This window comes from Chanodichthys erythropterus, chromosome 14, assembly GCF_024489055.1.
Source record: "Chanodichthys erythropterus isolate Z2021 chromosome 14, ASM2448905v1, whole genome shotgun sequence".
NCBI classification, from domain to species: Eukaryota; Metazoa; Chordata; class Actinopteri; order Cypriniformes; family Xenocyprididae; genus Chanodichthys; species Chanodichthys erythropterus.
The window spans coordinates 46,651,284-46,723,372 of record NC_090234.1 but is presented as its reverse complement, the minus strand read 5'-3'; the positions used below and the strand labels follow the sequence as shown (position 1 = coordinate 46,723,372).

The 72,089-nt window shown below is 38.1% G+C and overlaps 1 protein-coding gene across 1 annotated transcript; it reads right to left on the bottom strand.

Annotated features, from left to right (window-relative positions):
• Window positions 1–25,821: 25,821 nt before the first annotated feature.
• Window positions 25,822–51,033, bottom strand: LOC137035763 (polypeptide N-acetylgalactosaminyltransferase 5). Its single transcript, XM_067409385.1, has 10 exons — window positions 49,122–51,033; window positions 48,848–49,014; window positions 47,909–48,028; window positions 47,566–47,701; window positions 46,226–46,345; window positions 44,695–44,812; window positions 43,299–43,628; window positions 43,069–43,149; window positions 42,823–42,966; window positions 25,822–26,358 (listed from the first exon to the last, which is right to left on the bottom strand). Exons 1-10 carry the CDS (start codon window positions 50,204–50,206, stop codon window positions 26,224–26,226), a joined length of 2,436 nt encoding a protein of 811 aa, XP_067265486.1. The 5' UTR covers window positions 50,207–51,033; the 3' UTR covers window positions 25,822–26,223.
• Between the last annotated feature and the right edge of the window lie 21,056 nt (window positions 51,034–72,089).

The following is a 72,089-nucleotide window of genomic DNA, read 5'->3' as shown; positions in this document are numbered from 1 at the left end:
ATAGGTAGCACAAAAATTCTTTTTGCATACAAAACCAAAGACATTAAGCTTTCATATCAAGCCTCCAACATGCTTCTGTTGTGTTGTTTTCACCCTCTAATGAGTCTGAGTAATATGTGTTTACAACAAAAATAGCACAGCAGCTAACTGAACACAGGTATGTATATTTCACGTGCTCATACCCAGACAGCAGGTGACTCCGCGCCGGATCCGTGTCCAAACCGGCAAATCCGCGTTACAGTCACTTCCGTTTCACAGCTCTAATACGGATCCAGCCCGGACCAGTGTTTCAATGGGCGGGAACAACAGTCGCAAAGCAGATTCGGGCCGTATCCGTGGAAACGAGCGCGCGATTTTTCTTTCTGGATTTTTTGAAGAGGCAGCCAGTCACTCGCTTTCCTTCTACTATCACTACAAGACTTCTCAAAGGTAAGCCACACAGTGTTATAATGAATTATTTTTTTTGATTATGTTGTGTACTCGTTAACTTAAAAGGTTTTATTGCTCTTTAGATTGGTATTGAAAAGTATTAGCTAATTTTACGTTATCAGAGGGCATGCTACGACGGTCCAGAACTGTAAAATTATATGTAATCAACGAATTTGACTGCTTATATTAATCATTATTAACTATTTTATATTATTTTTTGCTTTTAAAATTTGCAGCGTGGTAACTTATAGTGATAAGTTATCGTTAACGCAAGCTTGCTAAGGCCTCCCAGGCCCACATTTTAAAAACGATTAACATTATAGTATAAACGTTTGGAAACATTTCGATTTTTTTTAAATGTTTTTGAAAGAAGTCTCTGCTCACCAAGGCTACAGTTATTTAATCAAAAATGCAGTTAAAAAATTTTGCGAAATATATCAAAATAAAAGAACAGTTTTCTGTGTCACGATCCTTAAGAAATCATTCTAATATGATTTGGTGCTCAAGAAACATTTCTGATTATTATCAGTTTTAAAAACAGCTGTGCTGCTTCATATATTTGTGAAAGTGGTGATACTTTTTTCAGGATTCTGTGATGAATAAAAAGTTCAATGAACAGCATTTATTTACATTCATTAAATGCATTAAAGCACTTATTAAATATAAATCTTGTGTAACATGATAAATGTCTTCACTGTTATACTGTCATATAATCTGAAATATTTCTTAAGCAGCAAATCATCATATTAGAATGATTTTGAAAGATAATGTGACACTGAGGAGTAATGTTGCTTAAAATTCAGCTATCAGCTTCGTCACTTCCTGCTAATCACTCCCACTTCTTTAAATGCCTTTGAATTAGGATTAAATGATTAGTATAAAATCAAATAATGTCTGTCTCTAAATTATAGTAAGTTCAGCCTCCGGTCTTTTGATCTCACATATTATATTAGGGTCAATGACGTGACGCCCCCTTTTTCTGTCCGGGTTAATTTCATTTTGCAGAAAAAAAAAAAAAAATACATAAAAATTTCTCATCTACTTGTTATACCTTCTTCACCTACTAAACCACTCTAACTTCTCCAAATTTTTACGTTTTTCATCATTTTTCTGCTTTCCGAAGTGCCAAAACATCATATGGGGCGACCGTCCAGCCTTGACTTTTGTTAGGACAACTGGTTTAAAAACAGTTTAAATCAACTTAAATATATCCCTTTTCCTAGTTGGCATAATTTCAAACATGTTTTACATCCATTGACAAAACTATAAATCATTTGCACATATATTTCTATCATGATATACAAACGAATGTTGTCCAAATTAAGTTGATTCTATCCATATCATCCGGGGCGACCATCAACAAACCACAATTTTGGGACCTTTATTTTGAAAAACATCTCAAGGATGGGGTATTGCATCAGCCAGACACAAGTGAAGATCCCCTGGAAACAACTGTAAGGTAAATCAGTCTCTCTCATATAGTAAGAAAAAGCTGTTTTTTAACTGCTGTAATGTCGTAGTCACTTTTGGTCATCATGTGGGGCGACCACCCCAAAACTGTGAATTATAATTTTTTCCCCACAAATCTATATTTTGATGATAAATTTGATAGTGCTTTGTCACTAGAAGAAGCTAGTTTGGTTTATGAGGCTAACTGTTAGCCTGTTATACTTGAGTGAACTTGAAAACATCATATGGGGCGACCGAGTATCATGTGGGGCGACCACTGCTGAGTGTTTTAAATGATAGATATATGTCCTATATTTGTAGTTTTCATATTCTATACATCAATTATATACATAGAGTTAATTGTTTAAGCATAATTATTTGTATATTTTATCTTTTTTTTTTTTTTTAAATTCAGCCATTTTCCATTCCTTTTATAGGGATAAACATTTTTTTTTTTGTTGTAGTACAATCCTACAGGAAAAATGTAAAAAAATAAATGAATAAATAAATAAAAAACTACACAATGACATTCTATTTATGTAAACAAGTTTTAACCTATTTTACCTATTTCCTAGATGGCACGATTAACAAGCAAAGAGAAGACTGCTCGTTATAGACAGAAAGTCAACTCCGACCCTGCAGCAAGAGCAGAGTATCTTGCAAGGAAAAGAGAGAGGTAAAGAAAAAAGAGCTTCTGTAGCAGTGAGCTAGAGTCACTAGAGCTACAGAAAGTAGGAGACCAGGGTAGATCAAATAAACAGTTTAGACTGTATGCTACAATGAGCTATTAAACAGCTGTTCTCTAAAGAGAGTAGGTTCAGGATAAGGAGGAAAGAGCACAGGTGTAGAATGTTTATCTTGTTGTTGATGAACAACTCTGTACACTATTGTTTCAGCTACCAAAAAAGAAAGCATGAGGGGAAGATTCCATATGTGAAGTCAGATGAGTTATCAGAGAGGGAGAGGAATAATCTGAGAAACAAGTGGAAGGCTGCATCTAGAGGATACAGGGAGAGAAGAAAGATGGAGAAGGCAATGTTGGACCTGACACCTCAATCCATAGAGAACACTTTGCCAGATCCAGCAGGTGTAGAAGGAGTGGAGGGGCAGCAAGAGAGTCCAGGGGGGTGTGTGGTGGTGGATGCTCCACCTCAAAATGAGGATTTCCATCCACAGATGTCCTCCACACCAGAGAGAAAAAATAGAGGAAAGAAAGCTGAGAAACGTTGTAAACGACTGCAGGCTGAGAAGCATGAATTAAGAAAGCTAAACATAAATCTGAGGAAACAACTTGCAAAGATGAGAAAAGAAAAGGAAAGGGCCAGAAAAGGTGAGGCGAGGGCAAAAGAACGGTTAAGCCACAGTGAGAGGCTCAAGCCAAAAGGGGGGAAGAAACTGGCAAAAGAGAGAAAGCTGGCTGTTGTTAGTTTTCTGACTAGAGATGAGAATAGTCAACTTTTACCAGGGAAAAAAGATACCATCACAAAAAACAAAATAAAAGAACAGCGAAGAATTCTCACAAAGCCACTCACAGAGCTCCATGGGCTGTACAATAGTGAAATGAAGAAGAGCCTCCACCTATCTTACAGGCAGTTTGCTAGAAGACGCCCCTTCTATGTCACTGAGGCAAAAGCCAAGGATCGGGACACATGTGCATGCATGGACCACGTAAATGTCCACCTGCTGGCCAACAAGCTCTACAGCAGAGGGCTGTTGAAAACAAAAAGCATTTCTGAGCTGCTGGTTATGATAGTGTGTGATCCAAAAAATAAGGACTGTATGGACCGTGTTTGTGCCAAGTGCTGCTTTGAGGAGGTAGAATTCCCTGAGACAGAGAGCAGCTCAGAAGTCACCTGGGAGCAGTGGAAGAGGGTAACTTCCACAAATGGAGAGAGAATGTTTGGCAACATGGTGAAACAGATCTATAGTGGAACCATCAAGGACTTGATGAAGCTTTTCTCTCAGAAGTTAGAGTCCTTGGCGATACATCAGTTTAACTGGCTGCACCAGGCAGAGCAGTTCCGCTACCTTAAACAAAACATCACAGGGTGTGAAGCTGTTCTGCATGTTGACTTCTCAGAGAATTATGCATGTAAGCTGAACACAGAGGTTCAGGCATTTCACTTTGGAGGTAGCAGACAGCAAGCGACTATCCACACAGCAGTCCTGTACACTGTGCATGGAACAAAGTCCTATGCAACACTCTCTGACAGCCTGTGCCATGATGAGCGGGCGGTGTGGGCACATCTAGAGCCCATCTTAGGAGAGCTTCGTGAAACCTTCCCACAGATCACAACCCTCCACATTCAGAGTGATGGGCCGGTTACACAGTACCGGAATAAAAACAACTTCTACCTCCTCAGTACTGTCCCTTTCCTTTCTGGGTTCACTAAGGTGACCTGGAATTATTCAGAAAAGTCTCATGGGAAAGGGGCCCCAGATGGGATTGGTGGGGCAATAAAAAGAGAAGCAGATCGCTTTGTCCAAAGAGGTGGTGAACTTCAGACACCACAGCAACTCTATGAGATGCTGAACACAAGATTAGGCTCAAGCATCACACACTATTGGGTAAACAGAGAAAGCATTGAAAAGTGTGATGAGCTAATTCCTGACAACTTGGAGGCTGTGAAGGGCACCTTTAAAATACACCAGGTTTGGTCTACCCAGCCTTCACAGATCACTCACAGGACTGTGTCATGCTTCTGTAGGAAAAAAGAGAGGAGTCCATGCCCTTGTTACAAGCCCGTAACAGTAGACCTGAGAGTGAGACGCACTGTGTGCAACGCTGAGAATCCCCCAAGCTCTCCTCCTCAACCACCTAAGGAACAAGAAAATCTAGATCTTTGTGGCAAGTTTGTTATTGTCATTTATGATGAAAAGCCTTATGTTGGCCAAGTGCTTGAGGTTGTGGGAGAAGAAGTGCAGGTCAATTGTATGCTACAATCTGGTGACAAAAACCTCTTCCTGTGGCCACAAACTGTAGATTTAATTTTCTACTACAGAAAAGATGTGCATGCTGTGATCTCAGAGCCTGAGCCAGCAACATCACGCATCTCAAAGCTGACTCTCCAAGATTGGGTGAAGTTCAGAAATACCTCAGCTTAGATAAATGCAAGTCATGTTCATCACTGCCTTATGTGGCTAAATGGGTCCAGAAAAAGAAACTTATTATTTGTGATATTTGAATGTTGAAAGGTTAATTGAGATGCAAGTAGTGTTCATCCCTGTCCAATGAATCAAAAAGGTTCCAAAAAAGAGATTCTTTACTCAGCTTCTTAAGTTCTTGAAGCATTTAATGTGTGTTGCAATAAAAATTATATAATTTTAAATGTTAATTTCCTTCTGATTTGTTATATTTAAATGTTGAAATGTTATTTGAATAAAAAGAGTTAAATTTTCTTTCGTCTTGAACTTTTCTGTGTACATTTTAACTGATATTTTTATACCTGTGGTTTTCTTATCATTTGGGGCGACCATATGTCATGTGGGGTAACCAACAAATGAATGAATGAATAAATTCATAACCAAATATCCATCAGTTTAGCCTCAAATATTAATCAGTGGTATGCTATTGTTGAATGTGTAATATCTGTATAAATGCTAATTCAGTTTTTTTGCTTTTAAAGTAAAAATCAGTATTGTAACTGGATTATGAGGGAAACTTGTGAAATAATGGTTTTCATAAAATGAAAGGGCACTAAAGTTTATCTTTCTTCATCAGTTTATCTACTTACTGATATGAGTTCAACTAGTCTTAATGATACATAAAAATGTGAATTTTGAGATATATTACGGTCGCCCCAGATGACTTTTTTAAGGCTATGTATTATTAACTTAAGTGTAAAAACACTAAAATGTCAATTTTTTTACTTTTCTTTATAAATGCATGTGTACACTACATTCCAAATGTTTAGAAAATGGCCAAACATATCCATATTTTTGGTATTTTAAAATTGGCCTATTAAAAAGTCTTATCCGTCAATGACCCATTACCATATAGCTTCACTGTGAAACTAGAGGGCTTACTTAAAAGTGGTAGTACATTACATGGATTTCTGATTTTTTTACTCTTTGCAACTCTTTTTACTTTTTACAGGGGACATAGTGTTTTTTGTCTCCTTACTACACATTTTAAAGGCAATACCAGTTGAATTACTTTGCTGACTGTCAACAAAATATCAAGAACTATAAGGATTTTTTGTCATAATTAATCTTTTTTAGAAACAATGAAAAGGAGGGAACCACCTTTAACAAGCTCTGGAGTCAGACGGAGGGCTCGCACTTCCCTCGAAAAACGACTGCATGACATTGCAGAAGACTGTCTATTAGAATCAGAACCAACTCAAGCTCACAAAGTTGACACAGATTCTGACACAGATTCCATAACAAATAACACACACAGCAACAATGACTCAAGAGCCCCTCAGATAGAGGACCATTTTGATTCTATTGCACAGATGATATTGGAGAAGTGACAGAAAGACGACATGTTTCAGAGCCCGACTCTGAATCAGAATCTGAGCTTGCAGATGAGCCAGTCAGCCTTGTTGAAAGTTTAGCCAGTTGGTCTGTACAGTTTGGCATTTCTTTAGTAGCCCTCACAGCCCTCCTTAGTTTGTTGAGATTGTACCACCCAGAGCTGCCCAAGGATGCTCGAACCATTCTTAACACGAAAACTGAATACAAAATCCAACAAAAATGTGGTGGTTTGTATCATTATAGAGGTATCCTGACAGCTATGCATAACACCCTAAAACAGCTAATTGAAAATATTGCAGATGGCTTTACCTTTCGATTGCAGATAAATATTGATGGCTTGCCATTATTTAAGAGCTCTAATTTACAGTTATGGCCCATTTTAGGGCTTTTTTTGAGTGTCCCAATGAAAGAACCTGTTGTTCTTGGGCTTTTTAGTGGTACAAAAAAACCAAATGCCCCTGATGAATATTTGAGAGACTTTACCCATGAGTTAAAGCAGCTGCAGGAAGGATTCTATTTTAGTGGAAAAAAGATTTTCATTGAACTGGATTCTGTTGTATGTGATAGCCCTGCGAGAGCTTTTGTAAAAAACACAAAAGCTCACAATGGATATCATGGATGTGATAAGTGTTGCCAGCCAGGTGTTTATATCAACAACAGAATGACATACCCCAGAAATGATTTTGTGTTACGGACTGATTCTTCATTTTCAGACAGAGTTTACGAGGAGCATCATCATGATGGACCACATGGATTTTCTGGTCTAGATGTGGACATGGTGACTAGATTTCCTTTAGATTACATGCACCTTGCATGTTTAGGTGTCACACGGAGATTGTTAAATGTTTGGCTCAGGGGCCCTTTGAAATTTCGCTTGTCCTCCAGTCTTGTTGATCAGATTTCTCAAACTCTAATTCAGATGCGTGCATACATACCAGTTGAGTTTGCAAGGAAGCCGAGGTCTCTGAGAGAGCTAGACCGTTGGAAAGCTACTGAACTCAGACAGTTTCTGTTGTATACTGGCCCTGTTGCTCTGGCACCATATTTAGATTGTGATTTATATAATAACTTTGTTATTGTATACTGGAATTTGCATCCTTGTCAGTCCTCAGCTGTGTTCTTCGTTTAACAATTATGCAAACACATTACTCACAACATTTGTAAGTCATGTTGGGGAGCTTTATGGAAAAGATGCCTTAGTGTATAATGTGCATGGATTGGTCCACCTGTCAGCTGATGCCCAACTACATGGTTCTTTAGACTCTATCTCAGCTTTTCCATATGAAAATTACCTCCGTAAACTGAAGAGGTTTGTGAGAAAGCCAGAATTTCCTCTTGCACAGATAATAAGAAGGTTATCAGAGGTTGAAGAAATCAGGACTGTTGAGTTGCCCTATAAAGCTTTAAGAATGCAGCATTATGTTGGACCTGTTCCTGAAGGCCTTCAAGCTACCGCACAGTACAGGCAGTTGCAGACTGAGCAGTGGTCAATGAAAGTTTCCACAGGTGATAATATTTTTGCTATAGACAAAGACATATGTGCTATCTATAACATTGTTCAGTCTGTGGAGGGCATATATGTAGTGTTTAAAGTTTTTACACAGATGGAAAATTTCTACAACTACCCAGTGAGCTCGGATTTTCTTAGAGTATTTATAGTGTCTCAACCTACAGGACCGTTTAGGGTAGCCAAAGCATCACAGATCTCTCACAAGTGTGTTCTCCTTCCTTACCAAGACAGATTTGTTGTCATGCCCTTCTTGCACAACCAAAGTTATAGTGCACAGATCAATTAGTTCCAGGATATAGGTGGGGTTGTTGTATAAGGTGAGGGTTTAGGTGCAGAGACAAAACAATTTATGCTGACTAAAGACTGACTTAACACTTACAAGAATTGATGAAGAGCTGCTATACTCCACAAAGGTTTCTGGATTTTGACAATGTAAGTATGAACAATAAATAATAATAAAACTTCTGACAAAACTAGTTTCTGCAGCCCATTAGAGACATTTCCATTAATAAGTAAAAAATTGCTGCTGTTGAAGTCTAAGGTGCTGTAGTTAGGTCATTATAGCAAATTCAAACATTATAGGATGATGCAGGAACCAAATACAAAGTTGAAGGGTCCCGCATCATTCTCTCGGGGTTAAGCTTTTCACAGGTAAGCCCACTACTGGTGTCAAATTAGGGCTAGCCAATATCATGTACAGTAAATGTAGAGCTGGATGATATTGCCAAAAATATTATCACAAATATTTTCACAAATTAGTTTTATGATGTAATATTAATGTGTATAAACTTCAACAGTTGAATCACTGAAAACACAGTGAGCGTCACGTGTGTGAGTTTGTGTATCAGACAAAACCGCGCCATTCATTTACACAGAGACGCGCAGAAATCACTTATTAATGACATGCACTGACTGGCTGTTGTCACGTTTATTTCTGCTGTGTGATAGGTTGTTAAGATTAATCCATATCAAGTAAAAATGTACAGAGCTTATCATCATTATCAATGTAATTTTTTTTTAGCAATCTCCATATTATATCTTTTATCACCAACTCTAACTAAAAGCAATATCATAATCATCTGCAGTTCACACATAATTGAATCAACAGTATATGAAGTGCTGTAGGAAGTCTGGATGTGAGAAAATGTTGGTGTTATTTTTTTTACCAATTCTCTGTTTACCTTAGTAGCTTTCTAACCATGAAATTAATTTATTAACAGTAACACTGGATAACATATGTTGTTTTGTTCCTTGTGCATGTACAATGTTGAATCTTTTTGATCAAAGAATGCAAATATATTGAATGAAGGAAAATGTCAAAAAACAATATTGTCACAATATTGTTTCAATATTGTGTGTCTTTCTTGTGGATCATCTTTTCAAATATGTAACAATTTATGCAAAAATTTATTTCTCAGATGTTTTTACTTGTCGAATTTATGGAAACAAAGACTGTCAACATTATATCTGAGTCATGGTTTGAGGATGGTGTCACTTGGTGGCCAAACTATAGAAGTGATGAACGTGTAAACCGAGCTATCCAAAAAAATGAAGAGCCAGGAGCAGACTGGAAAAAGTATGATGTTCGAGTCCTCTTAAGAACTGGTAAGGGTCTGCTTTAGAAACAAATTTCAAGTGTAAGGAAATACATCAACTCTGCAAACAAACTTAACATATAGTTCTAAAGTTGTAATTACTAATTTATGTAACTAAAATATACATTAATTTACATTATTTAACAGACAGTACCTAATAGTAGTTTTGGAACACCAGTCAAACATTTTGTCACAATATTTGCCAATAGTATTTGTCATATGGTGATAGTAGTGTAGCACTGTAAAACTCCTCTATGACAGACTATCATAAAATTCTATACAGTAGTACAGTAATAACTCACATAGTTGGATAATACTGCAAAATGGATTTGATAGTGTACTTTGTGTAAAGTGATGCATTTTTGACAGTCATCATTTCTTGCATGTGTGTAATTTGTTTATTTTATTTTTTGTGTGTGTGTGTGTGAATTCTGATCAGGTGATTACCTTAACGCAAGAGAGAAGCTGAGGGCCTCACTGACCAGTAATACCTCTGAGTTACAAACAGATGATGAGGAAGAAGTCATTAGGAAGAGAAAAATTAAGCCAAGGTTTCATATTCTGAGACTGACATTTGCTCTAATTATCAAAGCAAGCAATGGATTATTTGTAGAGTGAATATTCTGTTTTACAGTACTACAGAGGTCAAGTGAAACAACGATTCCTAGTACAGGCTCAGTAGTGTAGGCTAATTGAATATTTAGTGTTCCTGGATGTGTATAAGCAGTTCTTACTCTTAAATCAATTTGTTGATGTTTTTAACCATGCCCAAAATACACTGGTAGGTTGTAATTTGTTTTGTTTGTTAGGCAAATCTTTGGTGATACGGACTCTGACAGTGAGCCAGAGGAGGGTACAAAGGTACAAAAGAGATACCACAATCTCTCCATTTGTCCGGCACCACCTGTTCCTCCACCTACTCCAGACGTAGCATCTAATGATGCTTGCCAGACTTCTACTAGACCACTGCCAGACCTGAGGCAGGCTGAATCTTCTACTTTCACTGGTATATTCCTATATTTCCTTTGAATCATTTTGTAAGCAATGTTTTTGTTTTTTCCAGCTGTTTAGTTGTAACATTAATATAACATTTATAAAGTCAAGTTTCTTCTGTGGGAATATAATACAGTTAATGTAACTTCATGTGCTCAGTTTCAGCTGGACATACTTGAAGGATTTATTAATGGTAATCATTTAATCACATGTTGTTCACTTAGCTGCATTCCGAAACTTTTGGCCCTTTATTGCTTAAAATAAACAGACCTGCATGCATTTTGCAGAAGTACATTGTAGCTGGAGCTACTTCTCTATGTTTATGTCTATGACAAGTCACGCAGGTACTGTGATACTACTCCGCAGCGGTTCCTACCAGACTGGTCTAAAATAGTCAGAATATAAACCCTTAATATAGGTGTACCATAATGATTCAGGGTAAAGCCGGGTGCACACTGCGATTTGTAATAGTCCTTTACGATGGCTGCTTGTCAGACTGTACGAACATGATCCTCGTCACACTGTGGGATCTCAGTTGTCATTTATGTCAGATTGTACGGCAGTCAAGACGCATTAAACAAATGAGTGTAAAGTTGTCCAGAGTTTTACATCATCAACCCATACACGTTCGGTGACGGTGAGCTGCATTGTCTTGAAAAACAAAGACAATTTGACGTTCGTCGCAGGAGAAGTCACACTGAAGGATTGTGCGCCAAATCTTCTGACACTGCCAGAATTTCGTCGGAGGTAAAATTTGATCGCAGCGGTCATTAACTGGCTGTCTGTGAACATGTCAAACTAGAGATCAGAGACTACAGATTTTAGCCTAGGATTATAGGAATATTTTAGGATTTGCAAAATTTGTCTCAGACGACCAAATCGTGGCCAAAATTGCACAGTGTGAACCACCCTTGAGACAAAAACACAGTTTTAAAAAATGGATTCATGTTGTACATTCTCATTATATAATTTTTGTAAATTTAGAACACAATAGTTACGGACAGTAGCTTTAAACAATCTAATTATTGTCATTTTCATATTTCACAGCAGCACCACCTGTCCTGTTTAGTTCATCAGGCGTGCCTTCGAGTCCTCAGATCCATGCTGAAGATGGTTACTGCACAGGTAAAACTTTTTTTTTGCTTGCAAGCTTTGTTCATCAAAGTGATCACTCAAAAACAATCATCTTGCCTCTCCCTGCCTGGTCTCAGTGCCTCCAGTTGCTACGCCTACCATTCCATCAAGTTCTGTGGGCCACATCTCTGCGATGTCGCATTCTTTTAGGCCCACATTTAGATTGGGGAGGACGGGAACTGGACCTATCCCTTGCTCTGGTAAAATCTTTTCAATTTAAAATGTTCTGTGACTATACAATTTTTAAAATTATATACATTAAAGAAATTTTTGTATTGTTCATATTTAAAATTTAAATTCTTAACTCTTTGTAGCTGCTCAGCTGCACATTCTAACTTTGTTAGAAAATGTGAAGGAACAGCAAATGCAGCTTGCTGCTGCTGTCAACAATCTGGCATCGCGTCTGGGGACAGACACTCCTGTGGCTGAAATGCCACAAAATTTCAATGTCCCCCTGGCCACAATGACTGAAGTTGAGGAGTTGGAGGAGTGGCTACAAGACCCAAGAAATGCACGGGCTAAACAAAAGATGGTATTTTGTTTTCTTTTTCATCATTTAAAGCTACTTCATGATTTCAGTACACATTTACTGTCTATATAGTATTCACTGCTCTCATTTATATTTCGAGATAATTAATCAAAACAGAAAAAAAAGAATAATGCAATTGTATTAGGGATGCACCGATATTTACTGATATTTGTCACTTTCTCTCTTATTTGAAATTTTGTCATCAAAATAGTTGTTAGAAATAGTATTTTGATCATGTTTTTAAATCAGCAAAGTTTTAAAACACCTCCATTAAATTATACTAGGTACTTTATTACTGCATCATCAGATAATTTCTAATGAGCATGGATTGGATCCATTTAACATTCAGCAGGTCTATATAAATACAGCAACAAAGATATACTACCAGTCAAAATTTTGGAATCGGTAAGATTTTTAATGTTTTTAAAAGAAGTTTCATCTGCTCACCAAGGCTGCAATTATTTAATTAAAAATACAGTAAAAACAGTGCTATTGTGAAATATTATTACAATTTAAAATAATTGTTGTCTGTTTGAATATATTTTAAGTAATTTATTCCTGTGATCAAAACTGAATTTTCAGCATCATTACTCCAGTCTTCAGTGTCACATGATCCTTCGGAAATCATTCCAGTATGATTTGATGATTTGATGCTCAAGAAACATTTCTGATTATTATCAATGTTGAAAACAGTTGTGTACTTTTCTTTTTCAGGATTCTTTGATGAATAGAAAGGTCAAAAGAACAGCATTTATCTGAAATACAAAGCTTTTGTAACATTTTACACTACCGTTCAAAAGCTTGGGGTCAGTAAGAATTTTTATTTTTATTTTTTGAAAAGAAATTAAAGAAAGTAATGCTTTTATTCAGTAAGGATGCATTAAATCAATCAAAAGTGGCAGTAAAGTTTTTTGAACTTTCTATTCATCAAAGAATCCTGAAAAAAAATATTGTACACAATAAATGTTTGAGCAGCAGATCATCATATTAGAATGATTTCTGAATGATCATGTGACACTGAAGACTGGAGTAATGATGCTGAAAATTCAGCTTTGATCACAGGAATAAATTGCATTTTAAAATATATTTTAAATAGAAAATTTATAATTTTAAATTGTAATAATATTTCACAATATCACTGTTTTTACTGTATTTTTAATAAAATAAATGCAGTCTTGGTGAGCAGATGAAACTTTTAAAAACATTACCGAATCCAAACTTTTGACTGCTAGTGTACATATGAAATAAACAGTGCTTTTTAGGTAGGTTTAACAGTTTTCAGGTACAGAAATAAAGAAAACAAATGTAGAATATATTATATATAATATACATTGTATTTCCAGTTCATCTTGAGACCAAGGCAGGACAAATTAGAATAGAATTAGAATAATGTAGTTAATGTATGGGAAACACTGCATATTAATCCTTCCTTATTGTAACAGACTTTATTATGATTAATCTTCTAATTTGTTGTTGTATACATTTTAATATTATTTGAAAGTTTAAATATGTAAAAGATCTGCACCATCTCCTTTGCTAAGGCAGGACTCTTATTTCGATGGGTTTTCTAGTTTACGAAGCAATACGAAAGGGAGAGCACCAGTGGCATAGCATCTGGGTATGCAGGATATGCATGTGCTACTCCGTTATTATGGGCTTAACCGCAAGCTATACTGCATCGCGTAATTTTCGTCATCAGGAGGGTTTGCGCTCCTTGTCTGCATGGAGCCCAATTTGGGCATGGACAGTTTGTGTACTGTAAGTCCATGCGAGAGTGAATTGAGTGCTTGAAAACAAAAGTCCACTAGATAGTGCGCAGTGCATACGCAGAATGCGTCTTTCTGAGTGTGACTGGTACAAAGGTCTCATTCCCACAGAAGTAAACCAGAAGGTAATGAAGGTTTTAAGGGTTTAGTATCTAGTATGGGACCCTGATTAATGCAATTAATTGCCATTGTGAACTCATGTTTCCATTTGAAAGAAGTTTCTGTCTTGGTCTGAGTATTTAAAGAGATGTTGCAGGAGGCTCAGGGCGATTCTGTAATCAGATCAGCCCAACACTAAGCAATGTACATTTTTCTAAATGTCAGGTACATCTTTTATTTCTGAGCATTTAATGTTTTGTATTGATTATCTTTGAATTGATTATGTAATTGGCATTTATACATTTACCTGACAAATAAATTGTTACATTTGATTTTAATCTGACTTACTCTGAAATTATTGACTTCAGTAGATTATGATGTATCCATTGTTACCACAAATCTGCTTCAGGTTAGTAACAGACTAAAGTCCAGTTGACTGGAGCATAGGGCACACCAACTGAGATTTAAGAAGAGCTCCGGCTAACACTTAGTTCAAGTGTACTCAGACTGTAAAGGCTAAAAAGGGAATTTCTGTTTGGGACACCCAGGGGCGTATTTAGTTTATTGGGGGCCCTAAGCAAATCTTTTTCTTGCTATAGCCGAGCTGCTGATGGTTGTAAATTGAGCAAAAATTGGCCGATACATATCAGTGGCCGAAACATTGGTGCATCTCTGATTTGTATATCATGTATTTTTGTCTTCAGATATCTGCTCTGGGTGCCGTTGGAGGACAAAACGCAAAACAGATAACTTGGAACATACTTCATAGGATTTTTTCCGATCCAGTAGCAAAACACATCAACTGGAAAGGAGTCAATGGAAAGAAGAGTTTCAAAGAAATGCTCACAAGAACTTTGCTGATCAGTAAGTATGATATAATAACAAGAAGTTGAGTTTTAAAGTGTTGTTAACCATCTCCACAACTTAAATGATATATATTGCTAAGATATTAATGTTTTTAATTACTTTTTTACTTTTGTAATTTAATCCCATCAAACAGAAAACTACTTTTGTGATGAAAATTTGCTGTTAATTTACTCACTCCCAGGACATTCAAGATGTGGGTGTCTTTTCTTTTGTAGAACAGTAAAGATTTTTAGCTGAAACAGTGGTCCTTGGTGATTCATATAATGGATTTCAATGGGTGCCATGACATGACAGTCAAAAAACAAACAAACAAACAAGTAAAGGCAAAACAAACATATATCCTGAAGATGCATTGAGGTCTTATGAAGCGAAATGATCGGTCTGTGCAAGAAACTGAACATTATTTACAGCATTATTGCCTATAATCCACAGAATCGGTATTGTTCATCAAAGTGGTATTTTGTGCTTATACTGGATGGAGCAACAACAAAACTAAACAAATAAGATTACATTAACTTGCGTAATTTCAATTGGGTAGATTGACTTCTCACACTTCTTCACAGAATGATCATTTCACTTCATAAGACAATGAATCGTCAGGAGCTGTTTTGCCTGTATATGTTATGTTTTGTTTGTTTTTTGTTTTTTATCTCAAAGGCCACATCCATAAAACTGAAAAGTCGCATCACTTTTGACATGACAAGAGACTAAATGAGTTCATCCATCAAAACTTCTTTAACCAACAGTAGCATGTAAACGCGCTAGCCAGAGTCTTTAATCTTTGCACTCCCGTGTCATGTCCTTTGTGATGTCACGTGCATGACACGGCATTTGAATTTTGAAAAGAAACGCAAAACTGATGGGAGCTGCTCCAGTTGAGAACAGTGACTGGATCTAACACCAAAAGATGACGCACAGCTCATATCCCTGTCGCTGTAAGTTACTGAAAGCTATATATTTTACTTCATAACTTGTTAAATATGGATATTTTTTTACACAAATGCATTGCTTTGCGTCAGAAGGCCTGTATTAACCCTCTGAAGCCGTGTGGAGTATGTTTATGATGGATGGATGTGGATGGATACACTTTCTTCAACTCATACTCATTTGGTAATGCATACTGCCATTATAAAGCTCGTATGTGTCAGGATTAGAGGTCGACCGATTGATCGGCCGGCCGATATATCGGGCAGATTTTTTGGGCAATTTTTAATTAATCAGCATCGCGCAGAAAAACGGATTTAGTGCACTGCTGTTTTGAAGCTCTCAAGGCACTCACACATTCCTTGTTGTACACGTGGATCGTCCTGCACGCAGATGGGGTTTGTGAGCATTTAACCAGCTGTAGTTTAGGCTACAGGTAGGCGTGGGTACCAAAACCTGGTAACGAGCCCAGCGGCTAAATTATTATACAAGCCTGCGTTGTATAGATAAACTCTGATGTTATCAATTCTGTTTCTGTATGTTTCTGGAGAATTACTCTCCCTCTAAATCTGCATGTGAGAGGAAGCAACTTGCGCTCTGCAGCCGCACCTTGTTGACACACAGCTTAAACTAACAATGGCAGGGGAAACAGAGTGTTTTAAAAGAATAATTACATTGTAGCCTACTAGAATTGATGCTGACCATGTTTATCATAAGTGCAACAAGTCATTTACAAGTGAAAGTAGAAACGTGCAATTCAAACACAGCCTCCACAATGTCATCGCTCATGGCCAGTGCACTCCTTGCAGGTATGAGCAGCAGGCTGTGTAAAATGGGTGAACTCTTATTTTTTTCTTAGATACTCTTATCACTAAGATTATGGCTATTTGATTTACAGTATAGAAACAAGTTTTGAGAAGGTCTAGATTTGACAGTCTACATTTTTGATGACCTGTTTTGTGTATTTAATATTTAACGTCTAAATTATTTTTAGTGCACTGATTGAAGAGGCTTGTGGTGTTCAATAAATGTTTATTTTAAGCAATTTTCGGTATAACTTCTTATTACTTAACTGTTAGAATTTATGAGATGAAGAGGGAACAAAAGAAAATCGGCCCAAAAAAAATCAGCATCATATATCGGCCATCAACTGCCCTGATTTTTAAATATTGACATCGGATAGAGAAAAAAACATAACGGTTGACCTCTAGTCAGGATATTTATTAATATTTCTACAATTATCTTTGTCAGAAATAAAAGTCATATACACTTAGGATGGCTTGAGGGTTAGTAAAGCTTGGGCTAATTTTCATTTGAAAGTGAACTAATCCTTTAAGGACTCAAATACAGGACTGACAACCATATTCTGCTGCTGTGTACATGGCCAAAGTGATGGCACCATTGACTTGTATTATATGAGGACCACAGTTTCAGCTAAACATCATCTTTACTGTTCTACTGAAGATAACATCATCTTGAATGGCCTGAGAGTTTTTAACAGAATATTTTCATTATGCCTTATAGTTTAATTTTTACATTTACATTTATTCATTTGGCAGATGCTTTTATCCAAAGCGACTTACAAGTGAGGAATACAACAAGCGAGTCATGACGAGGAAAATAGACACAAGAAGTGCTCACAATACAAGTTTTACAAAGTGCTCAGAGTGTCATAAGCTACAATAGAGAGGGATAAAAGGAAGTGAATTCTGCATTCCGGATGAAGGCAGGAAGATCGTTCCACCAGCAAGGAACAGTGAACGAGAATGTCCTGGAGAGTGATTTTGTGCCTCTCTGTGATGGTATCACGAGCCTTTGCTCCTTTAAGTGTAGGAGTGTAGACTCGTAAGAGTGAGTGGAAGTAGGAGGGTCCTGAGCCTGTGGTAGATCTGTAAACAAGCGTCAACGCCTTGAATTTGATGCAAGCAGCAAGTGGTAGCCAGTGTAGAGAGATGAAGAGAGGCGTGACGTGGGCTCTTTTGGGCTCGTTGAAGATGAGACGTGCTGCAGCGTTCTGAATCATTTGTAGAGGCTTGATTGTGCATGATGGCAGTCCAGCCAGAAGAGCATTGCAGTAATCAAGCCTAGAAATGACCAGGGCCTGGACTAGAAGTTGTGTTGCATGTTCTGTTAGAAAGGGCTCGATTTTCCTGATATTGTAAAGTGCAAATCTGCATGACCGAGCTGTCTTCGCAATGTGGTCTTTGAAGGTCAGTTGTTTATCAAGGATTACTCCAAGATTTCTGGCCGAATTTTATTATTCGATATCAAGTAATTGAGCATGTACAAACCTGATTCCAAAAAGTTGGGACACTGTACAAATTGTGAATAAAAACAGAATGCAATGATGTGGAAGTTTCAAATTTCAATATTTTATTCAGAATACAACATAGATGACATATCAAATGTTCAAACTGATAAAATGTATCATTTTAAGGGAAAAATAAGTTGATTTTAAATTTCATGGCATCATCTCAAAAAAGTTGTGACAAGGCCATGTTTACCACTGTGTGGCATCCCCTCTTCTTTTTATAACAGTCTGCAAACGTCTGGGGACTGAGGAGACAAGTTGCTCAAGTTTAGGAATAGGAATGTTGTCCCATTCTTGTCTAATACAGGCTTCTAGTTGCTCAACTGTCTTAGGTCTTTTTTGTCGCATCTTGCTCTTTATGATGCGCCTAATGTTTTCTATGGGTGAAAGATCTGGACTGCAGGCTGGCCATTTCAGTACCCGGATCCCTCTTCTACGCAGCCATGATGTTGTAATTGATGCAGTATGTGGTCTGGCATTGTCATGTTGGAAAATGCAAGGTCTTCCCTGAAAGAGACGACGTCTGGATGGGAGCATATGTTGTTCTAGAACTTGGATATACCTTTCAGCATTGATGGTGCCTTTCCAGATGTGTAAGCTCATGCAACCCCATACCATCAGGGATGCAGGCTTCTGAACTGAGCGCTGATAACAACTTGGGTTGTCCTTGTCCTGTTTAGTCCAGATGACATGGCGTCCCAGTTTTCCAAAAAGAACTTCAAATTTTGATTCGTCTGACCACAGAACAGTTTTCCACTTTGCCACAGTCCATTTTAAATGAGCCTTGGCCTAGAGAAAACGCCTGCGCTTCTGGATCATGTTTAGATATGGCTTCTTTTTTGACCTATAGAGTTTTAGCCGGCAACGGCGAACGGCACGGTGGATTGTGTTCATCGACAATGTTTTCTGGAGTATTCCTGAGCCCATGCTGTGATTTCCATTACAGTAGCATTCCTGTATGTGATGCAGTGCCGTCTAAGGGCCCGAAGATCACGGGCATCCAGTATGGTTTTCCAGCCTTGACCCTTACGCACAGAGATTGTTCCAGATTCTCTGAATCTTTGGATGATATTATGCACTGTAGATGATGATGACTTCAAACTCTTTGCATTTTTTCTCTGAGAAACTCCTTTCTGATATTGCTCCACTATTTTTCGCCGCAGCATTGGGGGAATTGGTGATCCTCTGCCCATCTTGACTTCTGAGATGCCACTCTGAGAGGCTCTTTTTATACCCAGTCATGTTGCCAGTTGACCTAATAAGTTGCAAATTGGTCCTCCAGCTGTTCCTTATATGTACATTTAACTTTTCCGGCCTCTTATTGTTACCTGTCCCAACTTTTTTGGAATGTGTAGCTCTCATGAAATCCAAAATGAGCCAATATTTGGCATGACATTTCAAAATGTCTCACTTTCAACATTTGATATGTTATCTATATTCTATTGTGAATAAAATATAAGTTTATGAGATTTGTAAATTATTGCATTCCTTTTTTATTCACAATTTGTACAGTGTCCCAACTTTTTTGGAATCGGGTTTGTACCTAGCTGGATACTGAAATCATGATTTAGAGTCGGATTGGCAGGGAAGACGAGAAGCTTTAGCCAGGTTGAGCTGTAGATGATGTTTTTTCATCCATGCTGAGATGTCCGCCAGACAGCTTGAGATTCGTGCAGCTACTGTGGGATCATCTAGTTGGAATGAAAGGAAGAGTTGTGTGTCATCAGCATAGCAATGGTAGGAGAAACCATGTGCCTGAATGATGGGACCAAGTGATGTAGTGCAAATGGGGAAGAGGAGGGGTCCAAGCACTGAACCCTGAGGAACCCCTGTGGTCAGTTGATGAGTTTTGGATACCTCCCCCCTCCAGGCAACCCTGAAAGACCTTCCTGTGAGATAGGATTCAAACCAGAGAAGTAGAGTACCTGGGATGCCCAGTGATGAGAGGGTGGACAGAAGGATCTGATGATTCACAGTGTCAAAGGCAGCAGATAGATCGAGCAGAATGAGAACTGATGATTTGGAATCAACCTTTGCAATCCGCAAGGATTCAGTGACCGATAGCAGTCTCGGTTGAGTGACCACTCTTAAAACCAGATTGATTCACGTCCAATAGATTGCTCCGTGAGAGGAAAGATGACACCTGGTTGAAAACAACTCGTTCAAGTGTTTTTGCTATGAATGGTATGAGAGAAACAGGTCTGTTAGCTATTTTAAAATTAATGTTTAATGCATTGATATACCTGTTTTTCCCTTAACTGATTTACATTACAGAAGAACTATCAATCAGAAGCTTATTAGTCTGGAAAAGTTGGAGAGGTTTATTGCACTTTTTTTTTCTCAACAGGAGCTGTAAGGAGCAACCAGTCCTCTACTTCAGCAGCAGACATGGAAATAAATTCTTACGCCATCCGCTGGTTTAATCTTGCCTCTGACCGTGCTGGCGGACGGAAAGAACGTGCTAGAGCCAAAGAGGCATTAAGTGAGGTACACTTCGGATAGAAATAGCATATTGGCAGTTTTTGTTTTTAGCTATTACTGTTTTTCATCAGCATAACATTACAATGTCCAATAGTGGCTAAACTCACTGAATTTAATATGGTAAAATTACCAGACAACAACAAAATATCAGATCAAATTATACCTCGGTTGACCCTGGCATGCACTAGCACTAGGGCTGACACAATTTTCACAATTCAATTTGATTTGATTCAGTTTCTGTTCACAAGCAAATCTTTCCACGCCCAACGGTGCATTTGTGGAATTGTTTTCTCACGCTAATTTGTCCCATTTAGTAAATCTGGCTATAAGTCCGAAATACACAGTGACTCTTATTTTGAAATGTCTGTTCTGTACTACTGCAGTTGCAGGCTGCTTATTCAAGTTTAGATGAGGGAGATCTAAAACATATTTCCATATAAACATCGGAAACAATGTCATAATTCATCAACACTAGTTCATAAGCAATTACTTAGCATAAATGTGCGCTATTCACTTATTGTGAACAGCTCTGAAACAGTCTGAAGAGCTGTTACATGAGCCTGTAGAACGCGCAACAGCGCCACATTTTTTAGATCATCCCGTTACAATTCAAATGTGTGCATCTACCACACCGGATGTCATTCAGTTCTTACTGGATCTCTTCCCAAATTGTCCCTCCCAAACATGTTCATTTAGTTTTTATTATTTGATGAAAATTAAAGTAGATTTTGACCATAGTTTTTTTTAGTTATCGTCTCGTCTGCATCAGTGAAAAAATGTCATTGATGAAAATTGACAAATTATTTCTAATTAATCAATTTTATAATACGTTTAAAGAATGCTTTCCCCATCCACCATATAAAATGCACAAAACCACTGTATGCGCAATCAAAGAGGTACGCGCACTGATGTAAACAAACCCAAAGTGCATGAGAAGCACATGGCGGAACGAGTGAAGGAGACGTGCTGAATGAAAGTGCACTTTCACTCTCTGACAGCAGAGGGTGCTGATGGAACAGAAGAAATGCAGCGGTTACCCCGGAAACTCCATAAACAAAGCAGCTGTGCTAATACAGTAGTTAAAATGCTTCCAACAGCCATTCAATTTTTTTTTGTATTCGCAATGTTGTACATCACAGCACCAAATACTTAATACTTAAAGAAACTTAGATATTCCAACTTAAACATTTTATATTTTAATATGGACTACAATATGCCCTATAATGATTGAAAATGTTCTGATTGTTATTGTTCAGTAAAACTTAGTGTCATAAGGCTTCATTAGTTAGCATGTTAATTCATTATTACCAAATTGGCAATGAAAAATGCTTTTATTTTATAGCATTTATTAGCATTTAAAATAACATTTATTAATCTTAATGTTAATTTTAGTTAATGTTTAATAACATTACTAAAAACAAAAGTTGTAATTATTATTTAAATGGACCTAAAACTAACAATGATCAGTTGAATTTTTTTTAACTAACATTAAAACAAAATAATAATACCTTCTTTAACAAATGTAGCTATTGCTCTTAATCTTAGTTAATGCATCAACTAACGATAAATAATGAGACCTTATTGTAAAGTGCTACCTGTTGTTCTTTATAATTCTTTTGAACTTTAATCTGTTTGAAACATTTTACTTTAGAATTTTTGTGTATTGTGTTAATGTATTTAAATGTTCAGTTATGTTTGTTATTAGAAAGAGTTGTTAAACCTGTTATAGTATGACAACACTTTTTTGCAACTTATTTCAATATTGTGATTCTACTGTATACCATGATAAAAGCTTAAGCAATTATTGCAACATGAAAATTTGATACCGTCACATGCCTAGTGTGAACATGATGGATGACATCAAAGTACTGTGAGAGCGACTGAAAAGCATAAGTCGTATTCTCTCCAAACGCTCTCGCTGTAATTTCATGTGTCACACCGATAGGTCTGCGCATTTCTGATGCATCTCGAATGCTATGTTGCTTTCTGTGGCATATTTTTTGTGCTAGGTTTTGTAAAATAGCCCAAATATAGACAATATAACTACACTAATCCATTTACAGTCAATCAATTGGAATAATGGAACTCAACAAAACTAACGGCTTTCTTCTTGTTCTTTTGTTTTCAGATGTCTCATGGTAATTAAACAGCAAGAAGTTGTGTTTCCAGTTCATTAACTTTTTTGGATTTTTTTTTTTTTTTTTTAATTGTTCTTTGCAGCTTTTCGCTGCCTCTTTTCTGGACATTTTCTCGTCTTTTTTCCCAAGAATTGTCACTACACAACTTGTGTATTCTTATAATGTGTTGTAATGTATTCTTTCATATATACTTTAATTAAAGTTCTGAGATTGTTTAACTATTTGTGTAGCTTTGTGAATAGAGACTTTGTCCAATTTTATTTGGAGTGTATGTTTACAGGGAAGTAGTTGCTGACTTAGTGTTTACACTAGATTATCAGGTGGTATTTTACTGTAAAGAAAAGTTTTCAGTACAGTAAGTGTCTGTACATTTAAATCAGTACTTCAACTTTTTGTTGTCTGACTTTAATGTTGAAACTTCAGAGAGAAAAATATCAGTAGCATAATACAAGATATTTAATCTTATGAGATGATGCATATGAGACAAAGATGCTTGAAAGAGAGAGAGAGTGTGTGCGTGTGTGTGTTTCTAAAAAAATGAGCTGGCCCAGATCTGGTGTGATACTGGGCCAGATCCGGAACAGAGCTGTTGCCGGATCTGGCCCACACTTGGGCCAAATCACCATATAGGAATCCGCATCTGGTCCAGAGGTGGCCCAGTACTGGTCCGGATGTGTAAAAACGGATCCGTGCCGGTATTGGCCCGTTGTGCCAAAAGACACCGGCCCAAGTCCGTTGCGCGGATCTGGCCCAGAACTTATGAATGGTCTGGGCCAGAACTGGGCCAGATGATTTTTGCTATCTGGGTAACTTCATGAAAAATGCACAGATCATAAAAATCGCGCATCAATATTTAAAGCAGATTCTCAAGATTAAAATGAATCCAAAATCAATATAATATTGCATTGATCACAAGATATTACTCACGAAATGATTTAACATACTTGGCTAAAAACATGTCTCTCATCTCTCCGGGATGCAGTGTGTATCCAATGTTCCCGGATCCATCCATGTTCGTTTTCCAACGTGGAATAACACATAATAGATATCATTTTAAAGCTTAGAATCTCATCTTTTTAATGCATCTAACCATTTTGAAAAACTCCTAACGAGTGCTGAGAACCACCTCTAAACCGGAGTTTACCGCCCGTTGGCGCCACCTGGCTGCGGAAAAAATGAACAACAAATTTTCAAACTATTCTTTATATCACCACGAAATTTGAACCAGATGCAGCTCACATATAGGAGAGCATCACCAAAAAAGATTTTTTAGCGATCTTATTGTGTTCCTGAGTTATTCCATGTCAAAGAAAAAAAGAAAAATTATTTAAAAAAAATTATATATTTTTTGTCTTTTATCAGCTGTTTCTCAGCAAGAAAATGTCCAAATGTAATGTAATTTATATTTTCTTAAAATTTAAAATGTTTTGTATCAACTGATACCTACCTTTTGACTCTCCTTGCTAGAGTTTTTGAGTTATGAGTCTTTACTTTTGTGTGTCGCTCAGACAAAAAAAAAAAAAAAAGAACTCTAAAAAAGCCTTCAGGTCTTAAAGGGGTTAACGTTAATTCAAATAAATACTTTAAAATAATTTGAGCTTTAGCCTGGTTTAATAGCATTTATATATATATATATATATATATATATATATATATATATATATATATATTTGTCTTTGGTCAAATTAAGCTGTAAAATAAAGTTGATCCCTTTAAATGCAATGGATTTTGAAAGATAACAAAAAAAAAAAAAAAAAAACGGGCAAAAAACTTTAAAAGCGATTTTCTCAGGTTTTCAATTTGAAAAAGAGGGCAGACAACCATAATTAAAATGGTTATCTTTAAAACCATTCAAGGTATGACTTTGACTAGGATATCATTTTAAAGCTTATTGTCTCATCTTTCCATTGATACCAAAATCTCAATTTTAAAATTTGGGTCACTGTGACTCATTTTGCTGGATCAGGTCACATATAATATACGATTATGAGGCAGAAACAATAATAACAATAGCAGTGATACATAGCATAAAGATTTGGACATAGTTAGAAGCCCAGCAGGTGTAGGCTATATTTCCTCAGATTATACATATATTAAATTTAAATCAACAATCAAATAAAGCAGAAATAAAAATCTCCACATCATATTTAAACAGCTGCATTCAAAGTCTGTTATTCAGCGTGTCTTATGCTGAAATGAATGCGCGATTGAAGTTACGTGCGCATTGACAACTTCAAAGGGATTAGCGAACATTTAGACTTGCAATATAACTTAGAACTAACTAGATCTAACAACAGATACATAATAGGGTATTTAACTACTTACTTTTAAGATGTACGCACACAGTATGAACAAAAATCAGCAAGAAATCGGACCAGATCAGCACGATCAAATGACGCAGTTTCAGTACAAGTCTGGACATGTACAGTCTTTGATTGACATTCAGTTCTACGGATTTAAACCAATGAAATTACAGAATAATAGTCAGGTGATTCAAAGATAATACGTGCATCCTGCAGTGCAATATAATAAATATCCAGCGGAGGGCGCTAACGTCATTATTAAAGCTTGGCCTTTTGTACACCACCGGAGTGCAAGCCCTAAAAATAGATTTAACAAAGTTTAACGTACTCACCTCAAATTCTCTCTGTAGAGAACAAATTCATGTTGCCTCTCCAGCCAGGACCTCACTCATATCCTGTGCGTTTTTCCACTTCTTTAGTTATTTTCCGCACAAATATAGCTGCAGATGAAGAGCGCGAGCTGTTTGTTTACATCCATTTTCAAGATCCCGCGCACAGTGTGTTGCTTAGCAGCGGTCTCAATCATAAACGTTTGTGTTCTTCTCCGACTGTCAACGATTAAAATCGGCTCCAGTCGAAGGAAACAATCGGTATGTGTGTTCAGTTCAGTCTTAGAATGTTTCAGCTAATCGTTAGGTGTGTCCCCGGCTTTAGAAGTATGCAACACACACTTTTCACAATCCAATCTACATTTTTGTTTTTGTTTGATAAGCTGTTTCACTTGGAAATGCACAATACGATAACAGTCAATTCATACCAGTCATTTCTTACCAACTTCAACAAGATGTGAAAAATGAAATCCTTGACAGAAACAACTAGAACTTTATTGTGAAGAATCATCATAAGGGTATTTTTTTATTTATTTATTTTATATTTTTTGTGCAAAACCCCTGTGTATGATTTGCTATCAATATCCAAAATATTTCTCACAAAAACCCTAAAGTATGAATAATCTGAATTGGCCAAAAGAGAGACCTGAATTCTTAATGTGATCCCCAAACAATTATGAGTAAGAACGTAAAAATAAAATAAAATAACAAATGCACATCTGCATAAAACAAATGGACAAAGATATTAAATGGACCAAAACCCATTTACTCAAACCACACGTATTTAAAAACAAACAAACAAACAAACAAACAAAAAAATAATAATAAACAAAAATCAATGGACAGAGGAGACAGTTGTGATGCAAGTGATATTCGGGAGCATCTCACTAAGCATAGTAGTGCGTGAACTGCCATTTCTGAAAAGAATTGATGGCATCACAGTTCTTAAGGTAGATGCCAGCTTTAACTCCAGCTTCCAGACAGATGGGTTGGGAATGACTCTCTATCATCACATGATCCGTCTAGACAGAGATATAGAAGGTAGACTTTAGTCAAACAATGATTACACACTTGAACTAAACACACTTAAATCTTGAGCCAGGTACCCAAGAGTACATACAGCTAGAGATACACTGAAACTGATACTCATTATCTGTATCGGCCCGATATGGAAATTTTTTGTTAGATCGGGTATCGGTCAAAAGTTCAATATATATATATATAAAACAACACACACATATATTATATATATATATATATATATATTATATATTATATATATATATATATAAAACAACAACAACAAAAAAAAAAAAAAACATAAAACTCTCTCCAAGATGTTCCAATGTTCCCATTATTATGCATAATCCGAACATGAAGGTCAGGGCTTTTGTTTAAAATTACTATTTTTCTGGGGTTTATGGGTGATTCTGAATGGTGTGGTGCACACTCAAGGCCTGAATAAAGGACTGAATAAAACGTAATTTACACAGTAATTAGAATAAAAAAACAAAACAAAAACTCAATGACAATGGTTCAGTAAACCGTTGGACAGATGCAAATGTGTTGTGCACACAATATAACATATACCTGGGACTCCATGTTGCTTTAAGCACATCATAATATGCATAAGTCCTTTTGTGCCACTGTATTGGAGCCTTTCATACTATTTTAGTCTTGCACAGATAATTAATATATAGGCTATTTATTTGTTCTACCATTTTTTTTTTTTTTTTTTAATTTTACAAAATTTTTAAATTTAAGATTAATGCTGTGTCCCAGTTCACCTACGCCTTAAAATTATGTACCGATTTTGCAAAGAAAAAGTACATACTTTTGATTGTGTAGCAGAATAATAGGCAAGCTTTGGGACATACTAATTCATCATAATTACGTCTTTAACAGACCACTCTGTTGCTCCATTACGTGCATCTCATCTCTGTTTTTAACTGCCCTGTCAATCATCTTGTCACAATAAAAATCCTCCACATTAAATTTAATTTCCTACTGTATCAGAGAGAAATGTAGTAGCATTCTCTTGGCTGTAGTATTAATATAATGTATTAGTATATATGTAGTATATAGTAAATATATTAGTATAATGTAGTATTCTCTCTTGGCTTCCCTGAGGCTGGTGAGGATTAGTGGCTGGATTACGACTGCGACGTCCGTGTTTGATGTCACCGCGTCCGATAGCGAGCGCTCCTCTGGCAGCTGGGTATGTGAGCTGCTGTGTTTTTGGGACGCGCTTTCTTGGCAGGCTGCAGCGGCCGTGAGAGTGCGTTAAGAAAGGGGCCGCGCGAGGACGATTCGACGAACGGTTCCTTTCTGTCCATGAATGTTGCCGCTCCCATAGACTTTCCATTCTCTCCTAATCTCCGCGTTTGAGATAGGGAGGGCATGGAAAATCTGTGGGAGCCGCAACATTCATATATATATATATATATATATATATATATATATATATATATATATATATATATATATATATATATATATATGCTCAGGTGTTTTTTACAGTTAGGCTAGCGGCTGGCCTTTTTCTAAGGCTGCCTTCTGGCTTGATAGTGAAAGTGCTTTTAGGCTTTTAAAAGAACTCTTGATTTCTTCCTTCTTCATGCTTTAAATAAGGAGGGAAAATCTTCGTTCTACGAGCCGCAGGAAGGTAAGCTGGGTCCATATTTTTATGTTTATAAAAAGTGTAGACCTTGTTTTTCCTGTATAGCTTTCCTGAGCATGTAGTCAGTAAAGTTAGAAGGGGTTCTTTTGGGCAAAATAACTAGCATTAGGTTGGCTAATTTTCAAAACATGCAGGCCACTTTATGGCCGCTATTTTGTAGCCTCCTATGTTAGAGTAGTTTCTCAGCTAATACTCTTGTTTGGTTTGAGTTACCGTTTTTTGGTGGTAGGCCCTTATCTTCGAGAAGATGAGGTATGCAGTGCTGCTAGGCCCCACTTTTTAGAACTTTGTCATGCTTATAATGTCTTCACATGAGCCCCTTGAATTAAATTCAAGTTTGAGATTACGATGCTAAATATTTTAGCTTTCATTCTCTAGGGTTCATTACAGAACTCAGATCTGTTCTGTGAAACATTTATCCTGTTTGGATGGCATGTATTACAAAGCATTTGTGTTTGCTTTGGGGTTTTAGGCTTTAGCTCTACATACATATGTGAGCTTACTCTAGTGCTGCCACAGGTTAACACCTGTTTCTGTGATAGCAGGCTGTGATTAGCCTCTATCTATGAACGTGGTGTTCTGTTGTACTTCCCAGTTAGGGTTTGTGTTTCACTGAGTGCATCACCTGTTGGATTGTACACTCAGGTTGAGTGTAGAGAGTCTTATTCTGGTTAGAATAGTATGATCTCTGTTAGCTCCCAGTCGATCATGACCACAACAGTTGATTTGCATTTGCTGTTAGATTGTGTGCTCTTTATTGTAGCCTCTTTCTTAATACAGCTTGTTTTTTGGGCGCTGTTGGTTTACGATCACGAGTTTGCTCACGTATTTTAGCACTGACTCAGGCTTATGCTGGTAGGCCTTGTAGGCCTTCCTTAGACCGTGATAGCATATTTCTATAATATATATATATATATATATATATATATATATATATATTAGGGGTGTAACGGGTCACAAAATTCATGGTTCGGTTCGATACGATACACTGGTGTCACGGTTCGGTTCGGTAAGGTTCGGTACATTTTAGATACAGCAAAAAGAAAAAAATTTCCTTGATTTTTTTTTTTTTATGTTTTATTTATTAAAACTAGCTAAAACAATATATTTGGAGTTTATAAAATGCACACTGATGTCAGACATCAGTCGAATGAGCAATAACAATCCATTCATATACAATTTGCCGATATTTATTCATATCAGACACACATAATGGGCCCAAGTAACTACAAAGTTTACTCTATTATTCTTCCAGTTCACCAGCCACTTACTTGCATATATTTCGGGAGAAAATGATGAATTCATCTGCTGTAAATCCGACTGACAGGACTCAGGAAACTGCGGGGCAAACTAAGATGGCGGCGCCCATCTCGCGTTATAGATCAAGATAAAGATAATTTATAAAGGCTTTTAAACGACAAAACACACTCACTTACACATATTTGAGGATCGGAATATCAGATAGTTGATAACATGGTAAGCAAGTTTGTGAATATTTTAAATAAACAAGGAAAAACAAAATAATAGCGATCCATCTGTCATACAGTGTTATAGAGTCTGGGAACGTGACGTCAGCAGCGCATTGCATTCTGGGACATTAGGTCACGGACAGCACAGTAGAGACTGGGAAATAGTGGAGGAAGATGTTAAAATTTATATTATACAGTTAAAAACATATTAGAATGGTGAACGCTGGCTGTGGTATGAACTATATGCATATACTGACCAGCGTGGAAAACGAATGTGAAATGGAGCGCCATTTTTTCCTATTTTCGGGACATTCCAAAAAGCTTAACGTGGCATAATGCTGGCGTAATGTAAGTAAACATCATACTAATAGCCCAGAATTTTAACGCAACACGTTAATTTCACGTTCAACGTTTTCCTCCCATAGAAACTGTAAGTAACAGTTACAGCAAAGCAGATATGAGCCTAGAATATGAACAGAACCCGTCTTATTACACGTTAAGTCACTGTCCATTAAGTGTTTTCTTTATGGGAGGAAAATGCTTGTGTTAAATGTGCGTTCATATTCTGGGCTCATCTGCTTTTCTGTAGTAAACACCAAACTAATAAAGCATTAGCATTAGTAAATTAAGCCACTTTAAGCTTTTTCACGTTAAGCATGTTGTAATGTCCCTCATTTTCTGCCTTCTGGCTTAGAAACACAATGGTGAAAGTGAAACTCAAAATAATTTTGACCAAAATTTGGCTTTGTCATTTGTATTTATTACAGATTAATAACTTCTGATCCGTTTGAATGTGTATGTGCTCACGCCATGAATATAATGTACGAAAACGCGTTTAGAAATGTCGTTTGTGATATAGCTCGTTGTGATCACTCTCCGTGTTCATAGCAACACATCTGATTCATTGTTCAGCTTCGGTAAGAAATCATGTATTTATTCCATTTAGGTCCAGTAAAACTTACTTGGTGTAGCGACTCCACAATATAATTAATTTCAGAGCTGCATTACAGAGGGTCATGCTCTTATGTTATCCCTTAATGCTTTAACATGAAGAAATCAGGGCGATATGATGATATTCTGTCTGAGATCAATCCATATTGTGTTTATTATTTTATCTGGCAGATATATCGGTGCCACTTAGTTATTAAAAACTGCAATAGAGAAATCACTTTGGTCCTGTGTGTGGTCCGATAGAAGGCGTCAGTATGATTTCTATGTGTGTGTATATCGTGTCCTGGCCACACGACTGAGCGATCGAATAAACACAAGATATTCAAATATTAGTCCATTTATTTTCAGTAAGTACAAGCAGCTCTTTAAAAAATGAACGTAAATAAAGTCGTTTTTTTCATCTGGTGATTTGTATTTATTGTCATTGTACGCTCCTGAGCGTGACATAAAACATGGCGGCGACTACCCAGAATGCAACGAGCAGTGACGTAATTTGCCAAGCTCTATTGTTGCTGCGCTCAGCGCTAATGACACGCAAGACGCGTCGCTATGGAAACATTAAAGGCAAACGTTCTAAAATAATGGTTGCATTAAAAAAAAAAAAAAAAGCTCACTCTGGGGGGAGAGTTAGAATATTTTAAACTCACGCTCGAAAGGGATAAAAAAACAGCTCCTTATAAAAAAATGAAAATGTTATATAGCTTACAGGGAATCCAAAGTGCACCCAAACACCAGACCTGTTAGTATGGACGATCTTCTATTTCTGGTCTGTTAAACGCAATAGCCATTTTGCAAAGAGCCTTCAGCGCGTAGGCTACTGAGTGAGCGAGCGCCTGACTGAGTAGCCACATGTAAATCAGACGCTCCAGACGCGTTCGGTGTGAAGGTGTGAACGCAGCATAAAATAAACATATAAGTTGGTGTTTTTTTTTTCTTTGGGGGTGTCAGGGGCGTTGCCTGTTACGTCGTTTGGGTTATTGGGCTACCTTGTTGAACGCATTACATTATATTTCACACACTTTTTTATTTTCTAAATGTAATTAATTAGTCCAACGAACCGTTCGGTACATAATGCGTACCGCGTACCGAACCGAAAGCCTCGTACAGAATGGTTATATATAGTGTTTATATATATATAAACACTAAGATTTTTAATGTTTTTAAAAGAAGTTTCGTCTGCTCACCAATGCTACATTTATTTAATTAAAAATACAGTAAAAACAGTAATATTGTGAAATATTATTATAATTTAAAATAACTGTGTACTATTTAAATATATTTGACAAAGTAATTTATTCCTGTGATGCAAAGCTGAATTTTCAGCATCGTTACTCCAAGTCTTCAGTGTCACTTGATCCTTCAGAAATCATTCTAATATGCTGATTTGCTGCTCAATAAACATTTATGATTATTTTCAATGTTGAAAACAGTTGTGTACTTTTTTTTTTTCAGGATTCCATGATGAATAGAAAATTCAAAAGAACAGCATTTATCTGAAATACAAAGCTTCTGTAGCATTATACACTACCGTTCAAAAGTTTGGGGTTAGTAAGAATTTTTATTTTTATTTTTTTGAAAAGAAATTAAAGAAATGAATACTTTTATTCAGCAAGGATGCATTAAATCAATCAAAAGTGGCAGTAAAGACATTTATAATGTTACAAAAGATTAGATTTCAGATAAACACTGTTCGTTTCTATTCATCAAATAATCCTGAAAAAAAATATTAATATTATACAAATATTTTGTACAATTGTACACATTAAATGTTTCTTGAGCAGCAGATCAGCATATTAGAATGATTTCTGAAGGATCATGTGACACTGAAGACTGGAGTAATGATGCTGAGAATTCAGCTTTGCCATCACAGGAATAAATTACTTACAAACTTAAAATTACAAATTACATTAAATTACAAACTACTGTGAAATATATTCAAATAGAAAACAGTTATATTATATATAATATTTCACAATATTACTGTTTTTACTGTATTTTTAATTAAATAAATGTAGCCTTGGTGAGCAGACGAAACTTCTTTTAAAAACATTAAAAATCTTAGTGGTTCCAAACTTTTGGACTGTACTGTGTGTGTGTATATATATATATATATATATATATATAAATACTCTCTACTTGCTCAGGTGTTTTTTACAGTTAGGCTGTCGGCTGGCCTTTTTCTAAGGCCGCCTTCTGGCTTGATAGTGAAAGTGCTTTTAGGCTTTTAAAAGAACTTTTGATTTCTTCCTTCTTCATGCTTTAAATAAGGAGGGAAAATCTTCATTCTATGAGCCGCAGGAAGGTAAGCTGGGTCCATATTTTTATGTCAACGCTACCAGCCGGTAGACGCGTTGAACCTGTTCTATGTGTCGGCTTGCAATGCCACTCCCGCCCCCTGGGCCGGATATGTGCATCTGTTGACTCCAGTCGTGTTCCCCGTTCGGTGAACCCTGTCGAGTTCCTCTGCCTCCCCCTTCGGTTCGGACATTGCGGAGTGTCTGATGCCAGACCAACATCCATCTTCGATGTTGTCTGTTGGTTGGGTTCCATATGTTGCAATCCCTCTACGTGAGTGATAACATATGTGTATTGTCCACGGTTACTCCCTACAGTGAGCCCGTGTCTTTCCCTTAGCAGAGCTTCTGCTGTCACCTGTCAGCTGTCAGATGAGTCTCCCCCTAGTCAGGTGGAGCCATCCCAGGGACTCATAAGCATTCTGCCCTGTGGTCCAGTCCATATGTTTTCCATGTAAATTCCTTCCCCTCTGGGTAGGTAGTGGATTCCGCAGTTTTCCTTACGGGTTCGCTTCCCCAGTGTAGTCTAGTTTACTTAGTGGGTATATCGGAACAGCAGTAGACTTCCCGGCATAAGCTCGCCCCCTTCTCCGTTCCATTGGTGCGACGGGCGGCTAGAGCCTGCGCTGGGCACTGGAAGGGGTTTCGTAACTGTGGCGCTTTATTTGGGATCCCAATTCGTCGGTCACTACTGACGTACGTCGAACGTGACAGACTGAAAGGGAACGTCTCGGTTACGTATGTAACCCTCGTTCCCTGAAGGAGGGAACGGAGACGTACGTCCCGTCGCCACAGTTTCTGTACCCTCGCTGCAGTGCAGACACCGGTTGTCTCCTCAGTGAAAAACAGAGTGCGATTGCTTCTGCCCCCCTTTTTATATCCACCTGTTAGGGGAGGTGCGCATTATGCAAATATCGCACGCTAAAGTTCATTGGCTTGTTTTAGTTCTCTCGAAGCTGATAGGGGCTCTCTAGCGATATCCCAATTCGTCGGTCACTACTGACGTACGTCTCCATTCCCTCCTTCAGGGAACGGGGGTTACATACGTAACCGAGACGATTTCTCTAATTTCGAAACTGTGAGTATCTTGAAAACTATGTCTGAGGACAAAAGTTTTAGGAAGTGTGTGGATCCTTGTCCGAGGTTTCTGACCCCGTAGGATCCTCACACCCTATGTGTGTTATACCTGGGTGAGGAGCACGCACAGTCAGCGTTTGAGGACACTGGCTGTGAGCTGTGTGAGCGTTTTCCCATGAGAACGCTCCGTTCCCGCCTGACGCTCTTCTCAAGGGGACACAATGGCGGTGTTGCAAGAGTACCAGGCTGACCTGCTGAAGGACCCGGATCAGGGGCAAGGTTTGTCCCCTGATGCGGTGGCTGAGCTGCGCCAAACCACGGATTTGGCTCTCCGTGCCACTAAGCAAACGGCCGCCTCGATTGGAAGATCGATGGTGGCTATGGAGAGGCACCTTTGGTTGACCATGGCGGACATCGGGGAGAAAGAGAAGGGCTCTCCTCGATGCCCCGGTCTCGTCATCTGAACTTTTCGGCGGTTCCGTTGAGGCGGTCGTTGGAAGGTTTAGGGAGGCAAGGGCGCGCTCAGCAGCATTTAAGAAGTGCATACCGCTCAGGTCCGATTCTGGGCCCAGACAACCGGGAGGCTCTGGTCCGCCTCGAGCCGAGGCTCAGAGGCAGGGCCAGAGATCCAGTGTCACCGCTCAAGCACCTCCTCCACCTCGGAGTAGGTCTCAGAAGCGGCGGGATGCAAAGAAAAGGAGAGTTGATCTGAGAGAGGTGATCAATCAGCGGTGTGATCAACGCCGCTGATTGCTCCCCTCTCTCGGCGCGGAAGGATTTGGTACTTTCCTTCGCCCCTTTTCGTCGTCCTCCCGGGATATGTTTTTAATTCTAATCTGTGCGCGTTCAGGATAACACCTTTGAACAGTCAGGCCGGTGGCCGGCCCATGACGAAACTTTTTCTGAAGGCCAACGCGATGGCTGTGATCTTTGCTGTATTTCTTATCTGAAATTTAGAGGTAGAGATCAGGCTTATTACGGCGCCTGTTATTTTGAATACGCCTTGAATGTTGTTTGGCCAGGCTAGAGCTAAGTGTATGTATGGTGTATGTATAAATAATTCCCATATGTATTTTAGTTTTTGGCCTTCTCCTGAGGGAGTGGCTGAATTTTTTGCCCAGATTATCCCATTGCTTATGTAGGTGCAACGATGAGTGTAACAGCTAGGTTTTAGACTGCTTTGTTAAAGTCCTGATGCTGTTTCTCAGGTGGTAGGCCCTTATCTTTGTGTAGATAAGTTTGTGCTATTAATATTGCTAGGCCCCACTCTCTAGAACATTCATGCTGAGAGGAAAGAATATTTTCTTCCGAGCCACTTGATATTTTCAAGTTTGAGTTGACTTGCCAGCATTTTAGCTTTGTCCTCTAAGGCTTGGAACAGATTTGAGAATCTGTAGCAATGATTTTATTTTTCTCTCTGTCAAAGAGCATGTATTTCAAAGTTTCCTTTGAGTTCTAGGCGTTTGCCCTACATTTGGTATGTGAGCTTGATATGCTGCCACAGGTTGGCACCCACTTATTATGGTAGGCCTTCTTAAAAAGCGACCTCTATGTAAGTGTTGGTGAATCCTTTCCCCAGGGTCACTGAGTGCATCACCTGTTGGATTGCATACTCAGGGTAGCTAGATCACTTTTTGAGAAAAGTTAGTATCTGTCAGCTCCCTTTCAGTTATCTGTTTATCAGCTATATTGCATATAACGGTGATTGTAGGCTAGACTGTTCAGCCTCCTTCTAGTTAGCAATAGTTTTATACTGCTGTATAATAGATTTCAGTCTGCTCACATACTGTTTTGGATTTTACACCTCTTCAGGCCCTGCAGCATGTTGTTTGAGGTAGCAGGCTCAACTAGCCTCCCTTAAGCCATGTTGGTTATGTATGGATTCCTTTAGTCACATAACTTAGGGTACTTTGCCTGTTTGGAAAGTGTAGCCGAGCACAGGTAGCAGTTAGCTTCCCATAGTTAATTGGGTTAGAGCTGGTTCCCTGTAGCTTGGTTCCCTGGAAATTCATGAACTGAAGCCATGTGTCATTGAATCAGTAGGCCCCTTCAGGCCTCCTTTTTAGTTTACATGTTGGCACAGATTGTGTTTTTCTGTGCGGCTTAGGATGAGATGACAGTAGTGAAACCTTACTGAGGTTTGGTTAAGCCTATTGTTGCCTCTCTGAGTCGATGATTCTAGTTGAGCTAAGAGCCACCTAGCGCCTAGGTTGGATCTTTAGGCTCCTGGAAACGGCCACGAGACTTACGCCATGTGTCCTGGAGGATGCTAAGCATGCGGGCCGCCTTTTTTGGACACACGGGTGTTTGTTTTGGGTGTATTTCTCTCTGAGAACTAGTCATATACACTTTCGCTGGCCAGGGGCCCAAGTGGTAGATTCAACCCCTTGGGGTTGGGTTTGTAATAGTGCTACTCTGATTATGATGGTTGGGCCTTCATCAGGCCCTATCTTAAGAATCAGCCACAGGCTGGTTTGTGCTTCCCTTTCAGGGTTTTCAGCGCACAGCCTCCTCAGTGCGTTAATTAAGCACTGGGTAGATCCTAGGTGATCGGATTATCTCCCCTCGATATGAGGGTTCATAGCATTCAGTTGAGTTCTGCTCTCCAGGATGCCCGTCTCTACGCGTGGGTCTGAGCTGGTTTCTGCCTTTCTGCAGTCACTCTTACCTATTTTCTTCTTCAAGAATGCATTCTAGAGGCTCTGTATTCAGACAGGGTTGGTCTGGACTAAGTCTGTTCCCCTAGAAGACCAGGTCGGCCTCCCTGGCGGCAATGAGGGTGACCCCGTTCCCCTCAAGAGTGGCTGGCCGAGGTTCCCTTTGGTTCCTTGGCCACATTCCCTTAAAGGGACCACTTTTTCCTTCGGGAAAGTGGGTCCCGGACGCCTTAGCAATTTCTTTAGGCTCTATTTGTTAAAAGAGAAAGGTAGAAGCCTTTTGGAAGTTCAGCTTGGGCTGTTGGCCGAAGGGAATGCGGTCACTGACAGCCTGGTGTGACCCGAGGGGGAATTGCTGAGCAGTTCGAGGACTGCTTTGAGACCTTTGTTTCAGCCATATTTTTTGGCAGGCACTCTCCTCAATCATGGCGGCGTTGGTATATCGTTCCCCAAAGCGTGGCAACGCAGAATTGAGTTCCCTTCGAAAGGGAACGTCTCAGGTTACTCATGTAACCATGGTTCCCTGAGAACAGGACTCTGCGTTTTCCTTGCCTTGTTTCAGGCGGCCTCTGGGCAGTCCCTTCAATGACTGCTCCCGTGGGCGCGCTTTTATACATCCGGGTCGCGCCCCATGACGTCATAGGCTGTCGCCGGCCAATGAGCATTGGCGTTGTTGGATAGTTGGTTTTTCAGACATAGAGTCACGTGAGACATTCCCCAAAGCGTGGCAACGCAGAGTCTCGTTCCCTGTTCTCAGGGAACCATGGTTACATGAGTAACCTGAGACGCTTTTCATATGAGCTATTTCTAACACCAACTGATTAATTAAAAGTCAGGTAAATAGCAGAATCTACAGAATAGATAAGCGACAAGACTGGGACTGTATATATATATTTCAAAATGAAATTATATAAGCTTTCTGCACAAAAAAAAAAAAAAAAAAGTATAATTTTAGGTCTTCGGGTCATTTTGACCCGTGAGGGACACTTTTGTTACTATATGGGAGAGATGGATGAGGGTAGAGACCTTTCTACTGACTTTAAGAAAGAAAAATGCCCAGGGTGGCAGGGTCCCTGATTCCCCGTGTGAACATGCCATAGACCTGCTGCAGAGAGGCATGAGGACTGTAGATGTGGCCAGAGCAATAAACTGCAATGTCCGTAATGTAAGATGCCTTAGACAGCGCTACAGGGAGACTGACTGTCCTTTTTAGTATCGCACAGCAAGAATATATTTCAGTTTATATTTAAGTTGTTGAATCTTTTTGTTCATACAAATATTTGCACATTTAAATAAATTAAAAAAATCTATTTTCCATTTTCCAACAGTTAATGGTCCGATTGACTTCCATAATATTTTTTTCTTCCATACTATAAACGCCAATGGTGCCCATTAACTGTTTGGTTACCCACATTCTTCAAAATATCTTCAAATTCACACAGGTTTGGAACAACTTGAGGGTGAGTAAATGATTACAGAATTTTCATTTTTGGGTGAACTATCCCTTTAAACCTGGTATATGGTTATAATATAGCTATAATTCATTTTGGGTATATCAAACGGGAGATCTTTGGTCTTATTGGTAACACTTTATAATAACGTTCAGTTATAAGTCATTTAAGAATTATTAGTTAATGATTAACAGATAATTTACAAAACATGAATATACATTTATAAATGATAAGTGATCTAATATTTTATGAATGTTTTATAAATTCAGTTATAAGTCATAAATTATTTGTTAATTATGAACAAATCATTTACAAAACATGGCTATACGTTCATAAATGATTAATAAGTGATATGTTAACATTTTATGAATGTTTTATTAGTTCAGTTATAAGTTATTAGTTAATGATGAACGAATCATTTACAAAACATTAAAATATACGTTCATAAATTATTAATACGTGTTATGCTAACAATTTACAAATGTGTTGTAAGTTATCTCAAATAAATCAAACAGATCATTAGTAGATGGTTAAGTTATTAAGACATTATTAATCACTTATAATAACTTAAGTATTTATGACAAAATTGTTTTAGTATCATTATCTCAAAAAACAATTGTTAATCATGAACAAATGTTGAACAAACCATTAGTAAATGATCAGTATATGATTTATTGATGAAGTTGTAAGCTGGTCAGTGTCCAAAAGCACAAACATGCAGGTATACTAAAGCACTATTTTTAAGAGTAATTTATTTGTTTTGAAGTGGATAAACATTTATAAATGCCTTACAGTCAGGTGATTCCAGTGAATTATATTAAATCCTTTCACTTATCAGCACAGACTTGTGTTCTGTGTGGAGTGTGTGGGGTCTAGTGATGAAGTCATTCTCTGATCCGGATTTACCTTCCACTGAAGCTCACATCAGGTGCACAGAGTTAAATACTCCATGTGTGTCAGAAGATAGCTGTCTATACCCTCACCAGTCAGCACTTACACTGCAGTACACACTACTAAGTGTTCAATACTACCTGTTATAGATGATGTATAAATGCATGAATAAATAATTTACAAAGCTTTCTGCATCCCCCTATTCTAAAGTGTAAACTATTCTTCACTTGTAAATGTGTTACATATCATTTGTAGACCTTTCTTTCCTGTTACAAATTATTTGTATATGTATACAAGTCATTTATAACGCTTTTCTACCCTATTCTAACTATTCATGACTTATAAATGTGTTACACATCATTTGTAGACCTTTCTTTCCTGTTATAAATGACTAATATACATTTACAAATAATTTGTAACACTTTCTGCATACCCTATTCTAAAGTGTAAACTATTTATCACTTATAAATGTGTTACATATCATCTGCAGATCTTCTTTATAAATTATGTAGCTACAAACTGCAATTTGTAAATTTACCATTTATTTGCCATATGCAAAGTATATCTTTCAGTTACAGGATATGAAAATCTATACGAATCCCGATATTTAAATTATATATTTTTATATAAAAATTACAATATTTTTATGCAAATATATTTTATAGATTATAGATTATAGATATTTTATAGATATCTTTGAGCCCCTAACTCACCCCTTATACCTAAACATGACCACTTTTTAGCCACTTCACAAATATAAAAATGCAATATAGATATATTTACAGTGACTGTTATCTTAGTTGATATACTGTTGTATAAAAAAATAATAATTTTAAGCTCCCTACTCCACCCTATAACCTTAAGCATAACCATTTTGACAATATACGTAGTGTAACAGGCAGATAAATGTACGTTAGTCACAATCATTTATTTAAAACATTACAAAAAACAGTATACAGAACAGACAAAATGACGTGTGTGCTACATTACTAGCGAAATGACAGCAAACCATAATTTTGTGTGAGTAACAGAATGAAAATAAAGTGTTTAATCGCTGCAAACATTCCTCTGGTCTGCATTTCCATCCTTTTAAACGTTGCGCTGAATCTAACACAGCAACTCAAATTCGGCATGTCGCAAACACTCTATGGTAGTCGCAAATCACATGTGACAGCCAATAAGGAGCGAGGTTTGACGTCACTGCCGCAAACATGTGTCGTATTGTTAGACGCGCCAATTTTAATTTGAAAGTTATGAAACGGCGGATTGATATGATTATTAATGTATAATGGTTATATTACGTTGTAAGAATCTGTTCCTCACACGATGGCATCGTACGACTTCCTTATGAAGACTTGAAAATAATGCACGAAATAATGGACTATGTTTATCAGTTTATGGTGCATTTTCATGTTATGGTGAGGAGCTGTTCCATAAAAAACAAAATAAAAATTAAATGATTAAGTGCTGGTTAAATGGTGGCAGGGTGTTGATTTATAAATGTATTATTATTATTTTTTTTTTTTTTAAATAATGCAAATTTTAGGCTTGGGTAAAGTGATGGAGTGAGATGGATCATGTAACAGGAACATCTGCAAATGATGTGTAACATTTATAAGTGATGAATAGTTTACACTTTAGAATAGGGTATGCAGAAAGTGTTATAAATGACTTGTATTCATATACAATTAATTTGTAACAGAAAAGAAAGGTCTACAAATGATATTTAACACATTTACAAGTGATATTTCACACATTTACACTTTAGAATAGGGGATGCAGAAAGCTTTGTAAATGATTTATTCATGCGTTTATCAAGTGTTTAACACCTGTTATAGATGATGTGTAGTGTGTACTGCAGTGTAAGTGCTGACTGGTGAGGGTACTGACAGCTGTCTTCTCTGACACACATGGAGTGTTTAACTCTGTGTACCTGATGTGAGCTTCAGTGGAACGTAAATCTGGATCAGAGGCTGACTTCATCACTGGATCCCACACAAAGAACACAAGTCTGTGCTGATGAGTGAAAGGATTTAATATAATCCAGTGGAATCACCTGACTGTAAGGCATTTATAAATGTTTATCCACTTCAAAACAAATAAATTACTCTTCTTAAAAATAGTGCTTTAGCATACCTGCATGTTTGTGCTTTTGAACACAGACCAGCTTACAACTTCATCAATAAATCATATACTGATCATTTACTAATGATAATTTACTAATAATCATTAACGGTAGCACTTTATTTTACAGTACGTGTACTTTCCTGGTACATATATAGTAATTATGTTGTACATACAGGTAAAAGAGTGGTAACACAAGTTACTTACCTGACATGTATGTACATGGGAACTAATAAGAAACACTGCTGTACTTTCCAATGGTACATACATGGTAACTACTTTGTATCTATAGACAAGTGTCAGGTAATAACAGGTGCTTACATATAGTGTCTGTATATGGTAACTCTTTTTTCTCAGTTATTTTGTTTTATTTCCAGATTCAATCATAGACTCGTTCTTACGTACCAGAGCACGTACGCACATGCGCACTCTTGGTGCTTAAAATCTCTGGACAATCTAAAATATGTAAATGACATTTGTATATATTCAAAATAAAATAAAAGTATATATTCAAAATAAAAGATATACATTGTACTTAATGCCAGCTTGCTTATTTTGCTCAAGTTAATCATTTATTAAGTCCACATGTCATAAAAACAAGAAACTATGCTTCCAACCACACAAGTTTGTGATGCAGTTTGCTAATGTTCGTTTGAACTATGGTTTCAGTAAACACCAAATCGTTGAACTATGTTAATAATAATGGAAATTGCGATGCTATTTGACTAACAATGCAGGGAAATGCACCCCTGATTGGCTCAGTCGTTTTTCATAGGCATAAATCATATCATGTTTTCTCCATTATAATGCACAGACAAAATTATTTGTGAATTACTAGGTGATCTCATAATATCATATTACTCACAGATCTTGGTTTATTTGAGCAGGAAAGGAAAAAAATCAAGTGTTTTTTGTTCACTTGACTCGCTTGTTAACTGCTGTACGTTTAATCTTCTGGATCAGTTGAATTCACAAATTAATCATTTAATGTTATTTTGTGAACCAGTTGATTGAAAATAATCAGCTCAAAAGGTTCGATCACGAAATAGACATCACTATCAGGTCTTAGAGAAGATTTTGATGTATTTACTTTAAAATAAACAAGGAACAGCATGTTTTCCTGAAATTAAGTGGAACAAAAAGTCTGATATTATGCTTTGAAATGTAGTGAAGAAAATTAAAGTTTCAAAAAAACTAAGTTAACAAGGCACATTATAGTGTTATTTAGTTATCATACAACTGCACTCTAAATGGCTTATAAAAAACAATAATACCTGTAACTATAAGTGTGTCTTGCCATGCTATTTAAATTTAAACGATATGGATAAATTTTTTCATTTCCTTTCTCATGCTGTAGTGATATGAAGTAATCACATTTCATGAATCATTTAATTTAATTAATACTCTGTTCTACACCAACTACGAACACATATCCTATTATGTATGAAAGACCTATCAGAGTAGGTATGTGGCGGAGCGACACATGCAGCCCCGCCCTGTTCTGCAGACTGAAACAATGTTGTAAACAAGGACAGTGATATTTCTCATGCTGAGAGATAAACAGCTGTATTTGTACGAGGAAATATCACATACTGTGTTTAAAAAAAAAAAAAATGTTTTTATTTGAGCTCCATGAGATGACGCATACTACACCCAGGAACATTCTTTTGCTATTCAGGATCAGAAACTTTTTTTTTCCAGTGGAAGAAATGCATTTATAGATTTTACTTTAGATGAATGTAGCATCGATACATATTTTTGGCTTTAATATTTGTATTGTGTGATAACCATAAAAGCAAGATACTCGAGGCTAGTGCTGTATGGTGATTATGTCATGGCTAAAGGGCATCAATGATACTATACCTGGAGATTGTATTTTGCCCAGGACTTACCAAAACTTTACCAGACTTGTGCATCCAGCGGAGATGTGGCTTAGTGTTGTCACATGGTTCCATGATAATCTGCGTTTCCTGAGGAGTCAAACAGGAAGTGTTCTGTCGAAGCATCCTTAACCAGGTGTAGCTAAACTGCTGACTCTGTGAGGCATGAGAAAGCAGAAATAAGCAGTGCTTTTATGATGAAAGATTATATAGCAGAAATAAATATCCATGTGAATAATACATCTGAATTGGATTTACCTTATTTGTGACATCACATTTATCCAAAAAAAATATACCATTTTGAAATACCAAACATTTTCTGGCTCCAGCATTGAAAATCTGAAAAAGGAAAAACAGAAAACAATACAACTAACTAACAATACAAGTAGAATTTCTCTAAGATTAGTGACAGAAGAATTAGGCGTATTCAGCAAATAATATATCCTCTATAATAAATATCCCCTGAAGTTTATATATTCTCTACCTACCACTCCTTCAGCTTTGACCAGAGGGGCGTCTAGGTCTGGATAGACATTCTCCAAGTACCACTTAAAGCTTTTACACTTGAGTTTTTCTCTCAGCTGAATCTGTTCTGTCAGATTTCCTATATCAGTCACACTTTTGTCCAGCAGGTGGTGGTAGCCATGGCCATAAAAGATCTCTTTATATTCATCCAGCCACACCTCTACAACCCTGGCCAAGTTTCTCTCGACTGTTTTCACACGGTCTTTAGGGAACTTGTAAGGATTATCGCCGCGGAAGATGTGGCCGACACGTGAGCAGGGAATGATTTCAATTTCGCCACCACACATCCAGATCTACAGCACAAATAACACATTACCTGCCACTGGGCAGACTATACAAATATTTGAGTATAGCTCAATAAAACTTAAAAAGAACCCCAGTTTTAGAGCAAACATAGTCATATTTCTGTTTTTCATTAAAGATAAGTTCACTTCAGAATTAACATTTCCTGATAATTTACTTTCTTCAGACGAAAAGAAATTAAGGTTTTTGAGGAAAACATTCCAGGATTTTTCTCCATATAGTGGACTTCACCAGAGTAAAATGGGTTGAAGTTTCAATTCAGCTTCAAAGTGCTCTACACAATCCCAGCCGAGGAATAAGGGTCTTGTCTAGTGAAACGATCAGTCATTTTCTAAAAAAAAAATAAAAAAATGATTTTCTAATAAAAAATTTATATACCTTTTTAACCACAAATGCCCATCTTGTACTGCTCTGCAATGCACCATGCATTACATAATCACGCTGGAAAGGTCATGCATGATGTACAGTAGGCGGAGGTACCGATCCAGTGTCTACAAAGCGAGCGTGCAAAGACTAAGTCAAACTGCCTTTACAAAAAAAGGTAATACAATGATGTCGAATGATTTTGAAGTTGGAGAAGAAAATGAGATGGGAGTTTTTTTGCCCTATACGTCAAATGTGACCTTTCCAATGTGATTACATAATGCACCACGCTAGTGCAAGACAAGAATTTGTGGTTAAAAAGTATATAATTATTATTATTTTTTTTAAATAAAATGACAGATTGTTTCGCTAGATACAAACCTTATTCATCAACTGGGATTGTGCAGAGCCCTTTGAAGCTGCAGTGAAACTGCAATTTAGACCTTCAACCCACTGTACCCCAGTGAAGTTCACTATATGGAGAAAAGTCCTGGAATGTTTTCTTCAAAAATCTTCATTTTTTTTTTTTTCAACTGAAGAAAGAAAGACATAAGCATCTTGGATTACATGGGGGTAAGTATGCATGCAAAGAAAAAAAAGGAGAGAAAGCAGCCAAAAATGCCATAAAATACACTATTTTTATAAAAAAATAAAAATAAATTAGTCTCTGATAATAAACCTTTACCAATTTACCTTGAAAGAGATTTCCATGTTTTCCCCACCCCAGACATCCAGGCCTGGGTCATATGCCCCCAGCTCATAGAAATAGCTCTTATCTATAGAGAAAAGACCCCCTGCCATAACAGGACACCTGTGCAAGAATAAAAACACACCTCATATGCTAACTGCCACAAAACACCTTTAACTGCAGTTCAGACTAATATATTTTCTTGCATATTACAACATAATTGAGTATAAGCTATAATTAGAACTGATACAGAAACTACTATGTCTAATATTCTTAATAGTTAATTTTTTTAAGTGTGTAGTATCTGCATGAACATTAAAAAACAATTATACAATCCCCCAGATTCACAGACAAGGCTTAAGCTAGTCCCAGACTAAAATGCATATTGTAGCCGTTTTAACTGAATGCAACTTGCACATTGTTTTGTCTCAAGGTGCACACCAGTAATGTTTTTTTTTTTCTTAGGGCATGTTTATAAAAGCTACTTAAATGCCCTGATTGAACTAAGGCCTAATCCTGGCATAGTCTAAGCCCTGTCTGTGAAACCGGGCCATAATATCGTGTTTCATTTATGAAAGAATAAATTATGATTTTTTTTTATGTGTACAACTTTCTTTTTTTCATGAACTGAGATGAGCTGGGTGATCTTATTGTTGAACAAAATGAAAGAACTTGGACTGGTACACTAAACTGAATCTCTTCTGTGAATGAGGATCCGCTGACCAATTAAACAGGATAAGTTTGTTCAGCTCTTAATGTTAATCAGTTGTTTACAGCACAGAGAGAAAGGGCACAGAAATATTATTATATTATTATCTAAAATATTATCTACATATAAAAATGATGATCACAAAATTAAAAATATATCAGGAAGCTGCGATTATCAGGGTAGAACCACAACCGACTTATGTAAACTATATGGTGATACATGGCTATATCATCCCTTTAGGGAAATATTATTCTAAGTATTGTGTTAAAAAAGACAAATATTATCTCTATATCTATACTGTCCACTTGATTGTAATACGATTGTTTTGTTCATGTGAATAAACTGTCTCTGTAAAGTGTCCTTGAGCTTGGGAAAGGCACTATATAAATGAAACATATTATTATTATTATTATTATTATTATCTCTTCATTTAATTGGACAGCAACAGATTCGGTCATGTCTGGCAACTAATGGCAACTGACAAATATGTTTTAAATTTTATTAGGATATATATAATTTAAGGTAACATTTAATTGTCTATAGGCTTTTTAAAAATCACAATTTTTACAAACTAATTATTTTTACTTATCAAACTAAATCAATGAGACGTAAATGTTTCCTTATCCTGTGGCTCTCTCTGGTGGACAACATTAGTATTACGGCCTTGATTTGTCATTCCCACTGAATAGATTAGAAACTGTTAGCCCAACTGAGCATTGGAAATTCATCACATATTTGTCAATGTCCTGTTGTCCATGTATACCAAGATTTGTGAAGTTTAGATGGCTTATTTGCAATGTATATATATATTTTTATGCTGACGTTACCTGATGGGGTCTGAATCCTTGACCTGGTTCTTTCTAATATATTCCTCAGGTAGAGCACTCCAGCCAAACACCAGTGGCCATCTGAAAATGCCTCTTTGGAAGTTATCAACAAGCATGTAACTGCAACAAAACCAACAAAAAATAAATACATTTCAGTGCATGAATTTAGTCTCAAGAGGGCATGGACATGTACTATGTTACATGTACTATGTAGAGTACAACGGCACACCTTAAGAAAACAATGTGCTTTTCACTACGCCTGATGACGTATGATTGCAGAAAAAATATCTACGTTTGTATTGAACATTTATGAACCAATATATTTTGTGTGGAAATAAATCATAAAAGAGGTTTACTTTGTTTTAAGGTGCCATAGATAGAACGTCTTTTTAAGATGTAATATAAGTCTAAGGTGTCCCCTGAATGTGTCTGAGGCTGCGTGGCCCCTTCAAATTCTCCCCGCCCACAGAAAAAAAAAAAAAACTTCCCGCCCACGGAACTCGCGCTTGCCTTAAACAGCATAAACTTGTTTCAAATCAGCTTTACATATTAGAAGCACAGAAAAAAGGGAAGTGGTTAAAAATAAGCTGTACAAACAAGCGTGGTAATATGTAACATATACAAGATGGTGCTACATTAAGCCAATGTCGGCTGACTCCCAAGGGTGGAAAAAACCCCTTAGGAGAAAAACCCAAGTGTTCGTCATGCAGCATGTCTAATTGTGCAAGTATGGTATGTATTTGGATGTTTACATTTGATTCTGAATGAGTTTGATAGTATGCTCTGTGGCTAAAGCTAACATTACACACTGTTGGAGAGGTAAATTCAATTTTTAATTCTAGGGCACCTTTAAAAATCTTATAAATGTATGAGGTGGCGAGGAAGAATTTGCACAAATACTTTAGCTAAAATAATGTTTTTAATAATGTCTAAGTTAGTACTTGTTCAAAACAATCACTTTAGCAAAGTTTGTACTATTTTATTTTGATAAATAAAAGAATTCATTTTTGTTCAATAAAATGAATTATATATACTGTCATTAATATATGTAAAAATATATTTAAAAAATACAGAATTTTTTTTTTTTAAAAAGTAAAGATTGTGAAAGCCTCGAAGGAGATCTCAAAATAATTTAATATAGATTTACACTAGTAACAAATTATATTTTATTATATGATATGATACGTTTTTGTGCCATCTAGTGGTTTAGAAGAAAATAAATCAAATGTGCCTTTTACCCCGTTGTACCCTTCTGTTACATCATGGTATTCTTTGAAGTGCCTTGTACAAATGGGGAGCTCAACAGTTTTTTAATTGCATGATTGAATATACTTCATTACCTCATGTCCTTATCGCTGATGACCTCAATAACAGGACAGACCACTTTTTTGCGGTCCAGGTAAACTCTTTCTAACAGTGGCTCCAGCCACCCCACGTTACACTCAATGTGAGAGTCCAGGAATGTCAACACTTCACCTGCAGATGAAACAACATCTGCTGAAACAACTATTACAGCCAAACACTAAAACAAAATGCATTGTTTAGCAGAGATAACAGCTGTCAATGTATCCCAAACCGATTAAATTAAGTACAAATACAAGGACAGTCCCTACCTATACTGCTACTGTATGTATTGAAACTTTCTCAGTAAACTGAAATGAACTGAATGCGAGTGTATAGTACCTGTAGCAGCAGAGGCCCCTGCCATCCTGGCTCTGATGAGGCCTTGTCTCTCTTTCAGACGGATGATACGTACTTTAGGGAACTGAGACATATAAACATCTAACTGCTCCTTCAGGTAGTCTAGAACACAAACAAAATCCCTCATAGAGAAACAAAACCACAGAAATGTGAGAACTAACATACCTTCAGTTGCTTCTTTATTTAGAGGTACTTTTCTGTCTTCTATGACAATTTTAAAGCAAAAATGCTTAAATTTTGCTTCAATTTAAGAACAGATAATAATAACATATACAAGTCTAATATAAGCCAATCCCCTGGTTTTCACAGACAAGGTTTATATGTAATCCTAGACTAAACGCATGTTTGAGTTGTTTAAACTGAAAGCAACTTGCACTGACACAAAGTCTCATAACTGAGACTGTTAAAATATGTCAGTGCCATTTTTTTGTCTAAAGATGCACACCAGTACTGTTTTATTATTCTAAGGCACGTTTATGAAAGCTACTTAAATGTCCTTTTTAAACTAAACCCTAATCCTGGCTTAATCTAAGCCCTGTCTGTGAAACCAGACCTATAAATCAAAATATAATCTGAGGCTTTTCCTAACGTTTTATTCGATGATCAAATCCATGCTTATATTTTTATTCCAGGACTTGTGATGTTTTGTCATAGATTAAGCATTTTTTAATAAGTTTCACTTGTCAAGATTTCAAGTAGTCAAAATAAGTTCCTTATTGAAGAATTAACCAGTTACTGTATGGATAACTGTGAAACACAAGTCTGTTTACCTCTGTATTTAGTGCTGATCACTTGTGACCATAATACTATTTACTAAGATCTAAAGCTTTTAACTATTAGATAAAAACCCTGTCACTAAGCTCACGTTCACATAATTTCTTTAAAATGTAAGTAAATCAGCACAGAATTGTTCCCTCAGACCTTTGGTGCTGCAGTCATCCACCAGAATGATCTCTTTCAGCAGATGTGGAGGAGACCTGTTAAGCACACTGTGTACAGAGCGCAGCAGAGTTGACCAAACCTCATCCACAAAGCAGAAGATCACGCTCGTATTGGGCAGGTCATCATGAACAAGATTTTCTGAACATCTAAACAATACAGGGTATGGAGATGTTACACATATATCAGTGGTACATGTTCTTTCCATAACGTACAATTTGACCTGCCTGAATACAACAAAATTATTCAAACTCACGTTTGGGGTCTGGTGTCTGGAATGGCTCTATCTATTGGTATCTGTTCACTCAGGAATACATTAAAATATCCTTCACTCCAGCGTCTCCGACTCTCCAGTTCTTTATCTCTGGGAACTCTTGCAGGCTGTCCAAACTGTCCCATGGCCTGCAGATCTCTGGGCATGTCTGTCACATCTAGGGCCATAACCTTATGAAGCCCACCTGACCTCCTCGCCCACACACTAGTAGAGCGTAGTACCTCTTCTGCTGCTTTTTGAGTAATATCTGGTTTAGTTTTGTTCAAAGTATTGATATGGTTCCCTCTATTGTCAGTAATATTTTTCGGGTTATCAGTCTCTGCTGGTTTGAGCAAATCATTACTCAAGTTCTTTTGTAAACCCGCATCTACATGAACTTCATTACGTGACATCAATAGTGTGTCATTGGTCTGACGTATTTTCACCACAGTGTTTTCTTTGAGCGCAGGAGGATACATTTTCTCCTGGACAGCAGGCAGTGCTTTAGTAAGTAAATGTGCTTTAACATCAAGATTTGCTTCTGTCTGTCCATTAACAGCAGCATTTATTTTGTTCATCTTTCCAGTTATACTGTTCACTTTGCCATTAATAACAGGTTTTGTCTCATTTATTTTGGCGGAGATGCTAATAATTGTTCCTTTCACAAGTGATTTCACAGTTTGATTCACTTTGCTTTGATTAATTTCCTCCTTTTGTTCCACAAAAGACTTGCCAGCCACTAACATTGGATTCAAATGTTTGTCATGTTTTAGCAGAGCTTGGGTTTCTGTCCAAAACTTTGGCCACTTTCTGTAAACCTCATCAACTTTTCTTTCAAACCTGTTTCTGTTTTTAAAAAACTCCCTCTTGTCTATGTTTACTTTTTGCAGTGGATATTTTAAGACACCCTCTACATTGCCTTTCCTCCTTCCCTGGTTTAGTACAATCTCTCTCTCTTTGAGATCCTGATTCACATCACTGATGGATATCCGCAGTGCTGCCATATCAAAGAGGAGCCAGATTACAGATGCAATAAACACAAACGCCAGGACCCTCCCACTGCCTCTGAAATACTTCCTAAACTTCATTTTTTTTTTTTTTTTTTTAAATATTCACACAATTCAATACTGAAATAGACTGACGCCACATTCTTAAGCTGATGTGACTAACGTTACCTGGAATATTCACAAGTCGCAACTGAATTATAAACATATGTTTTCTGTTGTTAGATACGTTATGTGGGCCAAGATAGAAATACTAAACAAAAGGAACGGGATCAATTGAACCAACGTTTTTAACAACAAAGGTTAGCAGAATTAACATGAAACAACTTTGTCGCTATGGTTACAGGCGTTATTGAAGTTATCGCGATAATAGAAACGGGATTTGATTGTAGTTTACCTGGCCATACAGACGATGTTTATTCCACTTGTGACTGGTGGTGTAAATTTAAGAGCACCAAAACATGTTAGTAATTGTTGTCATTGCCAAGCACTGAGTGTGAGAACTTAGCCATAGAGGGGCACTACTTCAGTAAACATCCCGAAATCAAAAACGACAGCGTGGCAAAATTTCTGCAGTATTAACTAAAAACTCTGTCCTGGCAAACTTCCGCAGTTTTGCACTCAAAAGGCATATTAGATCCACAGCAAATCCATATTTGATATTTCGTTTCAAAGAACGCTGAAATAGTCGAGTGAAACTTCCTAGTGAGATCGTTGTCACGAAGTTTGTCATCACACACGTGCTGCTCCGGTCTTCTCAAATGAATGTTTTCGGCACTCGTTTCGATATTCTGAAAGGTTAAATTCGACAATTATCTGGTGCCACTTCTGAGCACACACACATACATACATACATGTTCATGTGTTCCACTGGGTTAAGGACATCCTCCTTGTAAGCCTAGTTCCTGCTAGCGTCCTGCACATCAGACCAACCCTGTTTTACACGTAGGCTACATACACTTATGTGGCGACGTGTCAATATATCGAGCGATATTTTGGACGCATTCAGAAATGAATTCCTGATCAGGGTGTGGTTCGGACATAGGCTACTTATTACTGCATGTCAGATACACTCGTTCAAAACTTTTTTTAAATTTTTTTTTTTTTTTGATGTTTTGGATTACTGTGGCAGTTTTGGATTACCATGGCAATGGCATGGTATATTTAGGTATAGTATGTAGCCTACATTACTTGTCAATAGTGCGGGATAATTCCTACTATTTTACACATAGCCTATTAGCAGATATAGGCTACCCTATGGGAATGCAAAATGAAAAATAAATACATAAATAAAAATTGTGTGTGTGTGTGTTTGTTTGTTTGTTTGTGTATATGTTTATATATATATATATATATATATATATATATATATATATATATATATATATATATATATATATATATATAGGCTAAACATCTTATATTTTAATTTCTTTGACTACATTTGTAACTGTATTCTCTGTCAATTTAATGAGGTAAGGATGTTTTTTAGTATTGAGTATTCGCTTCAACTCATCCATTTAAAAATTAAATGAAAAAAAAATATAGTTTTCTAAAGAAATTCATACATGATTCATTCACACAATTCCCTATATTGTATAATTAGTATAATTCATATAAAAAAAATGCAAAATCCAAATTATCACACTATTACCATACCTTACCTTACCATGGTACTGCCACAGTAATTTTTTTGAAGAGTATATAAGGTTGAGGATTTTAAGATACTAACATTGTTATATCTATGTAATCTCACTGTCTGTGAAAGATTGTGTAAGATTTAAAACCTGTTATTTAGATAAAGTCTGGTCTAACCTGTTTTGCTGCAATAGACAATACCTGAAAGCCTTGTCCATATTTGTTCTTCCAGAATAAACTAAAGGGTTTGAAATAAACAGCACAGTATTATTACACACAAAACAAACCTTTAACGACAAACATAAAATACAAAAGTGTGGGTGAAGTAAAAGGTTTTTTTTTTTTTTTTTTTTTTTTTTTAATGTGAGACAATATATAAATAAAAAGTAGATAAGATAGACAACATAATTAATGATTAATGATTAATAAAGTTGAGCTGTCAATAAAGGAAAACTGGAACATATAGCAAACAACTAACAAATTCTAAAATTTGTGCTATTTTTTTTTTTTTTTTTTTTTTTTTAAGTTAAACTTCACTTGTTATTTAAAAAAATATATGATGAAAATTGTATTTGAATTAGAAAAATGTAAAAGAAGCATTTTGACTGGTGGCTTAAATAACCTGGAGAGAATGGTAAATAGTGACTCAAAATGCTACCTGTTTGTTCCAAATGAGTATAGTGGTAGATGTAATTACTGGTTGAACATGTTATCTTGAAAAGAGCCCTGTAATGCAGACAACCCCCTTAATTGAGATCTTTTCAGACCCCGCAAAAGTGACTCTGGCATGTCCTGAGTTGAGCAGAACAATCTTGCGTTGTGTCTTTATAACATGCTAATTAGGGATTTGGAATTAAAATTACAACAGTTGATCTTTCATTTGCATAGAGGTCATGTTTAGCTAATGTGTCTCTTGTTGAAACCGACAGCCAGCATGACTATGGTTAAATCTGACCCAGTGACATTTCCTGTTTCAAATTATGCACAATGTGTGAATTAAATTAATTAGAGAATACATTAAGAAATATGGCTCACGGAAACGACTGTAATATTTAGTTATGTGAGGTCATTTTCTTTCATTGTTGGAGCTAATTTGTTTCATAACATTTCCTGCTGTACTATCTGCCCATGTTAACTGTGATATATGCAATTTGTTAGGGCTTTAATTAATTATGATTACATTTTATACTAAATGTTCAGCTTGTTTGGAGAGATGGCATTGAGAAAACCTTTCAAACAATTAATTTGAAATCAATTGCTTCCTTTTTTCAGTCCCTTTAACTAATATGGCAGTGTGTGGGAAATCTGTATGCTATTTCCTGCAGCTGTGATTAGCTGTAAATAGGCATAATGAGTGATCATCTCCACCACTGCTACTGCAGCAGTCAAATAAATGAATTGGACTGTTGTAATAGTTAGTTGTATACCTATCCTCACACTGCAGCACCCTTTTTAATTAGTCCTGGATTACAGTGTTTGGGGCTGAGATGGTGCATCTATTATTTCCAGCGCTAGCCTTGAAATAGGACCTCGCCTCAAATATGTAAATCTCTCTTTTGCAGGCAGAGACAAACCCAGCCCATCAGTTTCTGCCCATCAGCATGAGCGACAGAGGGAGAAAGTAACAAAAATATGTAAAAAAAAAAAAAAAAAAGAAAAAAGAAAGAAAAAAGTCTAGTTATACTGTATTGTATATGATCACATTCATTGTTATAAATGAACTCACTCCATTGAAGGTACAATATGTAAAATCTTTGCAGTAAAATATCCAAAAACCACTAGGCTAGTGTTATATATTTTGTCCAGCTGATTACAAACAATATCTCTAATGTTTTCAACTACTTGTAAATAATGAGAAAATTCCCATTCTAAACAGTGATACGGGGCAGTGCAGTCGCCTGTCAATGACGTCAGTTCCCATTCAGTCGGTCACGTTCGACGTACGTCGGACAGACCGACGAATAGGAATCTCGCTAGAGAGGCCAATCTACTTCGAGTGTAACTAAACGAGCCAATGCACATTGGCATGCAATCATATGCATCAGCTGCTCGCCTCGCAGCGCGGGTATATAATGAGCAGCAGGTGCATTGCATCTTCAGCTTTTCGCTTCGGAGCCGAACGGTGTTTGTTCCTGTTCTCTGCAAGCGAGTGTCTGCTAGAAGACGAGTCAAGCTTTTTGGTTGAACTTCTCTTTTTTTCCGAGTGCGGGCGAACAGCACAGCAGCGGGGTCGACGTCCTCTCTTTTTCTGTTTCGTTTGCCGTTTTTGAGCAAATAGCTGTTTGACAGCGTCAGAAGGCTGTTCTCACGGCCGGTACGGTGCGCTTTTGAGTGCTGAAAAGCCGTTTTTACGGCTGGTAAGAGTGAGCGCCTTCAAAGAGAGAGAAAGCACATGACAGGCTGCACACAATCCCTGTCTGTGTTGCGGTGGCCGTTCCCCTGCGTGCTTCAGCACTTCTAAAAGAGTAAAGTCCCTGAAAGAGCTTACACAAGTAGATTCGCGTCTTTTTAAAGACGACATCCTACTTGTGTTTCTGGATGCGATCGTTCCTGTCCTCACTGACGGCCACGATCACCGTTTCGCATGTCTGGGCGTGTGCTGAAATGATGTTCGTGGGTGTTCATGTTTTCATATGAGAACATGATCACGTCGACACGCCGGTCGTGACTCTTCTTTCTCCGGGAAGCTTGAGTCCCCTCTGTTGTTGGCCAGCTGCCGCTTGTGTGTAAAAGCACAGCCGCGGCTCTGCCCGACACTCTGGGAGACCGCGGAGATCAGCGAGAGCAAACCTCTCGCTCCTCTGCATGTCGTGTGCCGTCGAGCTGCCAGGCTGCAGCGCGGGTTGTCACGGCAACCCAGCGCTCGCTCGGCGCTCTAGATGCGCGGTTCCCTTGCGTAATCTACATTGTAGCGCCCTCTCTGGTGCACCAGAAGAGGTCTACTTTGCTGATATGGCTTGGGTGACATGAGGTTGAGGGGTTCCTTCGGGGAACCAACCCCCTAGGGCCCCTCCCTCTCTAGCACATTGCAAGCTGTGCAGTTTCTGGATTGGATTGCTGGTCCTTTTCATAGGGGAACCTAGCATTTCATTCAGAGCTCCAGCTGAGGGACAGACGTCGATTGCAGCATCGGAGAGAGTGCTGTTATGCTCTGGAAATGAGGGTGATGCTGCCCACTGTAATGGTGTGTGCTTATGCTGACTCAGATTCAGAGTTTTCAGCCATGCTTTCCTGGGTCTTCCAGATGTGCATGGAAAACTTGGCAGTATGGGGGTATATTGGTGCCATAAATATGGAATGCCAAAGGTGCCAATCTGCATAAGTTTTTCCTCTCTCACTACCCTCTTGGATGGGGTGGCTGTACACAGACCACACCCACCCTGCATGTGAGGCCAAGGCACTCTTTTTGCATGAGGGTAGTTCTGTGCTGGGGTTGAGCTGCGCTTGTTGACTAACCGTGATCAAAGTCACGGCGCAGGCCCTCAGCCAGACGATGTCCACCTCCGTGGTCCAGAAGTGCCCCCTGGCTTACCTTGTGAGGTGTGAGAGGTTGTCAAGCTAAATGCTTTCTCAATGCTCCCATCTTACGAGGTGGCCTTTCGGTGACACTGTCGAGGACTGAGCCCAGCGGTTCTCCTCAGTTAGTAGCGGATAGGGGAGCTTCCCATGACAAACCATTGAGTTCCTCTTGGGCCGCCCCTCAGTCTGCTCGTCGCCAAGGGTGTTGTCCCCTGCAAGAAACTCCGGCCCAGCAGGCTCTGCTGTATCCATTACGGGGAGATGACGCCTCCCGTCTCTGCAGCTGTTTAACTGGTTGGTGAAAATCACCCCTGAGACGGGCGACCCAGAGATGGGTGGGGCTGCTCTTCCACCCCTGGAGGAGGGCCAGGTGGTAAATCCTTTATTGGGTTTGTTTCTGTTCCGCCACTGACCCAAGAGGCAGCGGTACCCAAATTTTAAAGAGCAGTTCCTCCATTTCCAGGTCTGAAGAGGGTTTGGAGAGCAGTGGGAGGAGAAAAACCTCACCACTCTCATCCCCCTCTTCTGTCGCCAGCGGACAGCAGCGAGCAGCGGGCAGCCAAAGCCTCGACTGCTCCCTCTGTCCATCCGTGGAGCCAGGTAAGTGTTGCCTAGCACACTGTGACGCCGCTTCGGGCCGCCTCACAAAGAGAGCCCCCGAGCCGCGTCCCTGTGTTCCACCTCGCTGCCCTGCTGCGGGTACACCGGTGGTCCCTTTGGTCCTGCTTGTACGGTCTCTGCGAGCCGGGTTAGCGCTCCCCAGTCCGTCTCGCTGGCTCCTTCGGACCATCAGGGTCGGCTTTGCGATTCAGTTCGCCCGGCTCCCCCCCCCAAGTTCAGGGACGTCCTCTTCACTACAGTGAAAGATGCCGATGCCCCTGTCCTGCGTGCGGAGATCGCAGTCCTACTGGCGAAGGACGCGATAGAGCCGGTCCCTCCAGCCGATTTGAGGTCGGGGTTCTACAGCCCCTACTTCATTGTACCCAAGAAAAGCGGCGGGTTACGACCGATCTTGGACCTGCGAGTTTTGAATCGGAGCCTCCACAAGCTACCATTCAAAATGCTCATGCAGAAACGCATTTTCGAGTGCATCCGTCCCCGAGATTGGTTTGCAGCGATTGACCTGAAGGACGCGTACTTCCATGTTTCAATTCTTCCGCGACACAGGCCATTCCTGAGATTCGCGTTCGAAGGTCGAGCATATCAGTACAGAGTCTTACCCTTCGGGCTGGCCCTGTCTCCCCGCGTCTTCACGAAAGTCATGGAGGGAGCCCTTGTTCCCATGAGAGAACAGGGTGTTCGCATTCTCAACTATCTCGACGACTGGCTCATTCTAGCACAGTCCCGGGATCAGTTGTGCAAACACAGGGATTTGGTGCTCAGACACCTCAGCCAGTTGGGGCTTCAGGTCAACTGGGAAAAGAGCAAACTCGCCCCGGTGCAGAGGATCTCTTTTCTCGGTATGGAGTTGGATTCGGTCGAGCAGATAGCACGCCTCACAGAGGAACGTGCTCGGTCAGTGTTGAACTTCCTGAATACATTCAATGGCAGGACAGCGGTCCCACTGAAGTTCTTTCAGAGGCTCCTGGGGCATATGGCGGCTGCTGCGGCTGTAACACCGCTCGGTCTGCTTCATATGAGACCGCTTCAGCACTGGCTTCACGGCCGAGTCCCGAGATGGGCGTGGCAGCACGGCACATTCCGGGTGCCAATCACTCAGGAGTGCCGCCGAACCTTCAGTCCGTGGTCGGACCCCTTGTTTCTTCGGGCAGGAGTGCCCCTAGAACAGGTGTCCCGGCATGCTGTGGTGTTCACAGATGCTTCTGCCACCGGCTGGGGTGCCACGTAATACGGGCATGCAGTCTCAGGGGTTTGGACGGGACCCCATCTGCATTGGCACATCAATTGCCTCGAGTTGCTGGCAGTACGCCTCGCTCTGAGCCGCCTCAAAGGCCTGCTTCAGGGCAAGCATGTACTGGTCCGTATGGACAACACTGCGACCGTTGCGTACATCAACCGTCAAGGTGGTCTACGCTCCCGTCGCATGTCACAACTCGCCCGCCATCTCCTCCTGTGGAGTCGGAAGCATCTGAGGTCGCTTCGCGCCATTCATGTCTCCGGTGTGCTCAACCGTGTGGCCGACGAGCTATCACGAGCTGCGCTGCCAGGAGAGTGGCGACTCCACCCCCAGGTGGTTCAGCTGATCTGGAGAGAATTCGGAGAGGCTCAGGTAGACCTGTTTGCCTCACCAGAAACCTCCCACTGCCAGTTGTTTTACTCTCTGACCGAGGGGACACTCGGGACAGATGCACTGGCTCACAGCTGGCCCCGGGGCCTGCGCAAATATGCGTTTCCCCCAGTGAGCCTACTTGCACAGACCCTGTGCAAAGTCAGGGAGGACGAGGAGCAGGTCTTGTTAGTTGCGCCTTACTGGCCCAACCGGACCTGGTTCCCAGAACTCTCACTCCTCGCGACAGCCCCTCCCTGGCCCATCCCTCTGAGGAAAGACCTTCTTTCTCAGAGACGGGGCACTCTTTGGCACCCGCGTCCAGACCTCTGGAAACTCCATGTCTGGTCCCTTGGACGGGATGCGGAGGTTCTAGGTGACTTACCCCCTGAGGTACTTAACACCATCACTTCGGCACGTGCACTGTCTACGAGACGTGCTTACGCCTCCAAAGTGGAACCTGTTCGTCGAGTGGTGCTCTTCTCGCCGGGAAGACCCCCGAAGATGCTCGATCAGAGTCGTGCTTTCCTTCTTGCAGTAGGGTTGGAGCGTAGGCTGTCCCCCCTCCACCCTCAAAGTCCATACTGCTGCTATATCCGCTTACCACGACCACTTAGATGGCAAATCTGTTGGTCAGCACGACCTGGTCATCAGGTTCCTTAGGGGGCGAGACGGTTAAATCCTTCTCGTCCCCTCTCCATACCCTCTTGGGACCTCACTCTGGTGCTGAGAGCACTTCAGATTGCTCCCTTTGAGCCTTTGCTGTCAGCAGACTTAAAGATTCTGTCTATGAAGACTTTGCTGCTGGTGGCATTGGCCTCCATCAAGAGGGTAGGGGACCTGCAGTCATTTTCGGTCGACGAATCGTGCCTGGAGTTCGGGCCGGGTGATAGCCACGTGGTACTAAGACCCCGGCCTGGCTATGTGCCCAAGGTTCCTACCACTCCCTTCAGGGACCAGGTGGTGAGCCTGCAAGCGCTGCCCTCGGAGGAGGCAGACCCAGCCCTGGCTTTACTCTGTCCAGTCCGCGCTTTGCGACTGTACATAGACAGAACCTAAAGCCTCAGGACCTCAGACCAGCTCTTGTCTGTTATGGAGGCCAGCAGAAGGGAAAGGCTGTCTCCAAGCAGAGGATGGCCCACTGGATAGTGGATGCCATCGCCCTGGCTTACCAAGCTCAGGGTGTGCCCTGCCCGCTCAGGTTGCATGCTCACTCCACGAGAGGTATCGCATCCTCCTGGGCGCTGGCTCGTGGCGCCTCACTGACAGACATTTGTAGAGCTGCGGGCTGGGCGACACCTAACACGTTCGCTAGATACTATAGCCTTCGTGTCGAGCCGGTCTCCTCCCATGTTCTCGCCACAGGTCAGAGGCACGGAGAGGCCCCGGCTTAGTGTCGGCTTGCTGCTGATGCATATGATTGCATGCCAATGTGCATTGGCTCGTTTAGTTACACTCGAAGTAGATTGGCCTCTCTAGCGAGATTCCTATTCGTCGGTCTGTCCGACGTACGTCTCCGTTCCCTCCTTCAGGGAACGAGGGTTACCTTTGTAACCGAGACGTTACCTTTGTTACCGCCTTTACTGACGTAGAAACCACATGACAACAGTGCCATGGACAAATGCGGAAGTAGTGTCCAGCAAACCACTAGCTTGCTTCAAGCAGTTCCTTATTTACTTCTTGCACGTTTTATGGTGGATTGTGTTACTTATTTATGGAACATAATTACTGTTTACCATCTGCCGCTGGTTCTGTCGACAAGGACAGCTCCCGTAAACTCATGACCGGAAAAGTGGAAGCGGCGCCGGCGACTGTGTCATAATAAAAGTCCCACTGCTCGTGAGGTGTGTATTGATCAATCGCTCCAGCTCCTCGTTCAGCTCCCGCAACACTCGGTCCTGCTCTGCTTCATACTACAGTAACATTAATAATCGCATCCACGAACATGAGTTCTTCCAGACTCCAATCCCTATTCTTTTGCACCGTCTGTTGAGATGGAGACCACATGTCCCAAGTTTCCGCTCTAAAACTTGGCGTCATCAAACTACGCCTTTGTTTTGAATAGGCTTCTAGCGACCTCTAGCGGAAAAAATCACAAATTGTACCTTTAAGGCACACTATTTGCCCACCCGAAATTGATAATTTGATAACATGAAAACAGTGTGGCATAAATTGATTTACAAATGCTTCAATTAAATCACTGTGTAATACATTCTGTCTCAAAACAATTATTGAAATCTATTTACATATATATTACATTACAGGTATTCTCAACAAAGATAATTAAGGCATTAAAGCATTAAATTTAATACAATAAATGCTACTGTAAACTTAAAAATGCTATTGTAAACACATTTTAAGTAATTGATTTTTCTTATGTTAATTTATATGACTCTCTATGTCTTCTGTCATGGCAGATTTTAATGATCACTGTTTTTTTCCATCAAAGCACTTTGTATTAGATACACTTAAAGAAACACTTATCCATGAGACAGTAAATCTGAACTAAAGATATAATGCAAATACCTTATTATGCAATATAAAATGTTAGATAACAGATTCATTTCTAATTACATTAGGGGTGAATTCAAGTTGATTGGGACACTTTTTCCCATGATAGAGAGAGATGTTTGTACTGTTGTACTTAACTAGAGATACTGACATAGTATAATCAAAAGTACAGAATGTGGACACCTCCTTCTATTCCAGTAATTTCTGCTGGGGAATAAATTTAATGGTACACCATGCAATAAAATTCTAGAGCAGGGTTCCTCATTCCGGATTTCAGAGATTTTCTAGTTTAGTTCTGACTTTGCTCCAACACAACTAACTGTAATTTTCTAAACCCATAAACCTTAATTAGATTGATTCAAATAAAGGTGTGGTTAAATTAGAGAGGGAACACTGCAGGGAAGTGGGGAGATTCATTGGTTTTTTCAGCTGTTGAAAACTCTGTCACTAGATGGCAGCTTAGTTCATTTAATAACAGGTAAATATAAACATACCCAGTGTACCCAAAATTTGGTGCTGAGAAAAGGTCACAATAAGGTGTGTCGCTAGACCCCTTTTACTGGGCACAAACCTAGTGAAATATCACTTTTGAATATAATTACTTATATTATTACCTAAAAATATTTATAATATAAATGTCTGATGATGGAGTACCTACCTGAAAATTTACATGTTGTGTGTTTTAACTGTTTAGAACACAAAAGCAGTTTTAGGACAGCAGCCACAGGGCGGAAGTGAGGGCAGAGCCTATACGTTTTTCAAATTATGAGTAAAATAAAGCCTGGTAAAAATAATTTGACGATACTTTGACATTTTGTTATAAAATGAACACTGCTCACACTCACACCCCATCTAATCTAGTTACTTATTAAAAAAACACATTTTCAAAAATGAACATATCTGCTTCAAAATTCACATTTTCGTTATGGGTGTGCGTAATTTACATCCATTTTGAAATCCATTTTTTAAAACTACACTGAATAAACCTTTTATGACGAAATAGCTTATCATTTAATGAGTCAACAGCCCAGCTAATCTTCAGTGTTACTACATGTTTGCTTTTAAACATTTGTTTTGGATTGATTTATTTTTACACTCTTTTTACACTGAAAAAAGTGCTGTTTTATAAGAGAAGTCACGGACAATTGCATGACAGGTATGATTCAGTTTGTGGCACTTCTCATTCATTTCTATGGTATCTGCAAACAGTGACTGACTGTGGCACAAGGCTGTAACATGATTGGTTATCAAGGCACAAGTAATCCAAGTTAGCCGCTATGCTTTCTCCAATGGTACAGCCACGAGCCCTCGTATTTCCCAATAATAATGTTGGTGTGTCCGAAATCGCATACTGTCTGAGTAGATACTACATTTGAATTTAAACTTACTTTGCGACTGTTAAAAAAGTATGTTATATATAGTATGACTGTGTGTAGTATGAATGTAATACGGACGTACTACATCCACCATGTTGTCATTATCATGTGACCTACGAGAGTCAGTTGCATTGGTTCACCTTCAGTCATCCTCTCCTGTGCCTCATGGGATACTGAAGTGTCCATAGGATGCATACTTCAGAATCTCGGTGGAAGTAGTAGGTCATCTGGGGACTTTTTGCCTATTGGTTTTCGAATACTATGTATTCAGACATGCTACTCTGTTGGCGTACTGTTTTTTGAATGCTATGTAGAATATAGAAGTATTAAGTTTCAGATGCAACTATGTAGCCCCAGCTCTTTTTAGTGCTGCATTTGTTGTGTTCTGTCTTCCGGTTTGTATTTCCACAGCATGAAGGTAAGATCATATGGATTTATGAATGAACTGCTTGTTTTAAAAACTTCCTGGTCAACTGAAATTTGTTATGATATCCGCTTTAAACATTACAATGTTAACTTTCATGATAACTTTCATTAACTCTATAATAAGTAAATCCACTTCAATTAAATCAAAATCCATGTGGTAATAGCTCACTATATAGCTAGTTATAGTTACCATACATAAATGTAAACACATTTAATGTTATCTTTAATTGTAGTTATTTCCACTTAAGGTCTGCACTCTTAAGCACTTTAATCATGGTAGGCTACAAAGGAGATAAGATGACAAACGTTTCGGCTCTTCGCCTTCATCATGAGCGACATTTGGTTGGGGGCAAATGTCTACAATTTGGAATGGTTAAGGCCCGGTTATACTTCAGTTCCCGCGTTCCGCTCCTTGTTGTGCACACGCACACCGTCTGTGGTCATAAAAATTCGGCTGCGCGCCACTGTTCAGAGAGTCAAAGGTAGTCCACAGTCTAGTAAACGTTTCATAACCGACACGCTGTGAGGATAAAAAAAGATTAGTTAGTTCATCTCGCATTGTCTCCAAGACAATATGTGCCGTTAATGCAGCGACAGATGCCAAAAGCTCAATCAGTTTTTACTTTCAGTTTCTGTAGTGAATAATATTATATCCTTGAATGTCCGCTGAGGAAAGCGATCTTTGTCTTTTTTACAGCTTTGGGAATTTTCCATAGCATCCATTAGATTACACCACAGCGCTAAAACTTTTGCAAAAGTTCCTTTCAATTTGTAAATGTTCCACTGTAAATGTTTCTTGTGCTTCACTGACTCGTTCTCCTGTAAAGTGTTGCCGCCATCTAATGGCGTATAATGTAATGTTCACTCAATCCATATTACACTGCGTTCCAAATTATTATGCAATTGACATATCAGTAATATTTCAGTACAATAAACATTTAGATTTTAGTTTTTCTAAGAAAATGTTTTTTTTTGTTATTATTATTTTTTTTTATCCATTTCTTTTTAGATAACTGGTATCAATCTCAGACAAAATAATTTGCCAGATCTATGGAAACCCTACTTAGAGGTTGTTCCACATTATTAAGCAAGTCACAGTTCTCATGCAATATGGGGAGGAACAAAGATCTTTCTGAAGATGAAAAGCATGAAATGGTGCAATGTTGTGCAAAAGGCATGAAAACAACTAATATTGTGTGAAACTGAATGGAGATTATCGAATTATCATAAGATTTGTGAGTGATTTAGAGCACAGCAGAACTCGGTCAGATAAAGGCTTATTAATGAAAGTTCCTATCAAAAAAATTAATTTTATTAAAAGGGCAGCTATAAAAAAGCCAGTGTTGAGCAGCAAACAGGTATTTGAAGCTGCTGGTGTTTCTGGAGTCTCAAGAAGTTCTCCATGCAGGCTGGCAGTTGTGCGTAAAGATGCATTTTAGACACCACTAACCAAACCTAACAAAGAGAAACATTTACAGTGGGTGTAGAAATAAATTTTCAAACAGTTTTTTTGCTGTGGTGTTTTTTTGCAGCATGGGATAGTGCATAGTGCATTGTACAATAGTGCATTGTATTATGCACTATCCTCCTTTTTATACCATAGCTGAAAATGGCCAGTTATGAACTACACATATCTTGCAAAAGTCATTTTAATACCATCCATCTCACTTCCCAGTATTCCAGCCCATATAATCACCCACCAGCTCCCTGCTGACGTCGCAGTCTTGTTGGAACGTGGTGGCCATTCACCAACCATCCAGAAATCCATCTATTTAGACCATCCATTGTAGTACGGCATTAGTTAGTGAATAAAACTGTTTAAAAATGAGTCTTCAGTATTTCTACACCCACTGTAAATGTTTCTCTTTGTGAGGTTTGGTTTGGAGTGGCTGAAATGCATCTTTATGCACAACTGCCAGCCTGCATGGAGAGCTTCTTGAGAATCCAGAGACACCAGCAGCTTCAAATACCTGTTTGCTGCTCAACACTGGCTTTTTTATAGCTGCCCTTTTAAAACAAAAAATTTTTTTGACAGGAACTTTCTTTAAAAAGCCTTTATCTAAATCTTATGATAATTCAATAATATCCATTCAGTTTTCACAAAATATTAGTTGTTTTCATGCCTTTTGCACATCATTGCACCATTTCATGCTTTTCATCTTCAGAAAGATCTTTATTCTTCCTCATATTGCATTGAATATGAACTGTGACTTGCTTAATAATGTGGAACAACCTCTAAGCAGGGTTTCAACAGATCTGGCAAATTATTTTGTCTGAGATTGATACCAGTTATCTAAAAAGACATGGATAAATAAACGAACAAACATTTTCTTAGAAAAACTAAAATCTGAATGTTTATTGTACAGAAATCTTACAGATTTGTCTCTTGCATAATAATTTGGAATGCAGTGTACTTAAAGGACATTTTTATATAAAATAATATTTATTGAACAACAAATAAGCACAATTGTACAGTTCAGTCAAACATAAAGCACTAGTTATTTAACCCTTGTGCAGTCTTCGTTTGGGGACTGCACTCGTGGTCTTCGGGGTCTCTGAAGACCCCGGCAACAAAATGCAATTTTGTAACAATATAATATATTTTTTTAAAAACCAATGTATTTTACTTTGTTTATTAATGTTTCTACTCAACATTTGTACAGTTTTTGGAGGATTTGTGATATCTTTTAAATTTATATAAATAAATTAAAAAATATTTTTTAAATAGGTTTTTATGCAAAAGCAGCTTTTTATGTAAAATTCACTTTATAAAAGGCCCAGATTTCTAACTTTGATTCATGTGGATAACATGGATAATTTGACATGGTTTAGTGAAAGATTTTTGCCCATCTTTTGGAAAATGCAGTTATAAAAGTAAAAAAAAAAAAACTATCATTTTTACCAGTAGATGGCTGTAAAGCTCCACTATATGCTATGTGCTATTTGAATGACTGAAAGATGTCTGAAAGTTTTTTTCAGTTGGATTCATATCTAAATGTTATGAAATCACAATTATAACAATAAAAATTACTTTTTGTCAAAGTTTAGCATTTTTTGTACAGAAAAAAATCAGTTTTTTCAATAATATCATCAATAATGTAACCCACAGAGACCCCACTTAGAAACTGGACAAAATCCATTCTCAAAATCAGAAACAACGCACAACACACATGAAGAAGAAGTGGCACACTTCCAAAAATGCAAAAAACATCATCAATACAAAATGGACATGCTCACACACACGTGCGCACACACAAAAAATAAAAATTATTTATTTTATTATTTTATAATAAAATTATAAAATTATTATTGAAAAACTGATTTTGCCCTGCACAAAAAAATGCTAAACTTTGACAAAGTAATTTTTATTGTTATAATTGTGTTTTCATAACATTTAGATATGAATCCAACTGAAAAAAACACGTGAAAAGACATCTTTCAGTCATTCAAATAGCACATAGCAAATAGTGGAGCTTTACAGCCATCTACTGGTAAAAATGTTTTGTTTTGTTTTGTTTACTTTTAAAACTGCATTTTTCAAAAGATGGGCAAAAATCTTACACTAAACCATGTCAAATTATCCATGTTATAGACATGAATGAAAGTTAGAAATCTGGGCCTTTTATTAAGTGAATTTTACATAAAAAGCTGTTCATGCATAAAAACCTATTTCAAAAAATCTTCTTTAATTTATTTATATAAATTTAAAAGATATCAGGAATCCTCCAAAAACTGCACAAATGTTGAGAAAAAACATTAATAAACAAAGTAAAATTACACTGTTTTTTAAAAAATATATTATATTGTTACAAAATTACATTCTGCTGCCCGTGAAGACCATGAACGTAACAATATTTTTTACACTAACATAAAAACAAGATATCACCACAATTTTTTTTTTTTTTTTTTGTAGATCTTTAAAGTGTTGACCACCGTACAAAGTCTCATGCCATTTGGACAAAGAGAACATTTTTTTTAATTTGAGCAAACATCATTTGCGGGTCAAAAAGACCCCGAAGACCGCACAGTTAAAAAAATAAAAATAAAAAATTAGGTCACCGTTTACGCTTGTTTTACAAATATTTAACGAATGAAATATTTTACAAATATTTAACGAATGAAAAGGATTTTAAAAAGCTTGTGAAAAAACCTCCTAACTCCATTGGATCCTCAAACTGTCAATCAAACCTCATTAATCTGCCTCACCTCCTGAATGAAGTGCGCACGCAATTTGGACATCTCTGTGCAATACAAAGGTAAATAAAGATCTGATGTTCGAAAAAAAAAATTGTAAAGCGTTTTCTTTACTCAAAAAAACATATGTTTATAAAGTTTACTATAAGAGCCAGCGGCAAATCCCACTGAGTCAAGTCAAGTCACCTTTATTTATATAGCGCTTTTTACAATGCAGATTGTGTCAAAGCAGCTTTACATTGATAACTGGTACATAATTTGGCTGCACAGCAGCTATTAAATAATAGTGGCAGGCAGATCAGAAGCACTGTTGAATAAATGTCAATAATACTATTGAATATCAAATGTCAAATGTCCCCAACTAAGCAAGCCAAAGGCGACAGCGGCAAGGAACTCAAACTCCATCAGGTGACATCAGGTGGCAAACAAGTGGCAAATAGGTGTTAAAATGGAGAGAAAAAAAACCTTGGGAGAAACCAGGCTTAGTCGGGGGGCCAGTTCTCCTCTGGCGAACAGTGCTTTGTTACAATCAGGTTGTTATCATAAGTCTGATAGGATCGCAACAATCAAAGTATTTATTTCAGTTCCATCCAGTTGAGGATCGTATTCATCATGCTGGTATGGACGGTCTGTTGAGGAACTGTGCTACTGTCTGTCATGTCGATGAGGCCTTCACAATGGATGATCCAGTTGACTCGATCTCTGCTGATACTTCAGGGCTGCGTTGTGGTCGTGTCCAGTTGAGGATCGTATTTATCATGCCGCTATGGATGGTCTATTGAGGAACTGTGGCACTGGCTGTCGTGTTGATGATGTCTTCACAATGGATGATCTAGTTGACTTGATCTCTGCTGATACTTCAGGGCTGCGTTGTGGTCGTGTCATGGCACCGGTCCTTGGTCTCAGCTGGATACGGCCCAGATCCGGTTGACTATGGTAAACCTCGGGATAAACAGAAAGACTAATATTAGCGTAGATGCCATTCTTTTTTTGATGTAACGAGTACATCTGGTGTTATAGGAAGTGTTCCCGGTTTCGGCTGACCTAATTTATGCAGCCTAATAATCCTTTAACGGATTTGAAAATATAAATTGATAATGTGTTATGTGTATGCCAGGTTAAAGAGATGCGTTTTTAGTCTAGATTTAAACTGACAGAGCGTGTCTGCTTCCCGAACAATGCTAGGAAGATTATTCCAGAGTTTAGGTGCCAAATAGGAGAAGGATCTACCGCCTGCAGTTGATTTTGATAATCTAGGTATTATAAGCTGGCCTGAATTCTGAGATCGCAATAAACGTGAAGGACTTTAATGTATTAAGAGCTCGCTCAGGTACTGGGGAGCTAAACCATTTAGTGCTTTGTAAGTAATAGCAAGATTTTAAAATCTATACGACGTTTAACAGGAAGCCAATGCAATGATGACAGAACTGGGCTAATATGGTCATACTTCCTAGTTCTAGTAAGAACTCTAGCTGCTGCATTTTGTACGAGCTGTAGTTTATTTATCAAGCGGGAGGAACAACCTCCCAGTAGATCGTTACAGTAATCTAGCCCTGAGGTCATGAACGCATGAACTAACTGTTCTGCATTTTTCATTGAGAGCATATGTCATAGTTTAGATATATTTTTAAGATGGAAGAATGCAGTTTTGCAGATGCTAGTAACATGGCCTTCAAATGAAAGATTGGTATCAAAGAGCACACCCAGGTTCCTAACTGACGACGAAGACTTAACAGAGCAGCCATCAAGTGTTAGACAGTATTCTAGGTTACTGCGTGAAGTAGTTTTTGGTCCAAAAATTAGAATCTCTGTTTTTTCTGAATTTAGTAGTAGGAAATTACTGGTCATCCAGTTTTTTATATCAGCTATACATTCTGTTAATTTAGCGAATTGGTAAGTTTCGTCAGGGCGTGAAGAAATATAGAGCTGAGTATCATCAGCGTAACAATGAAAACTAACGCCATGCTTCCTAATGATATCTCCCAAGAGTAGCATGTACAGAGTGAAAAGCAACGGTCCTAGTACTGAGCCTTGCGGTACTCCATATTCAACTTGTGATTGATATGACATCTCATCGTTTACTACTACAAACTGATAACGGTCAGATAAGTATGATTTGAACCATGCCAATGCAATTCCACTAATGCCAACATAGTTTTCGAGTCTATCTAGAAGAATATTGTGATCAATAGTGTCAAATGCAGCACTAAGATCCAGTAACACTAATAGAGAGATACAACCACGATCTGATGATAAGAGCAAATCATTAGTAACTCTAATGAGAGCAGTCTCGGTACTATGGTACGGTCTAAATCCTGACTGGAAATCCTCACAGATACAATTTCTTTCTAAAAAGGAACATAGTTATGATGAAACTGCCTTTAGTATTTTTGATAGAAAAGTGAGATTTGAAATCGGTCTGTAATTGACTAATTCTCTAGGATCAAGTTGTGGTTTTTTAATAAGAGGTTTAATAACAGCCAGCTTAAAAGTTTTTGGCATGTATCCTAGTGATAAAGATGAATTAACAATATTAAGAAGAGGATCTATTACCTTCGGAAGCATCTCTTTCAATAGCTTAGTCGGTATAGGGTCTAACATACATGTTGTTGATTTTGATGATTTAACAAGTTTAGACAATTCTTCCTCTCCTAAAGCAGAAAATTAATTGAATTTTTCTTCAGGGACACTACAATGCACTGTCTGACACAAGACTGTAGTGGACGGTTGCATGGTTATAATTTTCTCTCTAATATTATCAATTTTGCAAGTAAAGAAGTTCATAAAGTCATTACTGCTATGCTCTTTGGAAACATCAGAAGTTGAAGCTTTATTTCTTGTTAATTTAGCCACTGTATCAAATAAATACCTAGGGTTGTGTTTATTTTCTTCTATACATATAACAAATGGCTACAAAGAAAGTTGACAATCACAACATTGAGGGTGTACAACGTGAAATTTCCCTCATCTAAAGTAGCCTACTGGTACTGTGTAAGTTTAAAACCCCTGTAAATTCAGCTCTCTCAGATTTTGAATGATGTGTCATCAGTTTTGCTACCAAATGTTGTAATTGTTAAACGTTTTGAGAAATGTGTCTGTTTTGATAACTGAATTACTTATAATGTGTTAGCAATCGAGAAAAGCTAAAATACGTTTAGATTATTACCCCAACTCTGCTATTAGTTTCTGTGATCAGGATCTCCGTATTGATTTCATGTTATTGCATCATGGTATCCATGATGAAAGTGGAGCGGGCGGTTGCTGAATCAGCTCGCCAAAAAATTACGAAAATGAATCTCAGACATATTCAGATGGGACTACATTTCTCACAGGATTTCTAGCCGGGAAGCAGTAATTTTCCGATTCACGTACAAATATGGGAAAAAAATCGTAAGTGAACTTGGCTACGCTGTGTTTTTGTCTCTCAAAGAATCGGTTCATAAGAGTCATTTGTTAATGAAGCACACTGGGATCTACGTGAAACCATCATGCACAGTTTATTGAAAGACGTGTTTTCTTGCTATTACTTTGCGTTACTCATTTTTTTTTAGTTATATTGAAGTAGTACTTGAAACACTGCTTACATATTATATTCTGTGATAATTTTCTGGTGGCAAAGCTTTTTCTTAGGGGGGCAGATGCCACCCCGTGCCACCCCGGTAGATCCGCCCCTGTCCACGCATCCAGCCTCTTTGGCGCCCCCTAGCGAGATTGCGCCCTTAGCATTTGCCTATACTGCCCATATATAACAGGCCGGCTCTGTTGAGAATAAACTCATTAAATTTCGAGAAAAAAGTCGAGATAAAATGTTAAGAATAAACTTGTTAAATTACGAGAAAAAAAATCGTTAAATTTACAGAAAAAAGTCGAGATAAAATGTTGAGAATAAAGTCATTAAATTATGAGAAAAAAGTCGTTAAATTACGAGAACAAATTCGTAAAATTATGAGAAAAATGTCGTTAAATTTCGAGAAAAAAGTTGAGATAAAATGTTGAGAATAAACTCGTTAAATTACAAGAAAAAAACTTATTAAATTTCGAGGAAAAAAGTTGAGATAAAATGTTGAGAATAAACTCATTAAATTATGACTTTATTCTCAACATTTTAGGTAAATTTAGATGTCTTTCCAAAAAAGGACACCAAATAAACAAATGATATGATTTCATATAATTCATACATTTATGTAGGCTATGCCAAAACACCCATAAAAAAATCACAGCAAAAAAAAAATAAAAAATCAGAATTCACAGTTTATAGTATATGTGCAACAGCAAAGAGCTTGTTTACATTTTAGACAAGTCAAGGACCACATGGAGAAACCAACCACCTTGACCTGCACATATACTAAAGTACACAGCAACATACACAGGACAAATCCAAACATTATTCTGAATGTGAGTGAAAACAACGTAAATGTACTGAAATTTGCATAAATACAGTGTGCGATCGAGAGCGCTCATAGGGCCTACATGATATGCTAATGGATACAAACACATTTTGTTGTTATTTCATCATTATTTCATATTGCATGAACTTATAAGAACATAAAACGTTTTTAAATTTAAAATATAATTATAATTGTTTAAATTATCTTAACCAATATTAACTAATGCTGTAAACAGTGCTCTGATAATTTGTAAATAAATAATGTAACATTTTTCCCATTTGACTTAAGACCTTTGTTACAAATGCAAATTAAAATATTTTTGTTGAAATCCGATGGTTTAGTGAGGCTGAATTACGGAAGAGGAAAGTTGTTAAATTTCGAGAAAAAAATCGTTAAATTTCAAGAAAAAAGTCGAGATAAAATGTTGAGAATTTGTTCTCATAATTTAATGACTTTTTTTAATGACTTTATTCTCATAATTTAATGACTTTCTCAACATTTTATCTCAACTTTTTTTTATCTCAACATTTTATCTCAAAGGTAGCTTCGGAGCATTCTGAATCAGCGTGTCGAATCTGCGGTTCGGAGCGCCATAGTCACGTGATTTTAGCAGTTTGGCGGTTTGACACACGATCCAAATCATGATTCGACACAAAAGATTCCGAAGCTTCATGAAGCAGTGTTATTTTGTTTTTTTATTAGCTCACCAAAAATATTCTCGTTGCTGAGAAGATGAACAAAGGTCTAACGGGCAGGGGCAGACTGGCCATGTGGAGAATCACAAAACGGCCGGTACTCCAGGACAGCCGGCGGGCCAGCCCACCACCCGCCACGCATGCAGTCATCACCTGTTTTTTCCCCCACTAATCTGTTTCACACTCCAGTACTGTATAGGTGGCAGCAATGCACCTTTAAGTTGGATGCCAGCTGCACTGGCCGTGGCTTACCAGTAAGGAACAGAAGAAGAGGAAGAGTAGGAAGAAACCAACAGTTAGATAGAAGAAGCATAGAAACAAACAAACAATATGCATAACGCGGCCGCAGGTAAAAAACAGAAAGAAAAAAAAGGGTGGGGCTGAGAAGGCAAGAGAAAAAAAATTGCGGAATTTAGATACTGAAGCCGCTATATGAGTAGCCTATTCAAGTTAATCTAGAATAATATGCTTTTAACACAACATCTAGTCAACATCAGTGCTATTGCTATAATTTGGATGGTATAGTATCATGAGCCACAATTGAAGTATTGTGACACTCATGCCCAGGGGCGGACTGGCCATCTGTGTAATCTGGAGAATCACAGAAGGGCCGGTACTCCAGGACGGCCATCACAGTCATCATCTGTTTTTTTCCCCCACTATTAGTCAACATCAGTGCTATTGCTATAATTTGGATGGTATAGTATCATGAGCCACAATTAAAGTATTGTGACACTCATGCCAGGCGTTATTGTTGTTGTTGTCGAGTTTCCGCGCGCCGGTTGCTTTGGGCCTTTTGCTTTATTTTCATTTTTGGGTGAACTAACCCTTTAAAATTTATAACAAAAACGGTGCAAAAAAAAAAAAGAGCTCAAGAGTAATCTCACATAAAAGAACAAAGTGGAACATACCATTTATATTCATAAGTAATAGAATCAGAAGCAGTGATTACAAATTCACAAATATTGATCTAGTCGGTTAAACAGGTTTGTA

Bases quoted from the DNA above. Each gene is read 5' to 3' on its own strand.
- LOC137035763 (XM_067409385.1), bottom strand. From the start codon at position 50,206: ATGAAGTTTAGGAAGTATTTCAGAGGCAGTGGGAGGGTCCTGGCGTTT. The intron at 47,702-47,908 runs GTACTATACACT...TTTCATCTGCAG, and splicing joins AGGGGCCTCTGCTGCTACAG to GTGAAGTGTTGACATTCCTG. The intron at 46,346-47,565 runs GTAATGAAGTAT...GTTTTGTTGCAG, and splicing joins ATCAGCGATAAGGACATGAG to TTACATGCTTGTTGATAACT.